At 45.5% G+C, this 63737-nt stretch overlaps 2 protein-coding genes across 2 annotated transcripts; both read right to left on the bottom strand.

The window, feature by feature from the left end:
• Positions 1-25454: 25454 nt before the first annotated feature.
• LOC310878843 (adipocyte enhancer-binding protein 1-like) lies at positions 25455-30699 on the bottom strand. Its single transcript, XM_083793258.1, has 6 exons — positions 30635-30699; positions 27807-28059; positions 27238-27377; positions 26923-27022; positions 25615-26296; positions 25455-25479 (listed from the first exon to the last, which is right to left on the bottom strand). The coding sequence occupies exons 1-5, from the start codon at positions 30653-30655 to the stop codon at positions 25698-25700; spliced, it is 1113 nt and encodes a 370-aa protein (XP_083649384.1). The 5' UTR covers positions 30656-30699; the 3' UTR covers positions 25455-25479; positions 25615-25697.
• A 4021-nt stretch (positions 30700-34720) lies between these two features.
• On the bottom strand, positions 34721-62851 carry bnip3lb (BCL2 interacting protein 3 like b). Its single transcript, XM_083794001.1, has 6 exons — positions 62264-62851; positions 47361-47619; positions 44124-44211; positions 42687-42790; positions 40843-40992; positions 34721-38058 (listed from the first exon to the last, which is right to left on the bottom strand). The coding sequence occupies exons 1-6, from the start codon at positions 62325-62327 to the stop codon at positions 38010-38012; spliced, it is 714 nt and encodes a 237-aa protein (XP_083650127.1). The 5' UTR covers positions 62328-62851; the 3' UTR covers positions 34721-38009.
• Between the last annotated feature and the right edge of the window lie 886 nt (positions 62852-63737).

The following is a 63737-nucleotide window of genomic DNA, read 5'->3' as shown; positions in this document are numbered from 1 at the left end:
AATTTACCCTATCATCCAAATTTTGCAGCGCTTCTTTTCCTTGGCTCTCCCGGATCTGGACCTTCTGCTTCGGTTGGGAGATGTCCGTTTGTCTGTCAATGACTCGTCCGTCAGTCTTCCCCTTGCCGCCCGCCGGGAGTGAACCAAAGTCCAAGGTTTTGCTGTCCGCGGATCCTTCCACTGGGCAAAACATGCCACAGAATTTCTGCCGTGCCCTGGGGCTGTCGGAGCCCATATTCTTGAAGAAATCTGGCACTTCCCCGGTGGCCGACATGCTTACAGGTTGCCTGTGTTGCGTTTTGCAGGGTGATGGTGATGCGAGGTTATATGGTTTACGGACAGTATAAGCAGTGGGGGCTGAATCTGACACGATCCCAGAGCTTAGAGTAGACAGACAGCCACCGCCTTGCCGGTTACGAGCGAAGGTGGCACTATAATGAAACAGCAATATCTGTTTGGCTATATAACGCTGCCTGGAAAAGCTGTTATCCTGCTGAAGGGGGTAAAGCAGCATTTAGCGATACGATATCGGACAGGGGGGGTAAAAAAAAAGAAAAATCACGTCATAACCTAATTTGTAACAGCATTATTTATTTGTAGTAGCCTATACAAAACTGCTTACTCATCATGAGTCCCATGCAGTTGTGCCCGACCCATATACAGCCTTGTGACATGGACAAATATCAAACCTGCAGGGATAAAAAGCCTCCGGTCCTATACCTTTCTATTTCACAGAATCTAGAAGAAGAATAACAACCATAATACTGTAGGAAGAATGATATTGCTGCCTGCAGGGATTCTATAGGTTGTTGTAGGCTATATACCCAATTGGAATGACAGCGGTGCCCTGCAGGAGCGCATCAGAGCTATAACGGTCCGGAAATGATGCGTCCTCTTTTATCCATAAAAAAAGTAAAGGGTCTTGCCTCAACATTAATTTGCTTTTAAATGCGATAAGAATGCATGTCAAATAAACTATATATATATATACATGCTGACACATGCACTCATGCAGTGCTGAGTGCGTCGCCATATTTAGAAGTAAAGGTTTGGGCTGCCTATATACCATGAAAGGCAATTAGGCATGGATGGAGTTGAGTTTGTCGTGGACTTTATGGCTATACTAGACCTACTGTATACATTGGACAGTTCGGTACTGAACTGCAAACACGTCTCTCAACAAAAGGGCGCTGTCCTTTCAGCACCACCCATACAGGAGACTGACAAACCAAACCAATAAAGCGTTTCTGTGCTGCATTATGCTGCGGTATCCTCATTCCTCTCAGTGTCCATGAACTTGAACTTGAGATTGCTCATTGCTGGGTCGGTCGGGAACAACGCTCCATGTAAGATGTGCGCGTATGCGCACGCACACATCCGCTCGGACTGGCGGCCTATATTAATGCCTGCATGGGCTCCACCTCTTTATATCAAAGTTAGGCGCCACATGCTATATAATGCGTATATGACTATATAGTCAGGCTATAGGCAACGAAGACTCAAGGCAGGGGAGTCAGCCGGACTCGTAAAGTGTTGGGAGTTGGGACAAGAAAGACACTTTCGAGCAGAGACGTATAGCTCCCACGTGCCCTGACCAAGCAAGCATGCATATATATATATATATATATATATATATATATAGCCCAGGTTCTGAGAATATGGCCAGCCGGGGCTTATATGGCCAGCCGGGGTTTATGGATTATGTGGAATCTTTTCTTATGGAGCTTTTGTGCTCAATGTGTGCAGGGCGGCACAGTGCATGTGGTTTGCCAACATAGGCCCGACGACGTTATTCCCGTTGGGAACGATGCCCTTTGGTCAGGAATGCATTATGCTTTATGCATACCCTAGGCCTATAGACTATACCCGTCAATGTCGATGTCATTTAAACAGTTCGAAAATACATCAGACAATTCAAAATTGAATATAGGATATTAACAAAATATCGGTAATACTCACAAATCACAAAGCCACAAGAGTTATTTTATTTAAAAAAACTATTCAATATTAATTCTTCAATTAGTATTTAAATTACAAATCAAGAAAATAACTTCGTTTAAAAATAAATAAATAACTCGTTTTAAATTTCAGATTTTGTGTTCCGAGTAAAAAAAGTAATAAACAATCCGTTTTTACATTTAATGTAAAACGGATTGTTTTCTTTTCATTTGACACATGAAGCTGGCATGAACCTGAAGTGGATAAAGGCTGCAGTGATTCCATAAACTATAGCTATTGGCTATTAATGTTTTCTTTAGTTAAGGTGCTGATCTGCACAACATTTGGGTTGGCGCATGCCTTTATAGGGCATGGTTCCCAAAGTGGGGGAGATCCCCAGGGGTCCTTGAGGGAGTTCCAGGGGGTCCCCAGCTAAATGAAGGTTTGGAACCAAATGGACCCTTATGGGTCTGTAACTCTGAGGGTGTACAAATGGACCAGGGTCCATTTTGGTTCCATTTGTAAATTAAATTAACATTGATTTTACAATTTTTATAGGCCTACAATATAAATTAGGGGTCCTATACCGTCCTATGCAGAGATAGAAATGCCATTAGGGGTCCGTAGAGTAGACTATAATGCAGGTCAAACTGGGGGTCTTGAAATTCAACAGATTGAGAATCACTGCTAGAGCCGTCAAAACCTTCTCTTATGGGGGTCCCTGGCATAACTTTTCAAATGGGGGTCCGTGGGCTCATTAGTGTCAATGTGGGGGTCCTTAAAAGGTTATCTTTGAAGAACAAAGCCCGCACACTGCCAGAAATTTGCCAAAAATGTTGCTCTTTATTTGTAGTTTGGCAAGTTTCTGACAGTGTGCGGGACCCTTCTTTGTTCTTCAAAGATAACCTTTTAAGTATGCTCTATTGCCCTACGCACCTGTCACTAGACTTTTGAGGTGTGCATCGGTCTTTTGCTAAAAAAATGTGGGGGTCCTTGACATGAAAAGGTTTGGGAACCACATGCCTTAGTGGGGGAAGGGGCCGGGGAAGTCTGAAGTCTCAATCCGAGGGGCCCATAGATCAGATCTGGCCCTGCATGCATGGGGAGAGGGGGAGGAGCTGGTTAATTGGAGGAAAGCGTGACGAAACCCGTAAGACTGCAAAAGTTAATTTGTACCTCCCAATGCATATACCTTTATAGTTGACCAGGATGTGTCGTGTCCTATATTTGTTCTCTATACCGGTCATTCAAATCTGTCTCCAAAGACAAGCTTTAAGAGACCTTTCTGACACAATATTATACACAAAGCCGCTGAAGGGGAGCAGGATAAAGACTTACTGTGATCCGGATGGATCAGGGCCGGTCATCAAGATGACCTGTGCTGACCTCCCGGCGCCTACATGTGTCCACAACCTTCAACCTCTCACTTGCTCAGTCCGTGGTCCCCCAGCTGCTTCATCAATGCCTCCCATGGGGACACATTAGAACCAGTGGAGCCTGCCTGGCAAATGACATGGGGGGCCCTTTTTGTGGGCGTGGCCGAAAGTGGCCGCCAGAAGTCTGTCAGATTTTGACAGCTTCAAGTTAGTGTTAAACATAATATAACCCAATTGACTCCAGTCCTCTCTGTTTAATATATCTATATAATGAAACTATATAAACTATGCATATACCATGAAGTGCTATGACTACTAGCTCTGGTCCATAGCTCTAATGCGTTTCATTTAGAGCTATGTTACTCTAAACTTCCCCGCTCGCATGAATGCAGACCAGCCTCTACTCTTTGGCGTAAATAAAAAGAACGTTTTTGCTACACATCAAAACAAAGGCGAGTTGTGTCATTAGAAAGCCTACTTTGGTAATTGGTTCTAGTTCTAGTGAACAGAAATAATAAATAAATAGACTTGGTAACCTAACTGTAGGGAGTGCAAACACATTAAAGAACCTGGGGGTTATCATCTATGAAAAGGCAACACAATGAGGAGAAAATAAAAATGAACCATGTAAATACAACAAATTGAGCAGAGCACTGCAGGGAGTCGAAAGCCATGTGGAGAGAGTATGTTTTGCACTCTGAGTGTGTGTGTGTGTGTGTGTGTGTGTGTGTGTATGTGTTCGTCAGTTTGTTAACAGCTAATCTCCAGCACCATTAACCCGGTCGATGCCAAATTTTGCACACACACTCCATAGATGCCAACGATGAACCTCTGTCCAAATTTTTCCAGAACGGCCTGTATAGCACCACACATTTTTGTATGCCCTCCGAGACTATGGACTATAGCCTTTAGCTTTTCCGTGATTTTCACCTTTTTTTCAAATCCTCCGAAATCGTGAAAAACAACATACTATAGTATGCCCTCCGTGACCATGGACTTTAGCCTTTCACTTTTCCGCGATTTCACCTTTTTTCAAATCCTAAACAATGATGAAGAATCGCGCACTATAGCATGCCACTTAATGACCTTGACCAACATCAATGACCTTGAGCAGTATAAATGACCTTCAATAAGACTAGTAAATGACCTTGACCAGTATAAATGACCTTGACAAGTACAAATGACCTTGACCAGTATAAATGACCTTCACCAGTATAAATGACCGTGACCAGTATATGACTGACCAGTATAAATTACCTTCATGAGACTAGTAAATGACCTTGACCAGTATAAATGACCTTCATAAGACTAGTAAATGACCTTGACCAGTATAAATGACCTTCATGAGACTAGTAAATGATCTTCACCAGTATAAATGACCTTGACCAGTATCCGTGACCATGGACTATAGCCTTTCGCTTTTCCTTGATTTTCACCTTTTTTTTTAATCCTCAACAATGATGAAGAATCGTGCACTATAGCGCGCCGCTCAATGACCTGAGACCATGGACCAATGAACCATGTAAATACAACACATTGAGCAGGGCACTGCAGGGAGTTGAACCCCGTTCCGGTAAACCAGAAGTCCGACACCAGTGCCTTAGTTTTTGTGTTGTTGTTCATTTACAGGTCCAGGTGTGCATACGCATGTGCGCCTGTGCGTGTGTAGGTGCATGTGTGCATGTGTGTGCTCGCTTCAATGACCACTGTTGGACCCCATGGGGATCAAGGACCTCAGGGAGCCACCCATAATTCACAACGGTCACAGCGAACTCTGTTGCATCACAACTGGTGGCCAACAGTCGTAACCAACACCGCCGCCGACCCACATAGAATACCATCGCACAGTGGTATCAGACCAACCACAATCAGCCAGCCCTCAAACCAAACCCTTCGACCTAGAATAACCCAAAACTGCAATAGGAAAGTTGAAACCCGGAAAAGCAGCAGGGATTGATGACACACTGGCAGAAATTATACAGCACCTGGAACCTAACGCAAAGACCTGGCTCGTGGGGATGCTGAACACATGCATGGCACAGAAAACCATCCCTTCTGTCTGGAGAAAGGCCAAAGTGGTTGCAATCCCCAAACCTGGCAAAGACCCATCATCCTCAAAGAGCTACCGACCCATTTCCCTCCTCTGCATCACCTACAAGAGAGGCTGCTACTCCAACGCCTCATACCACTCATAAACACCAAGCTGACTAAAGACCAAGCTGGTTTCCGTCCCGTCCTGTGCTGGACAGAGCTCAACCTCACCCAACACATTGAGGATGGGTTTGGGGGAAAACAAATAACTGGAGCAGCAACTGGAGGGCGAAGCAAGCACGCAGGCAGCTTGTGCCTGCCTGCGTGCCTGCCTGCCTTCCTGCCTTCCTCATGTGGAAGCTGCATAGTTGACTTTGTGTGTGTCTTTCTTTTTCTGTCTGTCTTTCTTAGGACGAAGATCAAGGTAGACGCCGTTGGAAGGCTCAACACAAGCCGATGCCCCTAGAGATCCATCCCAAAGCTTCCCTCAGGGAGCCCAGCAAGCCAGCTAGCCAGCAAGCCTGCCCAGTCAGCCAACGCAGCCAGCCAGCTCCGCCAGTCAGCCAGGGTAGAAAGACAGGCTGACAAGCCAGAGCATATCAGCCCTTGCAGTCCGCCATTGCAGCCATACCAGCCTTGCTCAGTCAGCTCAGCCTGGCTCTCTGTCTGCCTGGCCCGGTCTGCCCTGCCCTGCCTTGCAGCAACAGAACCAGCCTTGCTAGCAAGCCAGGCAGCTCAGAATACGAGCTCAGCAAGCCAGCGCAGCTGGCAAGCACGCAGTTAGTCTAAACCAGTTTCAGACAGGCAGGCCAAGGCAGACAGACAGGAAGACCGAGGCGCCTAGGCAGGCAGACAGGCCAGGAAGGCAACAAAGTGCAGGCAGGGGGACTATCCGGCCTAAGGCTGCGCTGCAAGGGTTGGAGCCTGGCCAGCTCCTGCTGGTCTGGGCTGAGTGGCTGTGGCTGCACAGTAAGGCTGCAGTAACCTAGTCTGGGCTTGTTGCTGCACTGGCTTGCTCAGCTCGCATTCTGAGCCTGCTGGCTTGCCAGAAAGGCTGGTTCTGTTGCTGCAAGGCAGGGCGGGGCAGACCGGGCCAGGCAGACAGAGAGGCTGAGCTGACTGAGCAAGGCTGGTATGGCTGCAATGGCTGACTGCAAGGGCTGATGTGCTCTGGCTTGGCAGCCTGACTTTCTACACTGGCTGACTGGCGGAGCTGACTGGCTGCGTTCGCTGACTGGGCAGGCTTGCTGGCTAGCTGGCTTGCTGGGCTCCCTGAGGGAAGCTTTGGAATGGATCTCTAGGGGCATCGGCTTGTGTTGAGCCTTCCAACGGCGTCTACCTTGATCTCCGTCCTAAGAAAGAAAGACAGAAAATGAAAGACACACACAAATCCAACTATGCAGCTTCCACCTGAGGAACTGAGACGCGAAAAAATAATTGAGCGTCACTTGGGATGGTCACAAACTCTCCAACCATACCCACCCCATGTATCTTGGAGTTACACTGGACAGGACACTCTGGAGAACACAAAAGCCACGGTCAAAACCCACAATAACATCCTGTGAAAGCGAGTTAACTCCAAGTGGGGCGCAGACCCACAAACAATCCGTGCAACTGCCATGGCCCTGTCTTTCTCTACAGCAGAGTATGCCTGCTCAAGCTGGAGACGATCACGTGACACCAAATTGGTCGACACAGCCCTAAATGACACCTGTGGCATCATCACGGGATGCATCAAGACAACACCTGTCCCGTGCCTTTATGCGCTAGCCGGCACCTCCCCCCGCACATCAGACGACTGTGTATCGCTCAAGATGAATGGAGAACACAGGAGATAGACAGTGAAGTCTGGAATGAAATGATAGAGAACACCTCACACACACATAGTTTCCTTTTGTGGCTGTTTACATTCGAGGGTCGCCGGTCCTCTCGAACAGAACAGTTTAACGTCATGCCCAGGACGAAAAGATATAGAGAACACCAACATGACAAATAACAGCAGGAAGGCATGGGCCACAATCCACCGTCTTGGCAAAGACCACACCACCCAAAATTCACAACGGTCACAGCAAACTCTGTTGCATCACAACTGGTATAGGTATTGGATGGAGAACGCACACCACAGGTATAAGAAAGACGTGATGCAGAGGAGGGAAATGGGTCGGTTGCTCTTCAGGGATAATGGGTCTTTGCCAGGTTTAGGGATTGCAACCACTTTGGCCTTTTTCCAGACAGAAGGGGTAGATTTCTGTGCTATGCATGTGTTCAGCATCCCCACAAGCCAGTTCTCTGTGTTAGGTCCCAGGTGCTGTATCATTTCTGCCAGTATGTCATCAATCGCTGCTGCTTTTCCTGGTTTCAACTTTCCCATTGCAGTTTCAAGTTCTTCTAGGTCGAAGGGTTTGGTTTGAGGGATGGCTGATTTTGGTTGGTCTGATACCACTGTGCAATGGTATTCTATGTGGGTCGGTGGCGGTGTTGGTTACGACTGTTGGCCACCAGTTGTGACCAAGACCGCCACCGACCCACAGGAGAATACCATCGCACAGTGGTATCAGACCAACCACAATCAGCCAGCCCTCAAACCAAACCCTTCGACCTAGAATAACTTGAAACTGCAATGGGAAAATTGAAACCCGGAAAAGCAGCAGGGATTGATGACCTACTGGCAGAAATGATACAGCACCTGGGACCTAACGGAAAGACCTGGCTTGTGGGGATGCTGAACACATGCATAGCACAGAAAACCATCCCTTCTGTCTGGAAAAAGGCAAAGTGGTTGCAATCCCTAAACCTGGCAAAGACCCATCATCCTCAAAGAGCTACCGACCCATTTCCCTCCTCTGCATCACCTACAAGAGAGGCTGCTACTCCAACGCCTCATACCACTCATAGACACCAAGCTGACTAAAGACCAAGCTGGTTTCCGTCCCAGCCGCTCCTGTGCTGGACAGAGCTCAACCTCACCCAACACATTGAGGATGGGTTTGAGGGAAAACAAATAACTGGAGCAGCATTCAGAGATCTCTCTGCTGCCTACGACACTGTCCAACACCGCACAATGGTCAGGAAAAGCCTCCTCAACAACAGGCGCTTCTATGTCCAGTTAAATGACCAGAGGAGTAAATGGAAAGCCCAAAAGAACGGCCTCCCACAAGGTAGCCTGCTCTCCCCCTCCTTTTCAACATCTACACAAACGTCCAGCCACTACCCAAAGTAGTAGTACTGGAATTAAATGATAGAGAACACCTCACACACACATAGTTTCCTTTCGTGGCTGTTTACATTCGAGGGTCGCCGGTCCTCTCGAACGGAACAGTTTAACGTCATGCCCAGGACGAAAAGATAGAGAAAACCAACATGACAAATAACAGCAGGAAGGCATTATAAAATACCTTCATGAGACTAGTAAATAAACTTGACCAGTATAAATTACCTTCATAAGACTAGTAAATGATCTTCACCAGTATAAATGACCTTGACCAGTATGCGGTCCGTGACCATGGACTATAGCCTTTTGCTTTTCCTTGATTTTCACCTTTAAAAAATCCTCAACAATGATGAAGAATCGCACACTATAGCGCGCCGCTCAATGACCTGAGACCATGGACCAATGAATGAAATACAACACATTGAGCAGGGCACTGCAGGGAGTTGAACCCCGTTCCGGTAAACCAGAAGTCCGACACCAGTGCCTTAGTTTTTGTGTTGTTGTTCATTTAAAGGTCCAGGTGTGCATACGCATGTGCCCCTGTGTGTGTAGGTGCATGTGTGCATGTGTGTGCACGCTTCAATGACCACTGTTGGACCCAATGGCGATCAAGGACCTCAGGGAGCCACCCATAATTCACAACGGTCACAGCGAACTCTGTTGCATCACAACTGGTGGCCAACAGTCGTAACCAACACCGCCACGACCCACAGGAGAATACCATCGCACAGTGGTATCAGACCAACCACAATCAGCCAGCCCTCAAACCAAACCCTTCGACCTAGAAGAACTCAAAACTGCAATGGGAAAGTTGAAACCCGGAAAAGCAGCAGGGATTGATGACATACTGGCAGAAATTATACAGCACCTGGAACCTAACGCAAAGACCTGGCTCGTGGGGATGCTGAACACATGCATGGCACAGAAAACCATCCCTTCTGTCTGGAGAAAAGCCAAAGTGGTTGCAATCCCCAAACCTGGCAAAGACCCATCATCCTCAAAGAGCTACCGACCCATTTCCCTCCTCTGCATCACCTACAAGAGAGGCTGCTACTCCAACGCCTCATACCACTCATAGACACCAAGCTGACTAAAGACCAAGCTGGTTTCCGTCCCGTCCTGTGCTGGACAGAGCTCACCCAACACATTGAGGATGGGTTTGAGGGAAAACAAATAACTGGAGCAGCAACTGGAGGGCGAAGCAAGCACGCAGGCAGCTTGTGCCTGCCTGCGTGCCTGCCTGCCTTCCTCATGTGGAAGCTGCATAGTTGAGTTTGTGTGTGTGTTTCTTTTTCTGTCTTTCTTTCTTAGGACGAAGATCAAGGTAGACGCCGTTGGAAGGCTCAACACAAGCCGATGCCCCTAGAGATCCATCCCAAAGCTTCCCTCAGGGAGTCCAGCAAGCCAGCTAGCCAGCAAGCCCGCCCAGTCAGCCAACGCAGCCAGCCAGCTCCGCCAGTCAGCCAGTGTAGAAAGTCAGGCTGCCAAGCCAGCGCACATCAGCCCTTGCAGTCAACCATTGTAGCCATACCAGCCTTGCTCAGTCAGCTCAGCCAGGCCTCTCTCGAGGCCTGGCTCTCTGTCTGCCTGGCCCGGTCTGCCCCGCCCTGCCTTGCAGCAACAGAACCAGCCTTGCTGGCAAGCCAGCCAGCTCAGAATACGAGCTCAGCAAGCCAGCGCAGCTGGCAAGCACGCAGTTAGTCTAAACCAGTTTCAGACTGGCAGGCCAAGGCAGACAGACAGGAAGACCGAGGCGCCTAGGCAGGCAGACAGGCCAGGAAGGCAACAAAGTGCAGGCAGGGGGACTGTCCGGCCTAAGGCTGCGCTGCAAGGGTTGGAGCCTGGCCAGCTCCTGCTGGTCTAGACTGAGTGGCTGTGGCTGCACAGTAAGGCTGCGGTAACCTAGTCTGGGCTTGCTGCTGCACTGGCTTGCTCAGCTCGCATTCTGAGCTGGCTGGCTTTCCAGAAAGGCTGGTTCTGTTGCTGCAAGGCAGGGCAGGGCAGACCGGGCCAGGCAGACAGAGAGCCAGGCCTCAAGAGAGGCCTGGCTGAGCTGACTGAGCAAGGCTGGTATGGCTGCAATGGCTGACTGCAAGGGCTGATATGCTCTGGCTTGGCAGCCTGACTTTCTACACTGGCTGACTGGCGGAGCTGACTGGCTGCGTTGGCTGACTGGGCAGGCTTGCTGGCTAGCTGGCTTGCTGTGCTCCCTGAGGGAAGCTTTGGGATGGATCTCTAGGGGCATCGGCTAGTGTTGAGCCTTCCTATGGCGTCTACCTTGATCTCCGTCCTAAGAAAGAAAGACAGAAAAAGAAAGACACACACAAACCCAACTATGCAGCTTCCACCTGAGGAACCGAGACGCGAGAAAAGAACTGAGCGTCACTTGGGATGGTCACAAACTCTCCAACCATACCCACCCCATGTATCTTGGAGTTACACTGGACAGGACACTCTTCTTCAAAAAAACACCTGGAGAACACAAAAGCCACGGTCAACACCCACAATAACATCCTGTGAAAACTAGTGAACTCCCAAGTGGGGCGCAGACCCACAAACAATCCGTGCAACTGCCATGGCCCTGTCTTTCTCTACAGCAGAGTATTCCTGCTCAAGCTGGAGCCGATCACGTCACACCAAATTGGTCGACACAGCCCTAAATGACACCTGTCGCATCATCACGGGATGGGTCAAGAAAACACCTGTCCCGTCCGTGCCTTTATGCGCTAGCCGGCACCTCCCCCCGCACATCAGACGACTGTGTAACGCTCAAGATGAATGGAAAACACAGGAGATAGACAGTGAAGTCTGGAATGAAATGATAGAGAACACCTCACACACACAGTTTCCTTTCGTGGCTGTTTACATTCGAGGGTCGCCGGTCCTCTCAAACGGAACAGTTTAACGTCATGCCCAGGACGAAAAGATATAGAGAACACCATAATGACAAATGACAAATAACAGCAGGAAGGCATGGGCCACAATCCACCGTCTTGGCAAAGACCACACCACCCATAATTCACAACGGTCACAGCAAATTCTGTTGCATCACAACTAGTGTAGGTATTGGATGGAGCCCGCACACCACAGGTATAAGAAAGACGTGATGCAGAGGAGGGAAATGGGTCGGTAGCTCTTCGGGGATAATGGGTCTTTGCCAGGTTTAGGGAATGCAACCACTTTGGCCTTTTTCCAGACAGAAGGGGTGGTTTTCTGTGCTGTGCATGTGTTCAGCATCCCCACAAGCCAGGGCCTTGAGTTAGGTCCCAGGTGCTGTATCATTTCTGCCAGTAGGTCATCAATCCCTGCTGCTTTTCCGGGTTTCAACTTTCCCATTGCAGTTTCAAGTTCTTCTAGGTCGAAGGGTTTGGTTTGAGTGATGGCTGATTATGGTTGGTCTGATACCACTGTGCGATGGTATTCTATGTGGGTCGGTGGCGGTGTTGGTTACAACTGTTGGCCACCAATTGTGACCAAGACCGCCACCAACCCACAGGAGAATACCATCGCACAGTGGTATCAGACCAACCACAATCAGCCAGCCTTCAAACCAAACCCTTCGACCTAGAAGAACGTGAAACTGCAATGGGAAAGTTGAAACCCGGAAAAGCAGCAGGGATTGATGACCTACTAGCAGAAATGATACAGCACCTGGGACCTAACGGAAAGACCTGGCTTGTGGGGATGCTGAACACATGCATAGCACAGAAAACCATCCCTTCTGTCTGGAAAAAGGCCAAAGTGGTTGCAATCCCTAAACCTGGCAAAGACCCATTATCCCCAAAGAGCTACCGACCCATTTCCCTCCTCTGCATCACCTACAAGCCTATCCCGTCACACCAAATTGGTCGACACAGCCCTAAATGACACCTGTGGCATCATCATAGGATGCATCAAGACAACACCTGACCCTGTCCCAACACCTGTTTACATTCGAGGGTCGCCGGTCCTCTCGAACGGAACAGTTTAACGTCATGCCCAGGACGAAAAGATATAGAGAACACCAACATGACAAATAACAGCAGGAAGGCATGGGCCACAATCCACCGTCTTGGCAAAGACCACACCACCCATAATTCACAACGGTCACAGCAAACTCTATTGCATCACAACTGGTGTAGTTATTGGATGGAGCCCGCACACCACCAAAAAAAAGAAAAACAACATACTATAGTATGCCCTCCGTGACCATGGACTTTAGCCTTTCGCTTTTCTGCAATTTAACCTTTTTTCAAATCCTCAACAATGATGAAGAATCGCGCACTATAGCGTGCCACTTAATGACCTTGACCAATATCAATGACCTTGAGCAGTATAAATTACCTTCAATAAGACTAGTAAATGACCTTGACCAGTATAAATGACCTTGACAAGTACAAATGACCTTGACCAGTATAAATGACCTTCACCAGTAGAAATGACCGTGACCAGTATATGACTGTGACCAGTATAAATTACCTTCATGAGACTAGTAATTGACCTTGACCAGTATAAATGACCTTTAGAAGACTAGTAAATGATCTTCACCAGTATAAATGACCTTCATAAGACTAGTAAATGATCTTCACCAGTATAAATTACCTTGACCAGTATGCGGTCCGTGACCATGGACTATAGCCTTTTGCTTTTCCTTGATTTTCACCTTTAAAAAATCCTCAACAATGATGAAGAATCGCACACAATAGCGCGCCGCTCAATGACCTGAGACCATGGACCAATGAATGAAATACAACACATTGAGCAGGGCACTGCAGGGAGTTGAACCCCGTTCCGGTAAACCAGAAGTCCGACACCAGTGCCTTAGTTTTTGTGTTGTTGTTCATTTAAAGGTCCAGGTGTGCATACGCATGTGCCCCTGTGTGTAGGTGCATGTGTGCATGTGTGTGCACGCTTCAATGACCACTGTTGGACCCAATGGCGATCAAGGACCTCAGGGAGCCACCCATAATTCACAACGGTCACAGCGAACTCTGTTGCATCACAACTGGTGGCCAACAGTCGTAACCAACACCGCCACGACCCACAGGAAAATACCATCGCACAGTGGTATCAGACCAACCACAATCAGCCAGCCCTCAAACCAAACCCTTCGACCTAGAAGAACTCAAAACTGCAATGGGAAAGTTGAAACCCGGAAAAGCAGCAGGGATTGATGACATACTGGCAGAAATTATACAGCACCTGGAACCTAACGCAAAGACCTGGCTCGTGGGGATGCTGAACACATGCATGGCACAGAAAACCATCCCTTCTGTCTGGAGAAAAGCCAAAGTGGTTGCAATCCCCAAACCTGGCAAAGACCCATCATCCTCAAAGAGCTACCGACCCATTTCCCTCCTCTGCATCACCTACAAGAGAGGCTGCTACTCCAACGCCTCATACCACTCATAGACACCAAGCTGACTAAAGACCAAGCTGGTTTCCATCCCGTCCTGTGCCTGACAGAGCTCAACCTCACCCAACACATTGAGGATGGGTTTGAGGGAAAACAAATAACTGGAGCAGCAACTGGAGGGCGAAGCAAGCACGCAGGCAGCTTGTGCCTGCCTGCGTGCCTGCCTGCCTTCCTCATGTGGAAGCTGCATAGTTGAGTTTGTGTGTGTGTTTCTTTTTCTGTCTTTCTTTCTTAGGACGAAGATCAAGGTAGACGCCGTTGGAAGGCTCAACACAAGCCGATGACCCTAGAGATCCATCCCAAAGCTTCCCTCAGGGAGCACAGCAAGCCAGCTAGCCAGCAAGCCCGCCCAGTCAGCCAACGCAGCCAGCCAGCTCCGCCAGTCAGCCAGTGTAGAAAGTCAGGCTGCCAAGCCAGCGCACATCAGCCCTTGCAGTCAACCATTGTAGCCATACCAGCCTTGCTCAGTCAGCTCAGCCAGGCCTCTCTCGAGGCCTGGCTCTCTGTCTGCCTGGCCCGGTCTGCCCCGCCCTGCCTTGCAGCAACAGAACCAGCCTTGCTGGCAAGCCAGCCAGCTCAGAATACGAGCTCAGCAAGCCAGCGCAGCTGGCAAGCACGCAGTTAGTCTAAACCAGTTTCAGACTGGCAGGCCAAGGCAGACAGACAGGAAGACCGAGGCGCCTAGGCAGGCAGACAGGCCAGGAAGGCAACAAAGTGCAGGCAGGGGGACTGTCCGGCCTAAGGCTGCGCTGCAAGGGTTGGAGCCTGGCCAGCTCCTGCTGGTCTAGACTGAGTGGCTGTGGCTGCACAGTAAGGCTGCGGTAACCTAGTCTGGGCTTGCTGCTGCACTGGCTTGCTCAGCTCGCATTCTGAGCTGGCTGGCTTTCCAGAAAGGCTGGTTCTGTTGCTGCAAGGCAGGGCAGGGCAGACCGGGCCAGGCAGACAGAGAGCCAGGCCTCAAGAGAGGCCTGGCTGAGCTGACTGAGCAAGGCTGGTATGGCTGCAATGGCTGACTGCAAGGGCTGATATGCTCTGGCTTGGCAGCCTGACTTTCTACACTGGCTGACTGGCGGAGCTGACTGGCTGCGTTGGCTGACTGGGCAGGCTTGCTGGCTAGCTGGCTTGCTGTGCTCCCTGAGGGAAGCTTTGGGATGGATCTCTAGGGGCATCGGCTAGTGTTGAGCCTTCCTATGGCGTCTACCTTGATCTCCGTCCTAAGAAAGAAAGACAGAAAAAGAAGGACACACAAACCCAACTATGCAGCTTCCACCTGAGGAACCGAGACGCGAGAAAATAACTGAGCGTCACTTGGGATGGTCACAAACTCTCCAACCATACCCACCCCATGTATCTTGGAGTTACACTGGACAGGACACTCTTCTTCAAAAAAACACCTGGAGAACACAAAAGCCACGGTCAACACCCACAATAACATCCTGTGAAAACTAGTGAACTCCCAAGTGGGGCGCAGACCCACAAACAATCCGTGCAACTGCCATGGCCCTGTCTTTCTCTACAGCAGAGTATGCCTGCTCAAGCTGGAGCCGATCACGTCACACCAAATTGGTCGACACAGCCCTAAATGACACCTGTCGCATCATCACGGGATGGGTCAAGACAACACCTGTCCCGTCCGTGCCTTTATGCGCTAGCCGGCACCTCCCCCCGCACATCAGACGACTGTGTAACGCTCAAGATGAATGGAAAACACAGGAGATAGACAGTGAAGTCTGGAATGAAATGATAGAGAACACCTCACACACACAGTTTCCTTTCGTGGCCGTTTACATTCGAGGGTCGCCGGTCCTCTCGAACGGAACAGTTTAACGTCATGCCCAGGACGAAAAGATATAGAGAACACCAACATGTCAAATAACAGCAGGAAGGCATGGGCCACAATCCACCGTCTTGGCAAAAACCACACCACCCATAATTCACAACGGTCACAGCAAACTCTGTTGCATCACAACTGGTGTAGGTATTGGATGGAGCCCGCACACCACAGGTATAAGAAAGACGTTCTTTGTTGAAATACTGACAGCGTTTCGATCCATTTGATCTTCATCAGGTCATGTGTACACAAAACATACACTTTTATACTAAGGGAGTGCCCCCATTAAACAATCAAAATACCACATTTTGGTGCCCCTCCCATCACTGCAGGTGTGACACGTCAACCCTGAGTGAGTAGGTGGGGACCCAGACATATTGATGTAAATATAGTCTGTTCAGAAATTGTAGTGCCTCTCATAGAGCTTGTAGGTGATGCAGAGGAGGGAAATGGGTCGGTAGCTCTTCGGGGATAATGGGTCTTTGCCAGGTTTAGGGATTGCAACTACTCCAGCCTTTTTCCAAACAGAAGGGATGGTTTTCTGTGCTATGCATGTGTTCAGCATCCCCACAAGCCAGGTCCTTGCGATAGGTCCCAGGTGCTGTATCATTTCTGCCAGTATGCCATCAATCCCTGCTGCTTTTCCGGGTTTCAACTTTCCCATTGCAGTTTCACGTTCTTCTAAGTCGAAGGGTTTGGTTTGAGGGCTGGCTGATTGTGGTTGGTCTGATACCACTGTGCGATGGTATTCTATGTGGGTCGGTGGCGGTGTTGGTTACAACTGTTGGCCACCAGTTGTGACCAAGACCGCCACCGACCCACAGGAGAATACCATCGCACAGTGGTATCAGACCAACCACAATCAGCCAGCCCTCAAACCAAACCCTTCGACCTAGAAGAACTTGAAACTGCAATGGGAAAGTTGAAACCCGGAAAAGCAGCAGGGATTGATGACCTACTGGCAGAAATGTTACAGCACCTGGGACCCAACGCAAAGACCTGGCTTGTGGGGATGCTGAACACATGCATAGCACAGAAAACCATCCCTTCTGTCTGGGAAAAGGCCAAAGTGGTTGCAATCCCTAAACCTGGCAAAGACCCATTATCCACAAAGAGCTACCGACCCATTTCCCTCTGCATAACCTACAAGGCTATATGAGAAGCTGCTACTCCAACGCCTTGTTGCCACTCATAGATACCAAGCTGACTAAAGACCAAGCTGGTTTCCGTCCCAGCCGCTCCTGTGCTGGACAGAGCTCAACCTCACCCAACACATTGAGGATGGGTTTGAGGGGAAACAAATAACTGGAGCAGCATTCAGAGATCTCTCTGCTGCCTACGACACTGTCCAACACCGCACAATGGTCAGGAAAAGCCTCCTCAACAACAGGCGCTTCTATGTCCAGTTAAATGACCAGAGGAGTAAATGGAAAGCCCAAAAGAACAGCCTCCAACAAGGTAGCGTGCTCGCCCCCCTCCTTTTCAATATCTACACAAACGACCAGCCACTACCCAATGCCTAATGCCAGCGTTTCATCTACGCCGACAACCTCTGCATTACGACCCAACAAGCAGACTTCCAGAAGATTGAGTCTGTCCTTGAAAGTGCCCTCCAAGAAATGTCAAGCTACTACAATACAACCACCTGAAACCCAACCTATAGAGAACACCTCACACACACATAATTTCCTTTCGTGGCCGTTTACATTCGAGGGTCGCTGGTCCTCTCGAACGGAACAGTTTAACGTCATGCCCAGGACGAAAAGATATAGAGAACACCAACATGTCAAATAACAGCAGGAAGGCATGGGCCACAATCCACCGTCTTGGCAAAAACCACACCACCCATAATTCACAACGGTCACAGCAAACTCTGTTGCATCACAACTGGTGTAGGTATTGGATGGAGCCCGCACACCACAGGTATAAGAAAGACGTTCTTTGTTGAAATACTGACAGCGTTTCGATCCATTTGATCTTCATCAGGTCATGTGTACACAAAACATACACTTTTATACTAAGGGAGTGCCCCCATTAAACAATCAAAATACCACATTTTGGTGCCCCTCCCATCACTGCAGGTGTGACACGTCAACCCTGAGTGAGTAGGTGGGGACCCAGACATATTGATGTAAATATAGTCTGTTCAGAAATTGTAGTGCCTCTCATAGAGCTTGTAGGTGATGCAGAGGAGGGAAATGGGTCGGTAGCTCTTCGGGGATAATGGGTCTTTGCCAGGTTTAGGGATTGCAACTACTCCAGCCTTTTTCCAAACAGAAGGGATGGTTTTCTGTGCTATGCATGTGTTCAGCATCCCCACAAGCCAGGTCCTTGCGATAGGTCCCAGGTGCTGTATCATTTCTGCCAGTATGCCATCAATCCCTGCTGCTTTTCCGGGTTTCAACTTTCCCATTGCAGTTTCACGTTCTTCTAAGTCGAAGGGTTTGGTTTGAGGGCTGGCTGATTGTGGTTGGTCTGATACCACTGTGCGATGGTATTCTATGTGGGTCGGTGGCGGTGTTGGTTACAACTGTTGGCCACCAGTTGTAACCAAGACCGCCACCGACCCACAGGAGAATACCATCGCACAGTGGTATCAGACCAACCACAATCAGCCAGCCCTCAAACCAAACCCTTCGACCTAGAAGAACTTGAAACTGCAATGGGAAAGTTGAAACCCGGAAAAGCAGCAGGGATTGATGACCTACTGGCAGAAATGTTACAGCACCTGGGACCCAACGCAAAGACCTGGCTTGTGGGGATGCTGAACACATGCATAGCACAGAAAACCATCCCTTCTGTCTGGGAAAAGGCCAAAGTGGTTGCAATCCCTAAACCTGGCAAAGACCCATTATCCACAAAGAGCTACCGACCCATTTCCCTCTGCATCACCTACAAGGCTATATGAGAAGCTGCTACTCCAACGCCTTGTTGCCACTCATAGATACCAAGCTGACTAAAGACCAAGCTGGTTTCCGTCCCAGCCGCTCCTGTGCTGGACAGAGCTCAACCTCACCCAACACATTGAGGATGGGTTAGAGGGGAAACAAATAACTGGAGCAGCATTCAGAGATCTCTCTGCTGCCTACGACACTGTCCAACACCGCACAATGGTCAGGAAAAGCCTCCTCAACAACAGGCGCTTCTATGTCCAGTTAAATGACCAGAGGAGTAAATGGAAAGCCCAAAAGAACGGCCTCCAACAAGGTAGCGTGCTCGCCCCCCTCCTTTTCAATATCTACACAAACGACCAGCCACTACCAAATGCCTAATGCCAGCGTTTCATCTACGCCGACAACCTCTGCATTACGACCCAACAAGCAGACTTCCAGAAGATTGAGTCTGTCCTTGAAAGTGCCCTCCAAGAAATGTCAAGCTACTACAATACAACCACCTGAAACCCAACCTATAGAGAACACCTCACACACACATAATTTCCTTTCGTGGCCGTTTACATTCGAGGGTCGCTGGTCCTCTCGAACGGAACAGTTTAACGTCATGCCCAGGACGAAAAGATATAGAGAACACCAACATGTTAAATAACAGCAGGAAGGCATGGGCCACAATCCACCGTCTTGGCAAAAACCACACCACCCATAATTCACAACGGTCACAGCAAACTCTGTTGCATCACAACTGGTGTAGGTATTGGATGGAGCCCGCACACCACAGGTATAAGAAAGACGTTCTTTGTTGAAATACTGACAGCGTTTCGATCCATTTGATCTTCATCAGGTCATGTGTACACAAAACATACACTTTTATACTAAGGGAGTGCCCCCATTAAACAATCAAAATACCACATGTTGGTGCCCCTCCCATCACTGCAGGTGTGACACGTCAACCCTGAGTGAGTAGGTGGGGACCCAGACATATTGATGTAAATATAGTCTGTTCAGAAATTGTAGTGCCTCTCATAGAGCTTGTAGGTGATGCAGAGGAGGGAAATGGGTCGGTAGCTCTTCGGGGATAATGGGTCTTTGCCAGGTTTAGGGATTGCAACTACTCCAGCCTTTTTCCAAACAGAAGGGATGGTTTTCTGTGCTATGCATGTGTTCAGCATCCCCACAAGCCAGGTCCTTGCGATAGGTCCCAGGTGCTGTATCATTTCTGCCAGTATGCCATCAATCCCTGCTGCTTTTCCGGGTTTCAACTTTCCCATTGCAGTTTCACGTTCTTCTAAGTCGAAGGGTTTGGTTTGAGGGCTGGCTGATTGTGGTTGGTCTGATACCACTGTGCGATGGTATTCTATGTGGGTCGGTGGCGGTGTTGGTTACAACTGTTGGCCACCAGTTGTGACCAAGACCGCCACCGACCCACAGGAGAATACCATCGCACAGTGGTATCAGACCAACCACAATCAGCCAGCCCTCAAACCAAACCCTTCGACCTAGAAGAACTTGAAACTGCAATGGGAAAGTTGAAACCCGGAAAAGCAGCAGGGATTGATGACCTACTGGCAGAAATGTTACAGCACCTGGGACCCAACGCAAAGACCTGGCTTGTGGGGATGCTGAACACATGCATAGCACAGAAAACCATCCCTTCTGTCTGGGAAAAGGCCAACGTGGTTGCAATCCCTAAACCTGGCATAGACCCATTATCCACAAAGAGCTACCGACCCATTTCCCTCTGCATCACCTACAAGGCTATATGAGAAGCTGCTACTCCAACGCCTTGTTGCCACTCATAGATACCAAGCTGACTAAAGACCAAGCTGGTTTCCGTCCCAGCCGCTCCTGTGCTGGACAGAGCTCAACCTCACCCAACACATTGATGGGTTTGAGGGGAAACAAATAACTGGAGCAGCATTCAGAGATCTCTCTGCTGCCTACGACACTGTCCAACACCGCACAATGGTCAGGAAAAGCCTCCTCAACAACAGGCGCTTCTATGTTCAGTTAAATGACCAGAGGAGTAAATGGAAAGCCGAAAAGAACGGCCTCCCACAAGGTAGCGCGCTCGCCCCCCTCCTTTTCAATATCTAAACAAACGACCAGCCACTACCCAATGCCTAATGCCAGCGTTTCATCTACGCCGACGACCTCTGCATTACGACCCAACAAGCAGACTTCCAGAAGATTGAGTCTGTCCTTGAAAGTGCCCTCCAAGAAATGTCAAGCTACTACAATACAACCACCTGAAACCCAACCCATCAAAAACCCAACTATGCAGCTTCCACCTGAGGAACCGAGACGCAAAAAAAGAACTGAGCATCACAAACTCTCAAACCATACCCACCCCATGTAACTTGGAGTTACACTGGACAGTTTAACGTCATGCCCAGGACGAAAAGTTATAGAGAACACCAACATGACAAACCCTACACTTAAACCCTCTATATTTAATAAAAAACAATTCTGGACAGGAATCCTGTATTGCAGGGGTGCCCAAAAGGTACATCGTGATCTACCAGTAGATCACAAAGGCTGTGCAGGTAGACCACATGGCATGCCCCTGTATATAATCTATCACTTGAATTAAGGTGACTTGACACCAGCTCAAATGTTGCACACAAACATCAGTAGCAAAAGTACAAAGTTATTGTGACAGTAATAATTGCTATAGTGTGTGTTCAGTAACAGGAATATTCCTGTCTCTCCAGCTCTTTAATAAATAGAAAAGGGTTTAATCAGGAGTTGTAGTAGCCACAGGATAATCTAAGCGGTGGATATTGCTCTTGTCTTCATGTCTTTATGTATGTAAATTGTCTTGTTGTTTGTGTTATGTCAAATGCGTGTATATGTGTTCTGCATATACTTGGCTGCTGTGTTGCAAGATAATGGGAGTTACTGATACTATGGGACTGAATGGGAGTGAAAGGGAGGTACTGTTACTATGGGACTGATACTATGGGAGTGCATGGGAGTGGATGGGAGTGAATGGGAGGTATTGTTACTATGGGACTGATACTATGGGAGTGAATGGGAGTGAATGGGAGGTACTGTTACTATGGGACTGATACGATGAGAGTGAATGGGACTGAATGGGGTGTACTGTTACTATGTGACTGAATGGGAGTGAATAAAAGTTAATGGGAGTGAATGGGGGAGTGAATGGGACTGAATGAGAGGTACTGTTACTATGGGACTGTCACTCCCATTCAGAGTGAAAGGGAGTGAATGGGAGGTACTGTTACTATGGGACTATGTTTAACAAAAAGCTGGAGAGACCGGGAGACCTCTGTTACTGAACAAACACTATAGCAATGATTACTGTCACAATATAGAGCTATTTAACACTGTTACTGAACACACACTCTATAGCAATGATTACTGTCACAATACAGAGCAATTTAATTTAGGTAACCAAATTGACCCCAATAGTAGATCTTTACACTCTCAATAGTTCAATTGTTGTTAATCATCTGCTTAAAGGACAACTTTAGTTTTTTTCAACCAAGGTTCATGTTTTAGGTTGTTATTAGAGAAAGTAAAAGATGAGTGTTAATTTTTCTTCATTTGCTGCTTTCTTTTGTTTTAGGGATTTTAGCGGTTTTTGACAGGGGGGTGGGGGCATTCGAGCATGGGGCTAAATATGTATTTTTTTCCAAGATTTTATAGCGAATTATTTTTTTATTATTTACTCTAGTCCTACTAAACTCCAATAAATTACATTTCGCCACAAAAGATCACAGGATCTACTGAATGTGTCAAACTGACATTGAGCCTATGACACACAGTGTGGCTTCCCCCCAGTAGGCTACCTTCACATTCAGTAGATCCTGTGATCTTTTGTGGCCAGATGTAATTTCCTGGGGTCTAGTAGGACTATAGTAAATAATAAATAAATAAAATCGCCATAATATTTTGTAAAGAAATACATATTTAGCCCAATGCTCGAATGCCCCCGCCCCCCTGTCTAAAACCGCTAAAATCCCTAAAACCAAAGAAAGCAGCAAATGAAGAAAAATGAACACTCATCTTTTACTTTCTCTAATAACAACATAAAACATGAACCATGGTTGAAAAAAACTAAAGTTGTCCTTTAATTTCCAAAAAACTACACAATTAGAGAACAGAAGATTGCTACTTTTGATCCTTTGATTATATAATGCTGATTGTAGCATAGTGGTTAGTGACTGAGCTGTTAACATGAGTGCCCGGGATCGTTTCCCACCAATTTCAAAGAATGTTTGTTGCTTCGCGCCAATTTTCACAGAATGTTTGTCCTTTTACCTACCAAACAATACTATTTTCACCTCTAGTCGATTATTTATTCAGCGTTTGAGCCACGGACCACCATTTGAGGCCATCTAGTCTCTCAGACCCATTTGAGCCACTGACCACCATTGTGAGAGTCTATTAATGTGAAATGGTGGTCCGTGGCTCAAACATGTTATCACTTTTGAAGTTACTTGTTGTGTTTAGATATGTAAATACTACTCTTTAAAGCCGTGTTTCGGTAGTCGAGTGGGTACTGTCGACGGTTAGTAAACATTGAGGCCGGGCATAGTTGTTTATAAACCTTCGACACTAACCATTCGGCTACTGAAACACTGTTTTACAGTTTCGTACAAACATCATATATAAACATCATAACAAGTAACTTCAAGTGATAGACGTTTGAACACACAAACAACAACAGCGTTAAGTATTAAATAACATTTAATCACTTACTTGCTCCGAAGACGGACCCGCGATGGTGACGTGGCACGTTCCAAACAAACACTGACCAAACCTACCTCCACGCGTCTCTTCCGTATTTGAGGCCGAGGGCGGCGTCACTTCCTTCCGGTGTGAGGCCACGCCCGCGAGATTTAACCGCGAATCTATTGTAGTCATTGTAGTCCTCTACGTTACATCCGGGTCCCTTGGTCCCATCCGCTTCTCATTGTATGAACGCGTGAATCTTTTTTTTTTTTACAATAACGTTATTTGTCAGAAAGGAAGCCATTGAGGGTTAAAATGGGTCTTAATGCTTCCAACTCATATAACTGTCACCAACAACACTTTTAATGATATTACATGAAGCAGACAGCCCTGTGATGAAACCTTTAGCATTACACTGTGGTTAATACGTTTTTATTCACAATGGAATGTTATTGTACTCTTAATATATCATGGTGTAGCACAGCACAGTAGATTCATATTTCAATCGATCTGGGATGTTAAAATTGTGCAAAACTCTGTTCAATGAATGGCCTCTTCTGCTACATTAAACATTACTAAACATTAAACGTTACTTATACCCGTTATTGAGACTCCTATAGAGCATGTTGACATGGATAGCTTGGTTAGTAGTATCTCTGTTAGTTAATGCAGTTTGATTGATTAAATTAATAGCCTATTTTATTAGACAAAAATGTAGAACAGTAGTGTCATAGAGTGGAAAATGCCATTTGGTTTAATGTCACAGAATGCAGTGCCACGTAGAGCAGCATGATAAATGGTTAACTTTATAGTGTGTTCAAAAATGGCAGATCTGCAAGTTCAGTGTCTTGAATGAGATGTGCTGTGAGTTTGCATATCTGCTATTTTCCAGCATAGGACCGTTGCACAGTGAAGTATAAACAAGGCTTTAGGATTTATAAGTTGTTTTTAGAATCCTCCTCCTCAGGAGCATATCCACGGATATCCATCCCACTAGTTTTGTCACAAACTGTTTTTTTTTTTTTTTTAATTCTGCAATTTACCATTATTACCACAACGTGGCAGCAAAGCCTACTTTTTGATTCAATATTGCAAATGGGGCTTTAAAATGTCTGCGGCAATGTCAGTTTTAATTGGTTGGTTAATTGGTCAGTTATTTATTATAAATAAGTGCATTTTATTGTTGGTGATAACAAAATAAACTACACTGGATCACGCGCGCACGCATGCACGTACGCACGCACACACGACATACACACACTTTCTTTCTGACAGAAAACATTACACCGCATTATACTACTTTAAGAATGTTTAACATGTTTTATCATCTGTGATTCTGTGCGAATAATGACATTAATAGCGAGCATTATAACTGATATTTTCCCTTTTATCATTCAACAGCTTTATTGAACGTAGATTCAATTACATTTGTCTTGCTGTGTTTGTTTCTGCTCAGCAGATACAATTTAAGTCATATCAGATCATCGGCATTAGAAAAATATTAAAAAAACAAAACGTTCCACACAGAGAAAGAAAAGCCCTTTAAATACAAATATAAAAAAAAGAGTACCGGTATATAAACAGACCCAACTTTTCAAAATAAAATAAAGCACATATGACACTAATGACCTAAGCATGTGTGACGATCGTTGGTATGATTGATTGCAGCTGTTATGCGGCACAGTGGCAGATTTATCCTGACTGGCTAGGAAGCTTCTATCATTTTAACAACACAGATGTGGAGTAATGCTTCAATTATGCTCCGCCGCTAGCTCTGGTCCATACTAGCCCTAATGCCCTTTGCTGCCGTTGCATTAACTAAGGCAATGTGACTCTTGTCTTCCTGCCCTCGTATGAAATGCAGACCAGCCTCTCCTCCTCTGCTTGCGAAAATAAAAAGAACGTTTTACCTATACTCACCAATACAAAGGCGGCTTGTGTTATTAGAAAGCTTACTTCCCTTAGTGGACGCACTCGGAGCCCCCCACCACACGTACACAATGCACAAGAAAAATAATTTGAGTTACTCTAGCGAGTTTCCTGCGAGGGCAAGTCACATAGCCGCAATGCAACGCAGCAAAGGGCATTAGGGCTATGGACCAGAGCTACGCCAACGCATGCCCATATTGTGCGCTAAAGATTGCCGCTCCACAAGCACCTTATAGATCGGCTATTTTTGGCCGATCTATAAGGTGAGTCGGAGCATAATAAGCATTACTCTACAGCTGCTGGCGTTGGACGTACAGTATGTATGTAGATCGGCTATTTTCAGCTCACGGCACCGCCAATACGACCCGAGTATACGTGTAGATTTATTTTAGCTTTAGTAATCAATCATGTCATCATCCATGCCGATCTCCAGGTACTGCTGCGTGGGCTCCGACTCGTAGCTATCCACAGGAAACCACGAGTCGTACCAGGAAGTTGTACTCTCGGGCGCAGGTGCTGTCGTCGTGGGCGCCGCCGTCGTCGTTGTCGTCGTCGTGGCTTCCGTCGTCGTCGTCGTGGAGGACTGTCGTGCTTTCTGAAGGCGGAGCCGGCGCAGGCGCATCTGCCGGAGCCTCCGGAGGCGCTCTGCGTTGTGCGACTGCGAGTCAACCACCGTCCCGTCTTCCTCGCCTCCTTCGGTCCGTCTCGCCGCGCCACCGGCGCCTCGTGCGCTCGTTGTCGTCGTCGTCGTCGTCGTTGTTGTTGTTGTAGTGGCGGTCGCTTTGGGCACGAGTCGGATGGGTCTCTTTCCGTGGAGCGCCATGATCTGCTTGATGCGGTCCCAGTTGGACTTGGCCAGGTGGAAGCCGCACTTGGTGGCTCCGCTGTCGTAGCCCACCATGCACAGCCGGGTCTGAGGGGTGTGGCCGTCAGCCTTGGCCGTCACCCGGTACTCCCCGGGGTTCAGCAGGCGCCAGTAATCACCGCCGGCAGCTGGATGAACACATGGAGGAGAAGGGCACAGACGCAGAAATGTATAGGGTGCGTTCCAGTGTTCCAGTACGTTTCGTCGACTAATACTATGACGTAAAAATGTTCGTCGACTACCTTATTTCACTGGCGAAAACTGAATAAAAAACTAAATGAAAATGAAGCTATAATGACTGAGTAAAATGTTAGGGAGGGACTAGTGGACAAGAGATCCAGTTTAAGTTATTTTATACTTGGTTGCATGCTGAATTTTGGACCCAAACTAATATTGCCTACATGATTGTTTATTCCAATTCAGTCTGATCGTTTAAACCTTTTGATGTTTAGATAAAGAGGAAATTATCAGCAAGTAAACAGTTAGTCCCATTGTTTCCATCTGGTTGGAAAATGTACCAAAAATAAACCAGGCAGAAGCACTTTGTGCCAAATGTCAAAAGTAATATTCAGATTAAATGTTTTGAGGCACGTGTAAAACTAAAGGAGGATTACATGTATTTAGTTAAGAATATGAATCTCTGATCGAAATGATTTCATTCTGTATGAAGCAATATTGTCCATGATGCCAACACACTCTGTGTCGGATGAAAAGGAAGGTCCAACTTATTGTGTTATGGTTATGGAGCACGTACCAGTTTTGACATCATGTTTGATCCCCTCCACTGACACGGTGGCGTTTGCTATTGGATTCCCCTCCATGTCTTTCACTGTACCCTTTATCCCACGATGCACCTGGGCAAAGGACACAACACTTTAGAGATCACACAGCGAGCAGAATAAAGCCTATATTACACAGGTTGTATTTTCTGTTTTCGCTATACATGAAATATCTTCGCTGAAAATATTACCTGGTTCTAATGGTAACAGTGGTAGTCTCTTACCTGGTTCTAATGGTAACAGTGGTAGTCTCTTACCTGGTTCTAATGGTAACAGTGGTAGTCTCTTACCTGCTCTATGAAGGCTAGCAGGGACTCCCGGTTGTTTTCCCACTCCAGAGGCAGCTCACTCTCATGAGGGAACTTGTCACAACCCACGAAGATGGACAGCTCGAAGCAGTTGGTGTGCAGGTAGCTGAAGTCATTCATACCTGGAGTGGATCATGACCGTTTATAGACAAGCACAGAGGAGGGTTTTGGTTTAGGAATGCACCAATCGGTTCATCCTATCTGAGCAATATTATCAGTCATGTTTGTGTTTGCACAAACACTCAAAGCTAGCGCCCCTCAAATATTTTGTTGAGGTGGCCTGGGCTGGCTTAGCGGTCCAGGCACCTTGGCTGGTAATTCAGTGTGACAGTGTGTCGTGGGTTCGAGTCCCGATCCCAACAAACTTTGTTGTGTGTCTACTGTCTACCCCCCCCCCCCCCCCCCCATCTCCCTCCCCGTTTCTGTGATTATCAATAAAGGAAAAAAAGCACCAAATATATTTAAAAAAAATTGTTGAGGGAACCAACGAGGGCATAACGAGGAGGGAGGGAGGAAAAAGGTGTAAAAAAGCCAAAAACAAACAAACTCACTTCCCACCACAGGTTTCCATCCGGCTCTGTTGATGATGCCCTGCCCCCCGGTGAGGTCGTCGGTCTGGCAGGAGGTGCGGTAGGTCTCGGTCATGGTCAGGTGGCTGTGGGCGTAGGACATGGCCAGCCAGCGGAACATGGTGTCGTCGGCCGTCTCCCTCAGCGCTCCCTCGCTCTGGCGCTGGAGCCTCGCCCACGTCTCCTCGTTCAGGTGCTCCACGCCGTGGCGACCGCCGTGGCGCATGTCCGGCACCTTGGGGCCAGAGTAATCTAGTAAGAGACTGGCGACACTAGCGTTGACTCCCATTGTAACAATGGAATGCGGAATTCTATCTCAATGGGATAGTTCCAGCCATAGGAGCAATGTTTGGAACTATAGCCCATAGGCGCCAGCTTTGTCTCAATGGGATAGTTCCAGCCATAGGAGCAATGTTTGGAACTATAGCCCATAGGCGCCAGCTTTGTCTCAATGGGATAGTTCCAGCCATAGGAGCAATGTTTGGAACTATAGCCCATAGGCACCCGCTTTGCGGTGAGATCAAAGCGTGTCGCTACTCTCCTACTCTACACTCTGCTTGGGACAACGTCACGGGATGATGTTGTGAGGCAGTGGGTTTTCAACGCTTTTTCATGTCAAGGACCCCCAAATTGACACTAATTAGCCCCACGGACCCCCATTTGAAAAGATATGCCAGGGACCCCCATAAGAGAAGATTTTTACGGCTCTAGCAGAGATTCTCAACCCGTTTAATTTCAAGGACCCCTAGTTTGAAATGCCTGAAGAAGGTCAGTGGACCGAAAGCTTGCCAAAAATAAACTGATTGTGTGCAGATCTGAGTGTGGGAGCTTCCCTTTATTTTTTATTTTATTTTTTATCATATTCCCTTTGTGGCTCCACTCCAGCACCTCTCTTAAGTTTTTTTCAGCGGATGAGCGGTGGTTCCTTTTCTATTTTTGAAGGACCCCTAGTTTGAAATGCATTATTAGTCTAGGGACCCCCATTCAATGGCATTTCTATCTCTAGGACCCCCAATTTACATTGTGAAATCAATGTAAATTTAACATTTAGAGTGTACAAATGGAACGAAATGGTTCCATTTGGTTCCATTTGTACACTCTCAGGAACAAAATGGACCCTTATGGGTCTGTAAGTATAACTATCATTTAGCTAGGGACCCCCTGGAACCACTGATGTAAGGCAGTAGTTTTCAACGCTTTTTCATGTCAAGGTCCATTATTTATTCTGCATTTGAGCCACGGAACCACCATTTGATGGCATTTCGCCACCTCTCAGACCCAAAACTGTGGGGGAATCACGCTCATGTGAAGCCTCACTCCTATAATAACCAAACATTGTCCTCTAAATAGACATTAAAAGTCCATAGACTTGGCTGCCATATGACGCAATTTCCGAGCCAGACGTTGGGAGGAGCTAGCACTACTCAAAAAGGAGAGACCGCCGGGGGATCTCGGTCAATGAAGTCTACTGTATGTATATACAGGAGTATAAGTGGTCCAGTTGAAAACCCATCTCTTCAATTTACTTTTAATTTGTATATTATGAGGGGATTTTATTGTATTTTAAATGTGTTTATGTGTTTATTGTTCTTTTTTACAATGTATTGTCTTCATTGTATTGTACAGCAGTGGTTCCCAAAGTGGGGTCCGCGGACCCCTAGCGGTACTTGAGGGAGTTCCAGGGGGTCCCCATGCAGCGAAATGATAGTTAGGAACCAAATGGACCCTTATGGGTCTGTAACTCAGAGAGTGTACAAATGGAACCTAACGGGTCTGTTTGGTTCCATTTGTACACTCTGAGTTAATTAACAGTGATTTTACAATATAAATTGGAGTCCCAGAGATAGAAATGCCATTAAATGGGCGTCCATGTATACTAATGCATGTCAAACTGGGGGTCCTTGAAGTTAAACGGAATCACTGCTAGAGCCGTAAAAAATATTCTCTTATGTGGGGTCCCTGGCATGGCTAATGAGTGTCATTTTGGGGGTCCTTGATGTGAAAAAGGTTGGGAACCACTCATGTACAACAGCACTGTGGAACAGACTTACGGACTTGGGTGGTCTCAGCATATCAAAGGGGTACGCCACCAGCTTCTCTCCTCCCTGAAACAGACTTACGGACTTGGGTGGTCTCAGCATATCAAAGGGGTACGCCACCAGCTTCTCTCCTCCCTGAAACAGACTTACGGACTTGGGTGGTCTCAGCATATCAAAGGGGTACGCCACCAGCTTCTCTCCTCCCTGAAACAGACTTACGGACTTGGGTGGTCTCAGCATATCAAAGGGGTACGCCACCAGCTTCTCTCCTCCCTGAAACAGACTTACGGACTTGGGTGGTCTCAGCATATCAAAGGGGTACGCCACCAGCTTCTCTCCTCCCTGAAACAGACTTACGGACTTGGGTGGTCTCAGCATATCAAAGGGGTACGCCACCAGCTTCTCTCCTCCCTGAAACAGACTTACGGACTTGGGTGGTCTCAGCATATCAAAGGGGTACGCCACCAGCTTCTCTCCTCCCTGAAACAGACTTACGGACTTGGGTGGTCTCAGCATATCAAAGGGGTACGCCACCAGCTTCTCTCCTCCCTGAAACAGACTTACGGACTTGGGTGGTCTCAGCATATCAAAGGGGTACGCCACCAGCTTCTCTCCTCCCTGAAACAGACTTACGGACTTGGGTGGTCTCAGCATATCAAAGGGGTACGCCACCAGCTTCTCTCCTCCCTGAAACAGACTTACGGACTTGGGTGGTCTCAGCATATCAAAGGGGTACGCCACCAGCTTCTCTCCTCCCTGAAACAGACTTACGGACTTGGGTGGTCTCAGCATATCAAAGGGGTACGCCACCAGCTTCTCTCCTCCCTGCAGGTTAGCCCCCACGTTTCTGTAGCGTGAAGCAGCTTGATGTACAAGTGCACCCCCTGGACATGACGCTAGTATGTCGCAGGGACTTACACCTCAATCCAACCCTTGATGCTGAGTGTCAAGCAGGGTCCCATTTTTAGAGTCTTTGGTATGACCCGGCCGGGGATTGAACCCCGACCTCCCAGTCTCAGGGCAGACACTCTAACCACAAGGCCACTGAGCTGGTGAACATGCATGATGGGGGAAACTAAATAGTTGCTTGTGGACATCTGCAGGTCCCCGTCCTACTACTCTCTCCATTGATGGGGCGCCACTGAAGAGAGTGAGGATGTCAAATGGAATACAAGCACCTATAGGGAATACAAACCATTGTGTGTACACTGTTTATACCCTACACACTGCTTACAGCAAATGACCTATATGTGTAAATGTAACACAGCTCTGTTTACACCTTTATTTAATTCCTATTTATATCCAATATTTATACATTTTGATTGTCTTGTTCCACTTCTGCTTTGGCAATGTAAACATACGTTTTCTCGTGCCAATAAAGCTCCTTTGAATTGAATTGTGAGCAGCCTTTGGTGTGCACATCACATTCACAACACACACACACACACACACACACACACACACACACACACACACACACACACACACACACACACACACACACACACACACACACACACACACACACACACACACACACACACACACACACACCAACAAGCCTTTGTGAGGTGCAGATTCAGGAGACACAATGAGAAAATAAGGAGGAACAAATTAAAAACTGTTTGGCCTGAGCCTTGTAGCGGAGTGGAACTGTATTGACCGACTCTACAAGCCTAAGTATAAGGGCCTCAACAACTGTGCATATAAGCCACAATAAATGTATATAAACTATTAGAACGTACACACCTTAATTCATACCGTTAATATAATCAAGGTTAAGAAAATCATATTCATTGTCAAATCCCCAGTTGCACAAACCCAAAAGCTTGCTCTTCTCATATATGAAGTAGTCATATATGATATAGCATAGTTATTAACTATTTAATCAACTATTTAATAGTTGTATGTAAATTGTTTAGAGTCATTCGTGACAAATGTTAACTATATGTTCAAACAACGCTGCCGGCCACTGCAACATTTAAAACCTCAACCACAAATGGCCATGGAACGATTTAGCATTGAGGCCATCATGTCCAGTTTCCATAACAACTATACTGCTACTATGTCCGCCCCCATGGGGGGCTTTAATGGGGCTATAGTGTGTGTGTGGGTGGGCCTCCATCGAGGAGAGAACACCATGTGTGATCCCATACAGACAATATATTTCAGTATAGCTTCAATGTTTATTTTTAAAAAAAGAGACAATAATACACCTATTAGTTTAGAGAAGATTATGATTGTAATTTTCTTTTTCATAGTACGGATTGGAATCAACTCAAACAGGTGGATTTTTAAAGAGAAAGTATATCGAAGGCGTGTCCACACCTATGAATGGATAGCCATACATTGACAAATCTCTGGTCAAATTGGCTTAACATAATTCATAATTCATTCATTCATTCATAATTGTCTTTGTCCGTTTATGTTGATTTATATATATATCCAACGTTTCCGTTGCTGCCGTTATGCCCATTTTGACTACGATTTTCTCCACCCATTCTGAACGGGAACCCATTTTGGTGTTAGCATCATGTTATGCTTTAGCTATTGAAAAAATAGCAGATCTACAAGCTCGTACTGCGCCACTCGGTGGCGCGCTATGAGCTTGTAGATCTGCTATTTTTGAAAAATCGAAGAACGGCTGACATTTTTAGAATCTGATCTCAGGTCAGAATGGGTTAATCAGACCAGTGTGTGTCCAGTGGAAACCTCGTATGAATCTGATCTCAGGTCAGAATGGGTTAATAAAGCGTTATCATTATGAAGCAAAGCACGTCGATCTGTTTGACACCGTCCTACCAAGAAACAGACGGAGAAGGGAGAGAGTTTGATAATTAGAGAGGAAACTTGGCAGCCTAGCTGTCCAATAATAACAGCCGGAGACTGGCTGCATGGTCATTGTCCTTTCCAGACTCTAGGAGGGCACCGGGGACCCTGCAGAGAGTGTTAGAGGGGGCAGGGGCTGAATTCCCGTAAGAGGGCACTTTTGGACAGAAATAGCGAAAATAGCAGATCTACAAGCTCACAACGTGTCATGCTGCGACACGTTGAGAGCTTGTAGATCAGCGATTTTCGGGGCGTAACCGCCAGCACTATTTAGCTATAGTGGAGATGCGACATGGATTTCTAAACAAATTTGTTCCAACGCAAAATATACTGTGTAAACGTTCAGCTTCAGTTCAGATGCTGCCTTCCGGTGTGGCATGGAAAGGAGTGGAGTTTGCATTTCTTTCACCATGGTAAATGCTGCATTCGTGGTCTGGAGAGGGCAGTTGTTGGAAAAAAGGGCAGGGGCTGAAGCCCCCTTTGATGTCTATGTGTGCACGTCCCTGGAGGGCACAGTCCTGGCATCCAGGCAACACATCTGGAGCAAGTTGATAGATAACACATTACCTCCTCCAGCAGCCACTGGCCAATAACATATTACAGTAAGGTACATGAAAAGACCATGGCAACTGCAGTCTGTTACTGTATTCGCATTACCGCAACATTAGCCTATACTTATACTTTCAGCAATGTTTACCTTACACAACTGTAAATATTATAGTTGTGGAGGACAACATGTATTAGACATCATATTGCCTTTAGTAAATTATGGTAATTGCTTAACTGTATGGACAACATTATCATTATTATTATACCAGCTCAACAGTGCAACCTCACAAAAATGGAGCCTATAATCAACCCGATATTTCGAAACAACTGGTTCTCAATATCGGGTCCGGTGTCCACCAGGGGTCCAAATTGACCCTTACATTGCAGATCTGTTACAAATGGATAAGGTCTATTTGCATACTCTCAAGACTTAAATTAACACTGTGGATTTTACAGTGTTGGCTCCCAGAGATAACCATAGAGTATTAAAAGGAGGGAGATAACCCATTGTACATTACAGACCCCTAAAAGGTGCATTTGGGGACCTCTGGTGGTCCCCGTGGGAAGAGGTTGAGAAACAGTGTTCTAAATTTTAGAACACTGTTTCTAAAACATCCTTCCAGACCTCAGAACACCTGTTTCCAGCCAATCCCGAAGCAGTAAAGCTCTATGTCTCCACCCACTGCAGCTGGTGGCGTTACCATGGGTTACAGGGTGGTGGCCAGCTCCTTCTCCAGCTAGCGAGAAGATATTCCTTTCATTTATCTGCATATATTGATCGGTTTCTCGTTATCATAGTCATAACAGGATTGACATGATCATACAATGTGCTGCTGGTGTAATATTCAACTCAAGACTATCAAATCTGCATTTGGACAATCTCACACATTAATCTCACACACGAGAAGAACTAGAAGGGAGTGGCAGCATGCATGTGCAACAACCTCCCTTTCCCTAGCTTGAATGCTGAATCTGTGCATCCAAGGAGGCTACTGTCTGTGGATATATATACTGTACAGACAGAGACAGTATAGATCCAAATCAGCTGTTCAGAATAGATGCTAAAAGGGCGTGGCCCAGCCAAGACACTAAGATCAAATTCCAATTGATCTGCATGACACTCAAGACTCATTGAAACAGTATTATGTACAGTGACAAGCTCACAAGGGTAATTCAGTACATCTGCCGCTAGAGGTCAGTGTCCTTTTGAGAGAGAGAGAGAGAGAGAGAGAGAGAGAGAGAGAGAGAGAGAGAGAGAGAGAGAGAGAGAGAGAGAGAAAGAATGAATGAATCAATGTTGGCATGGTCTCTTTACCCAGTGATTCTGCTCAAGTTACAAAGATTTCCCCCCTAGGGATTCAAAAACTCTGTATTATGACATTTCCCAAAATCATGATTCACTGTGCACCGTTTCCAGTGTCAATCCAAAGTCAAAGGCGGAAAAGTAGAATATCTCAGTAAACGGCTTGATTCAGGTAATCTTTAATGATAAAATGCTTATCAATATTTCATTTAAATGGGGGGGGGGGGGGGGGGGGGTAGTAAAAACCAAACCATATTCTAGCAAATAGGCTATATCATCAAAATTACTGTCTTAGGGAATACTTCGTATACACACCTTCCATTTCCTTGTCACATTAAGTCATGCCATAACAGTTTATATTTCACACCTTCATTTCAACTGGAGTGAAAACAATCTTTGTCAAAGAAAGAATGAAGATAATACAACAGCCAACACAAGCCAAAAAAGAAATATAAATTTCGCCTAAAAAGGTTTTTGAGAAGTCTAAAAAAAAAGGTCTAATGTACTGTACAAACAGAAGTGAAAACGAGATTTCTGGCCTCTGGTATACTCTGTGGCTGAATTGCTAACAGTGAGACCAAAGCAAACCCATTCATATTTTGGGGACTGTGAGGCACGTGGTTAAAATAAGTCTTAAAATCGTAAATCGACTTTAGGAATTCAGAAGTTATTAACTGCAGCTGGAGATGTTGTGTCACGGGTCTATGACACGGGACATACAGTATCTGTACAGTATGTGTGTGTCTGTCTGTCTGTCTGTAGCAAATCTCGCAAACCGCGGCACTGATCGCTGCCAAACCTTGTGTGCATGCTGTCAGTATGTCACAGAAGTACAACAATAATGTTCACATACATTTTATACTTTCTGAAATAAAGTAAACTTATTCTTTCATAATGGTAGTCAAAAGGGGCTGTGAAACATTGCCCAAATCTGAGGCCATAAAGTCATAGATGACTGACGTTTCCAATGTGGATCTCAAGATCCAGAATGTGCATTTACAAACAATTTTAACATGCAAGGAGTATAACATGAGCAGGTCTTATGATATCACTAGTCAAGTCAAGACATTTAGTAAGTCACAAAAGCACAATTAAGGCCCATTTATACTCCCTTTATGTACAAAATAAATAAATACATCCATTTTAAACAATGCAAATAGAATTATGAGAATACTTCCATGCGTCCTTTATGTTGGATGTTCAGCACTAAGATGGCAGTTTCAGAGTCAAAAGTCTTTGAGTCAACAAACATGGCGACGGTCGAGAAGAACATACTAATTCACTGTACCTGTTAAAACGCTGTTCTAGAATAGTCGTCCTTCCCTGTCTGTGCCCTGGTGAAGGGACACCATGTACTGAATTATGTTTAACAGTTCTCACCAACTTGCTCAACCTCCCCTCGAAACGTTTCACAGACTAAAAATGAACACAGAAACCAGACAGAAGGCTCCATCCGTAGAAGTACTTAACATAGAGTATAAATAAATGGTCCTTTTTAGCTGACTTTCAAATACTTTCCCCGAGAAACTGTCTTAGATTTGACTGTATTTGCCCTAAACCACCCAAAGTAAATGATTACAACAACCAAATGTGTGTTGAAATGGCCTACTGACTGTACAATTTGACTCCAGGTCCGGCTTTTTAAGCTACTGCTTGAGGAGCTTGGTAAAGAGATTGCTTTGGATCAGAGGTCCCTTAGGAGACACTGCAACGACAGAAATGGGGCCCCGGCCAGTGTCAACATAGCCTCGGAATTTGGAAACCCAGACGTTTTTATTTCCAGGGAGGACCAAACTAGATACTACTGTATGATATGTTGCAGACAACATATGGAGGCTTAAAATTACACAGGAATGACAACATCAACGCAAAGTATGGACGCACAAATCAATCTTTACCAAACCCCCTAAAGTACTGTTAGACACACGACCACAAAATACTGTACAATGGAGAGGGATTTAGATTGCACAGACCGAACAGCCTGCACAACAGAAATCACATACAGGACGTTTCCAGTTATTGTCACTTTGGAAATGTGCACTTCCCCCCCCGCCCCCCAGTGCAAAAGTATGGGTTCTGCTTTAGGGCCCGGAATGGCCACTATGGTCAAGTCCTTTCAAAATCACAACTTAGCCTCCAGCAAAGCACGGTCAGGACCTGGACGAATTAGTGACGTCTCGATTGTGGCCAGATCAAGTCAAACCAAGACTAGTCAGATCTGGCCCAGAATATCATCTTGATTTTCAAGTTTAGTTTTTCAAACCGACAGACGGACGTCCCTGGATGAATCAGGGAGAGTCCGATCGAGAATATAAGCTATATTATTTAAACTGGTGAAGACGTCCTGGAAATGACGTAAAGATCATCCCCATATGGGCTGTGATCTGGCCTATAGTCCTGAACGTCACCAGAGTCACCGGAGGACGTCATTTGGCTTGCTGGGAGGTCTCCTCAATAAAACAAAAAACAAAAAAACAATGGTGTAAAATAAATATAAAAAAGGATGACATTATCTAAAAGGTCATTTCATAATAGAAAACAAAATGGCTACTTTCAAAGGCATGCTCACGTCATTTCAGCCAACTCTCTCACATAGGTTTGCCATAGTGCTGCGCTACCAACGTCGGTGGCACAATCATCATCAGACTTGACATCTCATTTCAAGTCTGCTTTGTTAGCCACTTTCAACCTGGCGTCCCCATAATGGGCATGATGAAAATCTTCGATCTGCGTATATATAGCTGATCTGCAAGCTCTCGACACGTTGCACCGCGATGCATTGTCAACTTGTAGATTGGCCATTTTCACAATTTTTGTGTGACACCACCATAAGACAAAGTATAAAATAGGGCATATAAAGTGGTTAACGGGTAACCTCCGGGGTAACGGGGTAGTCCGTAGTTGAAGAGTTTGGTTTTAGTGCTGCCCGCTCCCCTCCCATGAAACCCGGCCATTATAAACAATTATACCCAACATTGGGGAAAGGGAAAATAGGACCCTATTCATTCCTTGAAAAGCTTATACAAACGAGTGAAGTTTAATTTATACTTCGCCGTACATCACCATCTCATGCTAAAATTACAGATTTCTTAGCTTGAAAATTGTCTGAGTATTTCATTTTTTCATTTTTAGCTTGAAAATGTGTTTTTTTTTTTTTCGGCTAGCGACCGGCATTGTGCAAAAGGTATATAAATTAGGTTCAACAGGGATGGTAGGAGAGGGTTTTATCTACAAACAGTCAGAGAAAGACCGATTAAAGGGGGGATGGGGGGGGTCTCCTGGGATCATGGCATATCTCAGGGACGAGGAGCAGAGAGGGAGGAGGGATGGAGGGGAGGAGAAGATATGAAAGGAAGAGGGGACAGATGAGCAATCTTCTTCTTCTTCTTCTTCTGACAGCAAAACAAAAAAACCTTCCCCTCAACATGTCGTGGCCACCTCATAGGCACTTTGTCAGTTTCAGGTTCAGAAAGAGCTCGTAGGTGGAGTGGTCAGCCTCTTCCCGATGTAGACTCTGAGGTAAAGAAAACAAACAAAAACCAGGGGGCAGGGAAAGTATTTAGCAATGTGATATCAGATCCAACAGCTATATGTATACCTCCTTTCAGGACCCAGGATTTATATTGTTGGTGTGCAGCGGAAACCTTGTATCTGCATACAGTATATGTCACCTTTTTATTTGTTTTATTTTTCTGTAAACTACTGTAAAGCCCTACAAGATCACACGAAAGCAGTGGAAATTGTCAAATCGCGTAACTTGTTGTGAGCTGGTAGGTCCGTAAAATCGCTTTTTTGTTAAAATGTTTGAAATTGCTTACGTCTGTTTGTGGCTGTGGTTTTTTTTAATATAAATATTGAATCAATGAAAAGTATTAACAAGAGTTCAGAGATTAAAATAGGCCTCTGCATCCACGGGATGCACTACTGTGCTGTTTATTTTGCTAGCTTTAGTTATAATAATAATTTCTTCGTCCGTTTTCTAAATGAACATAAACACATTATAACCATATAAAATGAAATGGGAGTTAAATGCTTCAATTTGTAAAAATATGACTCATAACGTCGCTGAAGTGGGACTCATAAAATGTCCCTGGGACTCATCTAAAATACCATCCCTGCATCCCAGGACTCGTTACATTGAAAAATAACGACGTTGGATCATTTGGAACACAATATTTTTGTAATTTCCTGAAAAGTGATGGTTTCAGTCAGACATGCAAGGTTTCCGCCCGACGACGATATACAAAGGGAGGGTATCTGCTTTGTGAAATATGTGTGACAACTAGAGCCCCACCAATGACACATTGATGGGTCTGGTTGTGTTTGACATTTCCATTTGAGAACACTAGTACAAGATAACAATATGAAATATAATAATATCTAACCTCAATTACACTTTCAACAAGCAAACAAGCAAACAAGACCTCAATGCATTGCATTGAATTGAATGGGGCTATGGGGTGTTGTGCTAATTCGCTTATTTCCATCGCTCAAAAATAAAATAAAATATGTATATATCCTCTCTTCATAATGTAAATAGTTTTCCAAGCGGCACACTTTACTACTTATTTCGATGGAAATAAGCGAATTAGCACAAAAACCCAACCCCCATTGAGGCACTTTTGCACAAAATAACACCTGGACCTCTTTGGCAACTACAAATAAAGGAAAGAAAGCCTTCTAGTATGGAATTCTCCTTTAACCTTTTTTGAGTTATAATTTGTGTGATACTCGAGTCCAGCTGGGTCTGTTGCCTGTCTCAAGTGGCACCCAGCCCACCAGTGAGCATATAGTGGGTGTGCAGTCTGTGCACGGCATTGTCAAAGTGTCAATGTATTGTTGGGTCATTAATGTTTTATTTCTTTCCCACAGCACCAGCCAACAAGCTGTGGGGTGAATGAACTTTGACAACAGTGCAAATTGTTACTGCATTGCGATGCACTTGCCATAAGGCTCAACGGCCACACCACTGCGATGTGGGCTTTGACGTTTCACCTTCCCTCACCACTGCCAGACACTTCTTTTGACCCTAGAATGAGAAATTTCACCACGAGAGCAGAGGTTGCCATCTTTCCCAGTCCTCCCCCCCTGCTCAACAGGTGCCTCAATCCACCAGTAGGAGTCGCTATTGCAGCATCAAGAACAAATTCCCCTGTTGACTTCCCATCCCAGAGAACTGCTATTCTCCATATGCAGACCGCAGCCATCTTACCATACAAGTTAATGGCAAGTTGCAACTTCCATTGGCAGCCCATTCATCCAAACAGAAAAGTCCTATCTGATTGTATTAAACGACGTCAAACTCACCAACATTGCAGCTGTACGGAAAGCTTGAATTATTCTCTTTCTATCCTCAAAGTGTTTGTTTCATAAAAATCCACTGTATAAATGTTATGAGCTACTTTTTAAGTGCTGGAGTTTGGAAGTGCTCGATAGATATCACTCAACTGCCCTGCATACCACCTGTTTTGAATTAGCACATAATGCAAGAGGCAGCAGGACATTGCTTTACTGAAAACGAGTGCTTCCAAACTCTGATGGCAAGATGGCCGCGGTCTGCAAATGGGCAATAGTGTTCATGCTAGGGCAACAAAAGGTTTGTCCACAAAGTTTGTCTACCCAGACACGCACAATACTATCAATTCTGTAGCCTTTGTTCAACCCAAATAAAATTGCTGTTGTATCTCTTTATGTACACCGAATGCCTTTACCCAGAGGAAGCCTTTCTTTGGTTCTTACCAGGGGGGCAGTGAAGCCAATAGTGTCTGAAGCCAGTAGGAAATCCTGACTTCCTGAAAGTTCATATAATGGCCTGTTGTAGCGCTGTCATTGGGCCCAAAAAACCCCATAGCTCCATAGAGGTCGCTCTATGGAGCTCTGGATCAAGAGCGTCTGCTAAATGCCTAAATTGTAATTGTAATAGAGGTCCATGTATTTGGGTTTTGGGCCCAACTTCACCTAGACTGTATTACCTTAATAAACATGGTCATGAATACTTTCTGCTTCCAGTCACTAGTTTAAAGTCTCATTTCTCATGTCATAATATTATTTTTGGAAAATGATGGTCCCATTTATTTAAAAGAATTACCATAAAGTCAAGTATGTTCTGAGGGGCGTGTCTACCTTTACAGTCTGTGATCGGGATCCACCCCCCCGCTCGAGTCAAAATAAAAACCAAAGAAAAAGAAGGGGTGAAGCGATTTACAATTCAAGGACTTGACAGGCTTCATCTTATGTCCATAACAGACCCGGAGAACGCTTTGTCCATATATTTTCTTTTACAGTCTATGCTTCTTACCCCAGTCCCAGAGCCAGGATGTGTGATAATAGCAGCGAGGGGATGAAGACTTTGAGGAACTCGGCAGAAAAGATCCCTCCTTTCTTCATGGCGCCCGTCTTTCTCATGCTCAGCGACACCGAGCGCCGAGGGTGGCGGAAGTGGAACTCCCTGCGAAAAGATCACATTTTGTGCTTTTTGAGTGGTGCAACCACTCCAAGGAACAGCAACGTCTGTGTTCACCTATGTACCTATGTGTCCGCCTATGTACAGCCAGAAACAGAGAGAGGGATAGTGCTGCACTGTTGCCTGCTAATGAGAGAGAAAGAGAGAGGTGTCGTGGTGGGGGGGGGGGGGGGGTGGAGTTGCACCACTCAGTTCACACGGGTGTGATTTTTTGATACTCAAAGATGTTTCACATGAACAGAACAAATGACATCAGATTCATCCGACAAATACACGGTACAGTAACGATGCACAATAGCGCTTTTACGTAGATTTGTGCATTACATTCACAGAGAAGATTGTGTGCACCACTCAATGCCTATATTTAGAGGCCAGGTGCTGGATGTCAGGCATCGAGGCAAACATCAAGGAAGAAAAGAAAGAACATCCTCCACACTCGTTTCTAGAGCTCCGAGACTTAACTTTATTTAGAGGCGACAAATTTCTGTGATTTCTCTCCCTTGATGTTTGCATTACATTCACACACACTTTCATAGTCGTACACCAGGAAGGAGGAAACCATGCACCAACCTGCACATTGGGAGAAATTAGGCGTTCCGAGTCTTCAGGTAGGGCATTCACTTCTGGTCATTTTACTAGTTGACTAGTTGCCTAGTTTACTAATCGACTACCGGTAGTTGTTCAACTACCTATTATGTAAAAAATAAATTATAGTACATATAGTACATTTAAAAACGGTGTACATTGGTGACTATAACTTTACCAGATCTTGAGGCCTACAAAATCGGAAAAAAGAAATAAAACTACTAGTACTAGTAGTCGACTAGTTGAATAGTCGACTAGTTGCTCATTCCTGCCAATTCTGGGCGGGAACCCCTTTTGGTGTTTTAAACATTGTTATAATTTAGCTATTGAAAAATAGCAGATCTACAAGATCTACATATCATATCTACATAGCGCGCTACTTTGTGGCACGCTATGTAGGTCTGCTATGTAGGACGAGCTTGTAGGTCTGCTATTTTTGAAAAGTCGTGAAACTATTTATTTCAGAAAACTGGAGGATTTAGAAGATTTTTGTTTAATTTGGAGGTCAGGCCTAAATGGGTTAATGCCCTAGCTCAAGGACGCATCGACAATAACTCTGGGAGAGCCTGGGATGATGGGATCAAACTTTGAACCTTGTGGTTCCCAGAGCCACTGCCACCCCATAATGCACTGTATTGGCAGCCGGGTTCCTACATACAGTATCATAAGTCTCATACGGAAGTGGAATATTTTCTCACAGAGCCACAGAGTTCAGTGTGGGCGAGTCTTTTACAGACAGTGCTGGTGCTGAATATAGAGAGTTGTATAGTGTAATATGCACAGGACATTGCTCCTGTCTAAGATCAAAAGGGGTTTAAAGTAAATGTATCATGGTTATACATTAGTTGTGGTATTCATGTGATTTACATGACCCTCTGCGAGATTTACAGAAATGCTGGTGACCTTTGTTTGGATGATGATTCATCTCAAGGGGATATCCTTCATATATATACATGATATAAGCATGTAAAGTAAGTAAAACATACAGTGCGTCAACCACATAACTTCAACAACGTGACATTTAAAAGCTTTTCTCATTCATGTGCTTAGTTTATTGTCTGTAGTGTGGACACCGTCCTTTCTTTGATGCTTACTTAGGAGGAATGTTTTCCGGACGACTGGACCAATCTGCCACCCAGTCTGAATCCTTCATCAGTATGTCTATGTCCGTGTCCTTGTCCAGAGCGTCCTCTTCTGACTGAAGAACAAAGCCACGCAATTAAAACGTACACACCTGTGATACATAAAAATCAGGTCAGTGAGTAACGCAACACAGGAGCGCTCAAGCACTGTTCGTGCAGCCTGAAATGGTACAAGCTGGAGTTGGAAATACATCGTTTTCAACAAGGGCGGCGCAAATAAGAGCCAATTTAAGCATGTGTGCATCAGTTTTAAAGTATTGTACAGTAACAACTAAAGTCTCTTGAATGTTTATGTTGTACTATTACTACAAAACAATCTACAATAAAGGGATTTAAGATCATTAAAGCTGGGCTGTTGCCTGAGTCCAATGCATTTCTGCCTACTTGTCCCAGTTGGTTGTCCCCATTCTCAATAGAAATCTATGTAGGAGAGCCTACTGCAAGTAGGCTACTGTAGTGTATGTGTGTGTGTATACATATGCTACTAGTACTACAGTATTTGTTTACTCTTGGAGTGAGAAGTAACAAAATATCATAAGTCTTGAATGAAGTTTTAGGCGAGAACCCCTTTTGGTGTTAGCATTATGTTATGCTTTAGCTATTGAAAAATAGCAGATCTACAAGCTAGAAAACTGGAGGCAGTCGGACACTGCTGGAACGAATGACAATTGTCATCACCAGTTCACATGCACACTGTGAAATACGACTCACAATATGTTCGCAAATAGCCATTTCAGCTCGTATTTAACAATGATAACCCTGGTGTACACGTGGAGTTTTTTCATTTTGTGTTGGATATGTGGGTTAGAATGTCAGCCTTATTAACCGTTAATTAGATAATGATGCTGGCAAACTGGTTGCAGTAAAATGGCCGCGCGCTCACACACACACACACACACACACACAAACACACGCACAATTAAAAAAAATGACTGTAGGTGTGCCTCCTCCATTGTGTTCTATAGATCACAGCACAGGCACGCACACACACACACACACAGGGTGTGTCTCATGTCTCCATGGAAACTAAGATGTCATTAACATATGTATGGCATCTCGGGGGGGGGGGCTGCCGGTGATGTCGCCATGACAACAGATATCTCGGTGAAGTGTAGGTTCTCAAACTTTTCACGTCAAAGACCCCCCCCCCCCCCCCCATATTAATATGCATAATTTGGCTGCGGATCCCGACCCTGAAACCATTTTATGACACAAGATGTGAGTGTTGCTAAAAAATGTTTCGGAAATATCTTTACAAAACCGGAAAACAGCAGGCACAACCAATCTGAGAATCCCATCGGCAAATAAGGGAAAAACAGCGCCCCGCGACTATAGTCAACAGTCTGTCTTGAGAGAGACTATATTATGCACACCAACTTGTTTACGTACTTGGCGGCTGTCTCTCCGGCTCGACACGTCCACGTCGAAGGTGATCTGTCCTTCGTCTTCCTCCTGGGGGCTGTGGGGTCGGGGAGGACTGGAGAGCACAATCCACAAACAAAACCACGTGTCAGAGCATGCCGACATCTTCTTACAAACCTCATGAACTCATGATGATGATGACCGCACCCTGAACTTTTGGCTAAGCTAGGAATTCCCCCACGCATGAATATCTAGTCTGAATCCCATATGGTGGTTGGAGGAGAGAGAGACACTGTCCTATAGACTCCTATTCTGGTATATAGAGGGTAACAAGACAACTCACCCCGTTCCTGTTTTCCTCCCAGACTTTTCCCCCAGTGAGGGTTGGGAGAGGCTGGACAGCAGACGGCTGGACTTTGAATTTCTCTAACTATAAACTTTCATGACAGCAGACAAGTACAAATATAATTTATGAAAAGTCTGTTCACAGAAGTTGTTGTAGGATATGTGGGGATTATCTGACGAGGTACCATTTGAGTGGTCAAAACCTTACATATACTAAATAAATAATACAAAAAAATTTATAGGGTCAAGTAAAATAATATAGCCTTTCCACAGGAGTATCTTTTTATATTTTTCCAAAAAGTATACAAACAGCCAATAGCATATTACAAAGTTATCCCCCTCACTGGTAAACATTCCGGGAGGAAAAACGGGCAAGCACCGGGGTGAGTTGTCCAGTATTCATATAGAGAACTCAAGTTTGAATAATCACTCCAAAAAAGGAGTGTCATTGAGCAAGACACCAAGGGCTCTATTTGTCACCGCTAAACCCCTTATCCCTAAACTTCTTTGCCTTTTTTGCTATTTTGCAAAACATTTTTGAATAGTTATAATGGCCAGTCTACAAGCTCACAACGTCTCAATGTAGATTGGCTAGTTGAACTATTCAAAAATGTTATTCAAAATAGTAAAAGAAAAAGGCAAAGAAGTTTAGGGATAAGGGGTTTAGCGGTGACGAAAATGGAGCCACTCAGGTGATTTAGACCCATTTAGACCTGAGAACAGATTCTAAATCATGACAGTTTTCTGGAAAAAACCTGTTTCTATATCAGTGGTTCTCAAAGGTTTTCATGTCAAGGACCCCAAATACTATTATTTAATTGGCCGCCGACCCCCATCTGAAAACATGTTGTTCCAGGGACCTCCCCAGAAGCAAAGATTTGAGTTAAAAACGTATATTCAAATATTTGCGCCACATTTTCACGATTTTTCAAAAATAGCTATATGAGCTTGTAGATCTGCCATTATTCAATAGCTAAAGTATTTCATAATGCTTAAAACACCAAAAGGGGTTCCCGTCCTGAATGGGAACCAATGCCGATAGCCAACTACAGTAGTGTTTGTTGTTGTTGTGACATTATCCACATACTGTACGTACACATACCCATCCTCATGTGATTCATTGACATTTGACTGCTCAAGTAACTGATAAGCTCCGTTTTATGGCCGGTGCCGGAAAAGACATGGACGCTTTACTCTGAACCCCCCCCCCCCTCTCCCCCCCGGAAACAATCCGGAATACATGATCTCATATTCTCCCCTCGCCTAATATCATTGAGGATGCACACGTCCAAAGCATCCCTCGATTGGATTCCCTAGGACGTGTGGCTAAACGGTTAATGGTCACAATCCTTATATAATTCAACAGGGAAAGCCGTGTGTGTCGTCCGGAAACCACTTTCCAGTCCAACAACAAACAAACGGCTGCTACAATTTGATGATTACTGTCATTCATGGTTACATTCAGTTCATGAGAAATTAGATTAACGCTATTCAAAAAGCCCTCGTCAATCCATCCAGCTGGAAACACAAGTCTGCGCAGAGATCGCCAGATCAGAGACAGAGATCATCAGATCAGAGACAGAGATCATCAGATCAGAGATCATCAGATCAGAGATCATCAGATCAGAGACAGAGAGTGACTTCTCTTCCAAACCAGCCTGCAGAGATCACATGGGTTTTAAATCGCCACTGGGAAATCATGAACAAGGAGAATTACTATAACAAGTGCTTGCGTTTCAAAATGAGCCAACTCTTCACCTCTCCTGTACTGTACAGACTAGGCTACTTCAAAGCAAAGACAAACTTAGCTTAGAACCAGCAGGCTGTTTCAATGCGTTAATAAAATATGTCATACTGTATGAAGAGGTAGGAATCGTGTAGTTAAATCTAGCAGTTAAATTGTTTGTTATGTTTTGCGTGGATGGATCTCTCAAACAGCCTTTTCGGCCAAAAATACAGAGCAAGGGAGGTGCCGAGTTAGGATGGGAGAAAAGTCTTTCTCGGGGAAAGAAAAACCTGCTTTAGAAAGAAGAACAAACAGAGTGTCAACACACTGATTATGTCTCAATGAAACCCTTCTACAGCGCATATTTAAAATACCACGCGAAAGAAGACACAGATTCTTCTTCACAAGGCAGCCACAGCTGAATGAGGAGAGAGAGAGAGAGAGAGAGGCCGCCTGGGAATCGCAGGGTCCCCGGTTCACCCCTCGGCCGTGCCTCGTCTGCGTGTCAGAGGGTCCCTGAACAAGACACTAAAACCCTAACAGGCTCCTCGGGCTACTGTATCCTAATACAGTAGCAGTACTTTCACTTAAGTACTGTACTTAAGTACAATTGAGGTATTTGTACTTTACTTGAGTATTTTCCAATTTCCAGTACTCCACTAGATCTCGGAGCCAAAATTTGTACTTTTACTCCACTACAATTATTTGAAAACTTTAGTTACTTTGGAGATTTTTATTTTTATTAGAAAACATACATTAACCACTTCAACCCTATACATTTCGGCCATTTGAAAATAGCCGATCTACAAGCTCACAATGCGTCACGACGCATTGTGAGAAAAAAGCAAAGAAGTTTAGGGATAAGGGGTTTAGCGGTGACGAAAATGGAGACCATAGTGGCCCCTCTTGAGCGAGTGTGGACATAATAGTGGCCCCTCTTGAGCGAGTGTGGACATAATAGTGGCCCCTCTTGAGCGAGTGTGGACAATATAGTGGCCCCTCTGGAGCGAGTATGGACAATATAGTGGCCCCTCTGGAGCGAGTGTGGACATAATAGTGGCCCCTCTGGAGCGAGTGTGGACATAATAGTGGCCCCTCTGGAGCGAGTGTGGACATAATAGTGGCCCCTCTGTAGCGAGTGTGGACATAATAGTGGCCCCTCTCCATCCTCAAAGTCTAAAATGTTTTCCAACCTGTCACAGGAAGAGTTGCTGCGGCTCGACTCGTGCTGCGCGTCCAGCAGGATCTTCTCCATGTCTCCGTTGTGGATGGAGGAGGAGGAGGGCACGTGCTCCAGGCCTCCGACTATCATGGCCTCCGCCTCCGCCTCCTCCTCCTCCGCCACCTGAGGAAGGGGCAGCAAGCCGCCGGGGGACTGCTGGCCTCCTGCCAGAGACGCCGCCTGGGTCGACCCAGCCGCTGCTCTGTTCAACTCCAGCTCCACCCAGGACCCTGTAGAAAAGAACACGCCGGAAATAATAGGATGATGAATTGATGATCACAGGAAAAGAAATATATATATATTGAAATTTGATTTCATTTAGAGGCATCTGGATGAAATTGAGATGCATCATCTCGTTTTAGAGGCGGGTCCTCGGGCACAACACAATGAATACAGTACATAGACAAAACAATACATCAAACATACAACACACAACAATACACTTACAACATCAACGAAACATAGAGGCTCTCCAATCCACTCAAAACCAGAAGCAACTGCACTGAAACACCTTAGAAAATACTACTAATAATGACTTAATTTAAAATCAGCCAGGCCATGTACTGTACATACAGTACTGTAAGAGCGCATTCATCATTTAACAATAACTAACTATTTAACAGTGAGGGGATGCCCCCTCACATAACAGACCTGTTATTGCTCCTTCTCGTGTGGCTGAACGCCTGCACTTGTCCCTCAAAGAAGTTAGTCACCGACTAGTTAAGCCGATACTATGTTAACTGTCCATACAAATGATTCACACAACGCAACTATAGTTGCAACTTCCAACCAGTTGCAAGGAATTGCAGCGAACTGATCCGTTGCAGGTGAGCTCAATTTAGGGATAATGTAAACGAAACTTGGTTGCAGTTGCAACTAATTCCCTTTGCGAATCATTGGTGCGGCCTGGGCTTACAGGGATAGTTCACTCCGCCAAAAAACGATTACCATGGAGCCTTGAATTCACAGAGATTTGTTTTTACCGCATTTCTAGGCCAATAATTTGATAATAACCGGCAGAGACTCAAAAAGAGTCTCCATTTGAGTTAACCCAAACTCCAAATTATTTTTTGGGGTTAGCGATCCCAAGTTCTCTGCCCTTTCAATTAGTAACACCCAGCTCCCAGGACAGAGATTGATGAAAAGGACGGATAATAGTTATTGATATCAAAGCAGATCGCTCCACAGGCTGGGAGCGCCTGTTGCGCAACATTCGATGTTGCGCAACAGTGGGACGTCATCGGAAATGTACCTTTTGCTAAAATATCCTGACTCATAACAAACAGCCGAGCGTTGTCACACCAATGCAATGTAAACTTGGGCAGCATCCAACAAAAAGGATCAGATGCCTGCTGGCATCTGACCAGATAAAAGTCAAATAAGGCCAGTAGACACGTCATTCACTACTCTAGTGACGGACTGGCAGAGCTCCAAGGGTTCAGCATTTTGTACATATTTGTCCTCGCCCGCCCCATTAACATTATAAGTTTGTGAACTAGACATATTTTCTTTCCCCGTCTCATGACTTTTAGGCAGCTTATACGATATGTCTACTCTAGGCCATAGCTCAACAATCTGCTTATAGGCTGCATGTGGCTATAGTATACTGCATATTGTATAACCTCCTGGTTAACTAGTAGAACTGCCTGAAACTCATAAGCTCAATATATCTTGGCTGTGTGGTAGATGTATGTTTTTCAACACAAGGAATGCAATTAAAGTTGCAATTAACTCTCGCTGTCAGGAGAGGACCTAAAATGTACAGATTATAGCTAGGGATGGATGGTATACTATAAAAGTTGTCTTGACAGTTAGTGTGCCATATCAAGTTCAACATTATTACTGTTGTAATATTGTTTAATTAGGACACATCAAAATGAAATATTTCCAACCGATTTTGATTGTCCATAGGCTATAATGTTTAGAAATATTTTCTTTCACATCAGGATGTAATAATCATTAGACTCGAACTGAACACTCCACATCTCAGACTCCCTCCCCAGTCAGAGTTAGGAGAATATAGAATTATGTGCAGGATGTAATTTGGTACTGTAGATGTGAGGGGGCTTAATTCAACTGACCTTTTTTGAATATTTAATTTGAAAAACGAAAAAACCTCTCACACACACACACACACACACACACACACACACACACACTAAGACAATTCTCGACTAAGAAAAAAAACATTTGAAAACTAAATGGAAACTAAATGAAAACTAAGCTATGATGACTAAAACTAAGACTAAATATACTGACAATTCCGTCAACAGATAAAAACTAGACGACTAAAATGCTAGGAAGGTACTAGTGGACAAGAGATCCAGTACAAGTCATTTTACACTTGCATGCTGAAAATAGCAGATCTACAAGCTCACAATGTGGGCTTGTAGTAGATCTGCTATTCTCAGCATGTGTAAAAACAGTCCTTATGACGGCATCATAATGCATTTTAGTCGACTAAATCAACTGTAAAATCTTATATTTAGTCGACTGATTTTAAAATTATTTTACTTGTCTATAAAGCCCTCAATGGTCTCGCACCTTCCTACCTACATGACTGCCTGCCTAAATATGTCCCAAACCGCCCACTAAGGTCTTCCACTGCTGGCCTGCTCGCTTTGCCTAAGAAAATGGCAACTAAAAAATACGGGGAAGCAGCTTTTTGCTTCTACGGGCCATCGGCATGGAACAAGCTCCCACTGTACCTTCGTCAGGCAGCCTCTGTAGACATTTTTAAAGCTCAGCTCAAGACCCACTTCTACAACATTGCTTTTAAGTGATCTTATATTTTTTGTTATTCATGTCCTCACTGTATTGCATTACTGCTTGTTTTTTAATGTCGTTGCCTTGCTTTTCTTTTATTCTCCATTGTTCTGTAAAGCACTTTGAGCTGCATTTGATGTCATGAAAGGTGCTATACAAATAAAGTTTTATTATTTTATTATTATTACTAAAACTAGACTAACACTAAAACATTCCAGGTGACTAAAACCAACTGAAAACTATTCAAGAGACTATGACTAAAACTCAAATCAAAATTTGCTGCCAAAAACAACACTGACACACACTTGTGTGCCAGTGGTCACCGTCGCCTGTGCCAATGTTGGCACCTGTGCCTAAGGTTGCCTACCCCTGTACAAACAACATACGATGCTGACCGGTACGGTAGGTCGAGCTTACAGTGAAATTCTACGAAAAAGGAATATACCGTGATAATAATATATTACGTATTGTAACGGTCATTATCATATCTTTTATTCCATACCGCCCAACACCAATTGTTGCCGTAACTTAAATATAATTCACAGGTCAGTTAATTTGAACGATATCGGTAGCTATACTGTATATTTGAGATTAGCGTCCTTCCCTTTCAGTGTAAACCCATTTAGACCTGAGGACGATTCTACAAATGTCTTCTAAATCCTGACAGTTTTCTGAAAATCCCATGTTTCTATGTCAGTCGTTCTCAAACATTTTCATGTCAAGGACCCCCAAAAATATATGTAATTGGCTGCCGACCACCATCTGAAAGAATGTATATTCAAAGTTTTGCACTACATTTTCACAATTTTTCAAAAATAGCAGACCTGCTATGAGCTTGTAGATCTGCTATTTTTCAATAGCTAAAGCATAACACAATGCTTAAAACACCAAAAGGGGGATTAAAATGACGAGCATATTTCTTGCCACTAAAACAAGTGGAAACAAAAAGACCAGTTAAGTCGCATGAAGTAAGCGTGACACTTTTCATCAGCCGGTGGGTCTAGCCGCCCCCAACCCCACCTCATCTCCATTTACCAGGGGTGGTGAAAGGGCACTAAATAGCTTGACTAAATGCTATGTGTGCTTGCGGCTTCTAGACCTTGACTGCGATATACGACGCCGTCCGTCCCCGCCTGGTCCTGGCTTGTACGTGATCTCGGGCATGGAGCGGCAACAGAGCGACGCATGTCAAAGCTATTTAGAAATGCAGCAGAGCATACATGTGGTCGTCTGGTACTGGTAGTCGGAAGTCTGGCGAGGTGAAGGTGGGCGGGTCAGGGAGTGTGTATGTGTGTGTGTGTGAGAGACTGTGAGCGAGGTCCATATTGGGAGGAGAGAGGAAAAATAATACGGTACATGCCGGGCACTTCAGGAGAGACTACGCAATTCATTAACAAGCCCTTTTTACTTCTGAATGAAGCACACTGGACTTAAGTATCGCGTAGCCAGACAACTATTCCACAATGCTAGGTATATAGTCTGGAACTACACCTCCCGAAATCAGAGTAAGGAAGCTGCCATTTTCGTTCATGAAAATATATTTTAAAATATCTTTACATTTTATTTTTCATTTTCTGCCAAGCAACAAGCTATATATGCTTAGATGATTTCTATTTAGAGTAAATGTGCACGACTGTAAAGACGAAACGGAAGTGGTGAGGAGGCTCCACTTCCGCTTTATAGTTTACTCAGGACAGCTCTTCCGTTGGCCCAGACTGTATAATGAAAGCATTATACTAATTACCGTCTGGTAATTAGGTTACATCAGGATACATTTATTTACTTGAATAGGTCACATCGGCCCATAATTAACAGTAGGTAAACACTCACCCAGAGTCAGGTCATAGATAGACTCATATGTCAACCCCAAGTAGCAAAAGAGGCTGAACAAACAGCCGAAAGACACGCACATCCAATTACCTACTGTATGTAGGCTGGGTGACGGATCAAAGACAGTCATAGAGTAAGAATAAAAACGTCTGCACACAAATTTCAAATTTACTTTAACCCAGTCAGAACGGGAACCCCTTTTGGTGTTTTAAGCATTATGTTACACTTCTATTGAAAAATAGCAGATCTAAGTTCATAGCGCGGCACCGAGTGAAAATCGTGAAAATGTGTCTCAAATCTTTGAATATATATTATTACAGAGTGAAAATTTTAACTCAAATCTTTGCTTCTGGGGAGGTCCCTGGAACTCCATATTTTCAGATGGGGGGGGGGGGGGGGGCGGAGGCATATTACACATATTTTTTGGGGTCCTTGACACAAAATATTGAGCACCACTGATACAGAAACATGAGGTTTTTCAGAAAACTGTCGGGATTTTGAATACATTCTTTTAATTTCGACGTCTGGCCAAAATGGGTTAAAGGTGGCAACGTTTCCCTGGGCTGAATTTCACTGGCCACGCGTAATGCTTAAAACTTATACTCATGACATGCTGCTTGCCAAATATAGCCGATCGACAAGCCCACATTGGCATCGCGAGAATGAAAGTATATTATGGAGGATAAATCAGGCTTCAGCGCCCAACTCTCATCCATGTGGATTACATGGCAGACCACGAGCCAAGCTGCTGTCGACAGCCCATTGTCTCTGCAGCTCCATGGACTTAACGAGGTTGCCATGGCGGCGGTGAGGCCGAACGTTCTGGGCCCCGGACCGCGGCGCCGTCCGCCCGTTAATATCAGCTGTTGGACGAGTTCAGACAGACGAGCATACATAACACTATAGGGCAGTGTTGATTTCGTCGACTAAAATACCATGACGGAAAAACGTTCGTCGACTACCTTTTTCCCCACTGGCAAAAACGACATAAAAACTATAAGCCATGATGACAAAAACCATGAATAAATATACTGGTCACCTTTGTCAACAAATAGACTAAAAATGTTAGACAGGGACTATTGTAGATTGGATGGAGCCCGCACACCACAGGCAAGACGTTATTTATTGAAATACTGACAACGTTTCGATCTATTTGACAGGGACTAGTGGACAGACAAGAGATCTAGTATAAGTAAAAGACACAAGTAATTTTACACTTTGTTGCATGCTGAAAATAGCAGATCTTTGTAGATCACAACAGCTTGTATATCAGCTATTTTCACTCTTAATCCAGACTGATTTACATTAAGCAAGAACAGAAAAGCATAGTTATCATGAGTCATACGCAACAGTGGAATATCAATATAATGGAACTATGCATGTATACTTTGTAGTGCTACTGTATGTCTACATAAAAATGCTATAAGTCTACATAAAATGCTATCCAAGTCTACATAAAAATGTCGGGGCTAGGGCGAGTGCTACAGGCCATGATGGAGTCTGAAGAGGTGGGTTTACAGACTACGGCGGAAAGTTGGGAGTGAGGCTGCAGTGTCAAATCTACCATTACGATGCCATCAAGGCCCACCAAAATACATTTTAGTCGACTAAATCACCTGTAGATTTAGTCGACCAAAATCTTATGATGGTCTCCACACACCAGGCGCGAATCGGATGCGAATTCGGAAAAACGTGGCCGGTGTGCAACCACCTTTAGTCGACTAAAACATACCGGGTGAAAACTAAAATAGAAATTTGCTGCCAAAAACACCACTTGATAGAGTGGTGTTGTGTCCTCTGCTGCGTTGAGGTTCCAACAGGGGGGAGGATCTAAAATGAGGATCCCAGGTATTAGGCAAAAATATTTACAGCACTGAAGTGAGAGCTCCAGGAAAACTAAAAATAGCAACACACACCACCACCAAGCTTGTCAGACGAAAAGCCAAAAATAACACCAAGCTTAGGTGTAAACCCCCCCAAAATAAACAAACAAGTCGGTAACCAAATGACGGCCAGGTGCGGACCGGTGCAAAAAGCCTGCTGCACGGTGCCGTGGCCCATGTGTGCAAAGAAATAGCAGATCCACAAGCTCACAATGCATGTCGACTCGTCGAGCCTCGGCGCGTTGTGACTTGTGGAAATGTGTGACTGTGTAGAAGCACCCCATTATCTTCAATACCGTATATATTTCCAAATAACAGCCCTTACTCAAATAGCCGCCCACGCCCCACTACCTAATAACAGCCCAGGTTCTGACACCATTTTGCATAATAACCGCCTCGTCCAAATAGCCGCCCTCGACAGACAGACAGGAACAGAACGAGCAGTAATATAGTACGTTGTTGAGCATGGCGGACACAATAGAAGAACGGGTTATGTAGAAAGGAAACATGGAGGTGAATACTACTCGGGAGAGGGATGGAAATGTCAAGAAAAAGAAACAAAAGGAAGTTTGACTCGACGTTCAAACTAGCGGTGGTGAAATATGCGGAGCAGAACTCTGGACTGGCAGCTGCCAGACAGTTTAAAGGCCCGCTGACACGCCCCTCGGGAGATAAGAACGGCTATCAAACAATGCTATCATGATTCTGACGTCAGAGTGTGACAAGCTTTCCCCATCGACTTATATGCGGGCTCGCCGGGCTTGGTGGCCATAGTAGCATAGCTACTATTTAGAGTCATAATTGCTATAAATGTAATTGAAAAAAAATATTTTTTCGCTCGAAAATCCTCGTTACAATGACATTGAGTTGACGTGTACGTTTTAGGGTAAACTGTTGCATAATCGCAATTTCGCGTGACGAGTTCCATGCTCTCCGTCTCCCCCCGCTGACATGGCCTCAAACACGGCTAAGTGCTGAACAGGGCTCCGCAGCACGGAGCTTCACAGGTTACCACTGCCTGTCTAGCGGGGGGAGACGGAGAGCATGGAACTCGTCACGCGATTATGCAACAGTTTACCCTAAAACTTACACGTCAACTCAATGTCATTGTAACGAGGATTTTCGAGCGAAGAAATATATTTTTTCAATTACATTTATAGCAAATATGACCTAAATGTACCGTCAAAAACGCTAGCCTGAGCTAGCAGCCACTTGTTGCTGTTTCAAACAGTTTCAAACTGTTTTCAGTCAGACCACGTGATGTGCTGTACCACCCATATTAATTTTGGGGCGTGTCAGCGGTCCTTTAACGTGGACCGGAAGCGCGTGAGAGAATGGGAAGCGGACTCGGGTGGCAAAAGGGCTCGCTTGACGGGCGGGGGGAGGAAGAAAGTGAGCGAGGAGCTGGAAACTACCTTGCGTCAATGGATACGCCACACCCGGGGACAGAACCTACGAGGGACGAGGGACGGGAAGGTGTTTTTTTTTCCATTGGGTGGCTTAATAGATTCCTCCAGCGCAACAATCTCTCACTCAGGAGGAGAACAACCGTTGCTCAGAAAGACGCTCCCGCCGAGAAGATTGTACACTTCGTCGTCTTCTCTGGTGGCCAGATAGAGCAAAAAGGTCGACGCGAAGGGTATCCTCGCCATGGACGAAACGGCTGTCTGGTTTGACACGGTGGGTGCCGGTACAGTCAACGCAGGAGGAGGAGGAGGAGGGGGAGGAGCCCGCACCGCCTCGCTCAAATCCACCGGTCACGAGAAGGCGCGCATCACTGTGGCCCTGGCGGCCAAAGCGGACGGGACGAAGCTGAAACGTCGTGTTTAAGGGGGGTGTCCGTGACGTAAAGGCCATGCAGGACATCCCTGGGGCAGTGATAACTTCCTCAGAGAACGGGCGGTTCAACGACGACCTCACGAAGCAATGGCTCCAGAAGGTGGTGGGGAAATGCCACATGGGACCCGGGCTGCCCGCAGAGCTGAAGAGGGGGTACGTCGTTACAATGGCTGTCATACCCGGAGGAGGTTCTAACCGAGTACCTTCGGCCCCCTGGTGTGGTGTGGAACAACGGCCCCTTCAAAGCACACCTGCGCGACACCCTACGACAACTGGGTGGCAGGCGACACTACAGACAAGTCGTACGCCAAGTCGGGGGACCTGAGAGACCCTTCTCGCCGCCTCCTGGTCGACTGGGTCCTGAGAGCCTGGGACGCCATGGATCGGGACACTATCGTCAACTCATTTAAGGTGTGTAGTGTGTGTGTGTGTGTGTGTGTGTGTGTGTGTGCGTGTGTGACAGAGAGTGGTGTAGCCATGGCTAATTGCTGATTTTTTTTGGCATCCTCCCAAGGTGTGCGGGCTGACCGTGGCAGTTGATGGGAGTGAAGACCAGCTAATTCACTGCCTCAAGGAGGGACAGCCATGCCAGGTGGGTAGAGAGCAGCTTGTGAGGGCTAGAGAGGAAGCAGCTGCTGTGGTGGAGGCGGCTGAGGAAGATCACGAGAGCGACGAGAAACAAGAGTTCCGCAATGAACTTGTGATAGAGGATGATGAGGAGGAGGAGGGGGAGGAGGATGATGAGTGGCATTGAGTTGACCTCAGTTGCTGCTGTGTTGTTTTGATGGTGGTGGGGTTTTATACAGTAGGCAGGCACTTCATATCATCATTTTATAAAAATGTATACACGGTTTTATACACGATATTAAAAGAAAAAGGTATTGCCGCTTTGATTACATTTTTATATATAATATTACCTGTACTGGTATTTTCTTTTTTATTACCATCCCGTACGTTATTACTGTAGACAACATTGTTGCACTAAATTGGTGGAGGATGATGAGTATCAGTAGCATTGATATTTCTACAGTTTTACCCCATTTCCAGGCCTATAGCAATGGTGCATCAATGAGGCTTTTTTATGCTATCAATCCCCCAAAGCAAGACTCAACATGGAAAAAATGACAGATCTAAAAACTAAACACGGTGCACCTTATGAAATTATATCCAAACATTTTAATTCCAAAGCTTTTGTAGGCCTGAAAACCTTTTTTAAATGTTTAAATATTTCATGAGTTTCATGACGGTGGGAACCCTAGTGTACACTACAGTATTATTATATATTGTTTTATACAGTATACTGTAAGCAGTTTCTTATACTGTAAATCAAATAGATTTAGCATATTAACAGCCCGGGGCTACTATTTGGAAAAATACGGTATGTAGTTTGCTCCGCCGATCACAAGCCAATGTTTGTGTTCACACAAACCCGGAAAGCTGGGCATAGGAGGGGCTAGCGGGCAGCGGCCCTCAAAAAAAAAAAACATTTGTGTGACGTGAGGGACGCCCATTCATTGCAGATTCACTGCCACAATATACGTTGCGAAATCTTGCGTTTGTTTTTGTCCGTCAGTCACTCAGAAATCCCCATACATGGGGAAAGTCCCCATATATTGTACCCAGGTCTCGTGACATCACTATGATATTTGTGCAGCCGCACCCGGCAGCCGGCGAAAACTAGAGTTCACAACAGGCCCGAAGATTAAAGGGCCTTTGCCCCCCCTCATCAAACCCTGTACACTCAAGACAATGCCACCGCATTGTATGGTTGTATATTGTATGGTTGTATACATTGTTGTATACAACTAAATCAGTCACAAAGATGTATTTATATTGGCCACATGTTTGAGAGTGCTCTAAACAAACATTAAGTCCATAGACTTGGCTGCCCAATGCCCATATAATATTTCAAAAGCCAGGCATTGCAGGGGATAATGCCTCTCAAAAAATAGAAACAAATAATAAAACATGATCTCAGGTCTGAGGAAGGGCTACGGCCCGAAACGTTACCACTTTCAAGTAAAAGAAAGTTCTGGGAGCAGAAAATGGTGTGCGGATTCTTTTCATTTCTTGAGTTCCGTTATCATCCATCCATCTTCAACCGCTTATCCGTAGTCGGGTCGCGGGGGCAACAGCTCCACCAGAGAGCTCCAGACTTCCCCTCTCCAGAGCAACATTAGTGACATCCTCCTGGGGGATCCCGAGACATTCCAACTAAGGCCAGTGAGTCGATGTGTTTCCTCCAACTGCGCCTTGGTCTGCCCCGGGGTCTTCTCCCACAGTGGGACGTGCCTCAAGGACCTCCTGTTGTAAACTCTAAGTACTGGACCCTCGTCTGGTTTGACAGACAGGTAGTGTGTGTGCCGGCTGGGTGGTGTGTGATAATCCGGTTGAAGTATTTCTCCCGGTAAAAGTAAGATATATTGGCCCAGGCCGTAGCGTAACGGTCTGGGCACCGGACTGGTAATCCAGTCGCAGTGTGCCGCGGGTTCGACTCCCGGACCCGACACGGCCTTTACTGCATGTCATCCCCCCATCTCTCCCCCGTTTCCTGTCAGCCTACTGTCTGTCCCTTCAAAAATCAATAAAAGGCGTAAGCCGCAAAAAAATATCTTAAAAAAAAAAAAAAAAAAGTAAGATATATTCAAATGTGTACACTAGGGGGAGTTCAAATAATGACTACAATCTTTGAAAAAAAAGGCATTGTTTTAAAATGATTCTAGTGCAACAGCACACACCACCCAGCCGGCACACACTACCTGTCTGTCAAAGACAAGGGTCGAGTACTTAGAGTTTACAACACCTTCCTAGGGAGACGCCCCGAGAGGCATCCTAACCAGATGCCCCGTTATCATCATGAGCATTATATTGCTCTGCCCGAGCTGCGCTCCAAAAATGTTTGCCTTACAGTAAAACTTACTCAGCGCATAGTTTCCTGGCCTGGAACTAGGAACAAAACATGGCAAAGCAATGAGCGAGCATGTTTGTATACCCTACAAATGACAGTTGTGACAAGGGATGGAAATTAATATCGGTCACTCGTCAAATGCTGAGTTTGTTTACTCTATTGACTATTTATGGTCTAATTTGGCTTACTGTACCCAACCATCATTTGGAGGTTCTACGCAAGGAGATCTAGTTATTTTATTTTGTTTTTAATAGAGAAAGCGATCAATGTACCAATAAGACAAGCTAGCACTGGGTCTGGCTGTGACTCTAACCCAGGTTTCCGAGTCTACTAACCATAGAGCAGCGGTTCCCAACGTGGGGTCCGCGGACCCCTAGGGGTACGCGACGCATAGCCAGGGGGTACCCAAGCCCCTCCCCAGTGCCTCCCCAGTGTCCCCCTGAGTGCCTCCCCAGTGTCCCCCCAGTGCCTCCCCAGTGTCCCCCTGAGTGCCTCCCCAGTGTCTCCCCAGTGCCTCCCCAGTGTCTCCCCAGTGCCTCCCCAGTGTCTCCCCAGTGTCCCCTCAGTGCCTCCCCAGTGTCCCCCTGAGTGCCTCCCCATGCTCCCCAGTGTCCCCCTGAGTGCCTCCCCATGCTCCCCAGTGCCTCCCCATGCTCCCCAGTGTCTCCCCAGTGTCTCCCCAGTGCCTTCCCAGTGCCTCCCCAGTGTCCCCCTGAGTGCCTCCCCAGTGACCAGCCGAGTGCCTCCCCAGTGCCTACCCAGTGTCCCCCTGAGTGCCTCCCCATGCTCCCCAGTGTCTCCCCAGTGCCTTCCCAGTGCCTCCCCAGTGTCCCCTCAGTGCCTTCCCAGTGTCCCCTCAGTGCCTTCCCAGTGCCTCCCCAGTGTCCACTCAGTGCCTCCCCAGTGTCCCCCTGAGTGCCTCCCCAGTGTCCCCCCCGATTGCCTCCCCAGTGCCTCCCTGAGTGCCTCCCGAGTGTCTCCCCAGTGTCTCCCCAGTGCCTCCCCAGTGCCTGCCCAGTGTCCCCCCAGTGTCTCCAATAGCAATACAAGAGCAATAATACAAATCAATCTAATTTATTAATCTTATTCATTAATTATTGAATCAAATTAATTAATTAATCAAAATGTTCGACGCAAGAAGGCCCCCCTGCGGCCTGCGCCCAGCACCATGCCAAAGCTTTTTCCTGCAGGAAACACTGCTTGTGGTTGTAAATATATTGTTATCTGTGTTGCGAGGATGAGGGGGTACCTGGAAAAATATCTACCGCAAAAGGGGTACCTGGTCCAAAAAAGGTTGGGAACCCCTGCCATAGAGTATTAAAAGGATAGAGACTGATCTGGCGCGAAGCTCCGCCCCCTCCGCTATTCATGTCAGTGGAAGTTGCTCAGTGGCGTTTTGAAGCCGCCGGAGGGACCGTCTATTTCCGCCTTTTTGGGCGCATTTCTGCAAAAGAAAATTCCACAAATGCGGAAGTGCAACGAGCGCTCAATGTTAAAGCCCAGCTGCACGGGGTTTCCTCGTCATGAATCCACGGGTCCACCTGCAGTCCTTCCTCTTACCACTAGGGCCCAGGCGCTTCAACATTGGAGTGCCTAGCTGGCCCCTTGCTACTAACCCAGTGGTTCCCAAACGTTTCAGCCCGTGACCCAAAACAGAAATTAGAGACATTCGCCCAGGACCCAAACTAGTGAACATAGCAGATCTACAAGCTCACAATGTGATGCTCCGCGGCGCATTGTGAGCATGTGGATCGGCTATTTTCACTAGTTTTGAAATATGTGTTCTAATTTATGGGATATTCTTTCATTACTTCATGAAATTACTGGAAAGAAATCATTGACTTTTGTTTTTAATTCATAATTCATTTTGGGAATGTTTTGTAATGTTTTGAAATAATAATTAAAAACATAATTTAGGAAACAAAAACAAAAGGGACGCAGAGAAATGTGTCCACGAGGACGCCTGCGACCAACAAATGGGTCCCGACCCACAAATTTTTTTTAAACACTGCTCTAACCCATGACTTCAAGTTCACAACCACCAACAAATAAGCCCTGTTCTCTTGGCCCCAAGTGCCACTTCCAGCACGTCCTAAACGGCTGCCTCCTCATCATCACCGTAGCCACAAATAGCATGCCGTGTCACTGCCCCCAATAGCTTGTTGAGTGCGCCTAAACCTGCCACAACATGTTGTGCACACACACACACACACACACACACACACACACACACACACACACACACACACACACCTATATAAAAGCGCCTATGCCCAACTTTGTGTGCCTGTGTTTGCACCACGGAATGCGATGATTTGATTGGATGAGCACCAAACGGGCCCATTTGGTTCCATTTTTACACTCAAGAGTAAAATTTGCATTGATTTTACAATATAAATTGGGGTCTCAAGAGATAGAAATGACATTAAATGGGGGTCCGTAGACTAATGCATGTCAAACATGGGGATCCTTGAAATTAAAAAGGGTTGAAAATCACTGCTAGAGACATACAAATCTTCTTTTATGGGGGTCCCTGACGTATCTCTTCAAATGGAGTTCCGCGGGCCAATGTGTATCAATTTGGGGGTCCTTGACATGAAAAAGACTGGGAACCACTGCTGTAGGTGTTTGTGGCACTGAATGTGATGATTTGTAAGAGCGACCCTCACTTTACACAAGTGTGATTTGTATTTATTACTTGTCAAACAATTTCAGTCATCATTGTTTAGAGCTCATTGTGTATATTGCGTAGTTGTTTTCCTATATACAGCTTTAATGTTTGTTTTTCAACGATGCATGTTTAAGAAAACGCCGTAAGACAATAAAGAGAAATCTAATGTGTGTGTTGAGGACTAAAACAAACATTATGTTGTAATTGATGTAAGATGGTAAGAGCACCCCTCACTTCACACGGGTGTGATTCTTTTTTGGGGGGTTGACCCCGTCGTATAGCTGCATGCATTGCAGCTATATTTACTAGTATTATTTAGCATTATTATTATCATTATTTAGATATGTAGTGCTATGGAAAAGGGCTGTGCAGAGCCAGTTTGTCTTGGCTTCTCCAAAATTGAAATGTACAAACAATGAAAGGTAACTATTATGGACTCCGTACAAATCCACGGAGCTGCAAGAATGGTTTCGGAGCAATAAAAGACAAATAATACTGACAGTTTGACAATCCGATCAATTTCTTTGCCTATTTTAGCCCGATTTTTTTCACAGTTGGGACTTTTTCCTTCTTTCATCTTGCCTTGTTGACAACACTTAAAACCCACCCACACGGCACCACGCAGGTCCTCGACTGGCTCAAATGTGTGCCAGTCAACACGGTAACCCCGCCTTCTTGAACACAATTGGCCCAAAGGCTGTCGGTCATCAAACGGAACATAGTGTTCTCAATCCTCCTCCAAACGTCCAATGAAGCTACAGTATACATACATAATAACACAGCAAAATGGGGGGGGGGGCGGAGAGGGGGGGAAATCAACCCTAATAATATAATATAATTTTAAACAATCATAACATAACTACACTATGAAAACCAAAACGTAAAACCACACGAACTGGTCCGCCACTTAGTTTTCTCCAGACAAGTAAAGTAAAACGAAAGAGGCGAACGTCAAAAGCAGATATAATAATATTTACCATTTAGTCCCGAGTCCCCGTTGTTGTTTCCTGCAGCAGCAGAAGTAGCAGCAGCTTCCGACATCGTGCCGTGTTGTGTGCAGATACAGACAGTGTGCACTGTGGCTGTGCACCGACCAGTGGGGGACGGACTGGCTTGTATCAGACTAGTACACACTCCCTCCTATATCTATGTAATGTACCACACACACACACGTTAACATTCAGACTATTGTACACACTCCCTCCTATAATGATACACATGCAGACGTGCTAGTGCACTGTACACACAGCAGCAGGAGCTGAGCCACCAGAGCGTGTGTGTGTGTGTGTGTGTCAGTCAAGTCTGGACAGTCGGCACGGTGACGGCAGCCATGGTTCGGTTCAGTTCATGTGTTTGTTTTCGTCAGCTGGTCTGGAAACAGCAATAAAGCAACTTGTGCAGAGAGTGGTTTTGTTTTTCCTGGAGCTTTACGATGACGTCAAGTCTCCGTCATCCATCATCGAAGGAAGGGTTTGTTAGCACACTTGTGACAACAAATTCCACGAATGCTAAATAATCCAATAAAATATTGGATTACCCTAATACCCTAACCCTTGCAAGGCTTTTTTTATGACAGCAATACAAATGTTTGTGTGTGTGTATATATTGTATATAATAATACAATATACTGTATTGTAAACTGCATTTCTAGCCCAAGGGCCGATTCATACTAGGGCCGATAATGATTTCGCTCGTCAGAAATGTTCAGTTGCACCGAAGAGCCGACTTTAGGACGGTACCCGCCCGCCCGCCCCCCCGAACTATAGGGGCGTCTAAATCTTAGGCTACTGCATTTCATCAATACAGTTGGAAGGAATTTATATCATCGATTTTATGTCCGGAGACTCCTGTCATAGTACCAAAAAAAGAAAAATCAAAGGGCTGACAATTGCGTAAGCTCGGTCGGTCGGACAGACATGAAAATGGTTCAGGACTCCGGAGACCGTCCTGCCAGTGCCAGTGTGGGTGCAGCCACTGTGAGGCACACATCTGCAACGTACGTGCGTTTCACCCCGACTCCATTGGCCAAAGTTGTGAAACATGCATACGCACACGTACGCATCCCAGTCCAGACACATGATCATACAGCATTAACAGCAACATTAACGCAGGTGGACAAATATCGAAATTAAATAGCTCATCGACTCATTCATCTCCAGCCTAGTTCCATACTGGCTCTATTAGCCGCCCTATCCTCGTTCCCACTTCCCAGCTGCAAAGAGAAAAGCTGGGACTTGAGGGATGCGATCATATCATCAATGACCAGGCCAAAAAAGAAAAAGTAGTTCCTTTATTACCTTCACCGTCAGGTTTTATTATTAGGCATCAGTATTTCAGTTTCATTGAGGTGTTGAGACAACAGTAGCAGATTCCATAGTGCAGGTTACTGTACCATCACATTATCATAGTTATGTCTACTGTAGTTTCAACAAACATCTTTTGAGTTAGTGC

This window comes from Protomyctophum parallelum (assembly GCF_964188405.1).
Source record: "Protomyctophum parallelum genome assembly, chromosome: 21".
In the NCBI taxonomy this organism is placed as follows: domain Eukaryota; kingdom Metazoa; phylum Chordata; class Actinopteri; order Myctophiformes; family Myctophidae; genus Protomyctophum; species Protomyctophum parallelum.
Note: the sequence above shows the minus strand (reverse complement) of the source record. Positions and strands in the feature narration are given on the sequence as shown.

Excerpts from the sequence above, each read along its gene's own strand:
- bnip3lb (XM_083794001.1), bottom strand. The coding sequence starts at position 62,327 with ATGTCGGAAGCTGCTGCTACTTCTGCTGCTGCAGGAAACAACAACGGG. Across the intron at positions 42,791-44,123 it reads GCCGGAGAGACAGCCGCCAA|TCAGAAGAGGACGCTCTGGA; the intron begins GTACGTAAACAA and ends TTTGTTCTTCAG. Across the intron at positions 40,993-42,686 it reads CCGGAAAACATTCCTCCTAA|GGAGTTCCACTTCCGCCACC; the intron begins GTAAGCATCAAA and ends ATCTTTTCGCAG.
- LOC310878843 (XM_083793258.1), bottom strand. The coding sequence starts at position 30,655 with ATGCTGAGACCACCCAAGTCC. Across the intron at positions 28,060-30,634 it reads TGCTGAGACCACCCAAGTCC|GTGCCGGACATGCGCCACGG; the intron begins GTAAGTCTGTTT and ends TCTGGCCCCAAG. Across the intron at positions 26,297-26,922 it reads CAAACATGATGTCAAAACTG|CTGCCGGCGGTGATTACTGG; the intron begins GTACGTGCTCCA and ends GTGTTCATCCAG.